The 72,089-nt window shown below is 37.5% G+C and overlaps 4 protein-coding genes across 10 annotated transcripts; 3 read left to right on the top strand and 1 right to left on the bottom strand.

Annotated features, from left to right (window-relative positions):
• Positions 1-13,552: 13,552 nt before the first annotated feature.
• On the top strand, positions 13,553-20,359 carry LOC147537924 (protein PIN-LIKES 3-like). Of its 6 annotated transcripts, none has more exons than XM_086639569.1 (11): positions 13,553-14,031; positions 15,638-15,796; positions 15,964-16,043; positions 16,141-16,265; positions 16,590-16,711; positions 17,422-17,646; positions 18,214-18,306; positions 19,072-19,172; positions 19,653-19,705; positions 19,815-20,000; positions 20,106-20,359. In XM_086639569.1, the coding sequence occupies exons 2-11, from the start codon at positions 15,662-15,664 to the stop codon at positions 20,231-20,233; spliced, it is 1,248 nt and encodes a 415-aa protein (XP_086495695.1). In that variant the 5' UTR covers positions 13,553-14,031; positions 15,638-15,661; the 3' UTR covers positions 20,234-20,359. The 6 variants fall into 6 exon arrangements, with proteins under 6 accessions (XP_086495695.1, XP_086495694.1, XP_086495696.1 ...); XM_086639568.1 differs by having other exon boundaries at positions 13,637-14,031; positions 17,422-17,649; XM_086639570.1 differs by having other exon boundaries at positions 13,682-14,031; positions 15,592-15,796.
• A 2,494-nt stretch (positions 20,360-22,853) lies between these two features.
• On the bottom strand, positions 22,854-25,087 carry LOC147537923 (peroxisomal and mitochondrial division factor 2-like). 2 transcript variants are annotated; one of them, XM_086639573.1, is made up of 3 exons: positions 24,936-25,075; positions 23,847-24,768; positions 22,854-23,318 (listed from the first exon to the last, which is right to left on the bottom strand). In XM_086639573.1, exon 2 carries the CDS (start codon positions 24,758-24,760, stop codon positions 23,864-23,866), a length of 897 nt encoding a protein of 298 aa, XP_086495699.1. In that variant the 5' UTR covers positions 24,761-24,768; positions 24,936-25,075; the 3' UTR covers positions 22,854-23,318; positions 23,847-23,863. The 2 variants fall into 2 exon arrangements, with proteins under 2 accessions (XP_086495699.1, XP_086495698.1); XM_086639572.1 differs by lacking the exon at positions 22,854-23,318 and having other exon boundaries at positions 23,568-24,768; positions 24,936-25,087.
• A 12,243-nt stretch (positions 25,088-37,330) lies between these two features.
• LOC147537922 (uncharacterized) lies at positions 37,331-38,478 on the top strand. Its single transcript, XM_086642882.1, has 2 exons — positions 37,331-38,141; positions 38,444-38,478. The coding sequence occupies exons 1-2, from the start codon at positions 37,331-37,333 to the stop codon at positions 38,476-38,478; spliced, it is 846 nt and encodes a 281-aa protein (XP_086499008.1).
• A 23,495-nt stretch (positions 38,479-61,973) lies between these two features.
• PSAN (photosystem I reaction center subunit PSI-N, chloroplast, putative / PSI-N, putative (PSAN)) lies at positions 61,974-62,869 on the top strand. Its single transcript, XM_086639752.1, has 3 exons — positions 61,974-62,321; positions 62,409-62,534; positions 62,634-62,869. The coding sequence occupies exons 1-3, from the start codon at positions 62,019-62,021 to the stop codon at positions 62,721-62,723; spliced, it is 519 nt and encodes a 172-aa protein (XP_086495878.1). The 5' UTR covers positions 61,974-62,018; the 3' UTR covers positions 62,724-62,869.
• The last annotated feature ends 9,220 nt before the right edge of the window (positions 62,870-72,089 follow it).

Here is a 72,089-nt window from a genome sequence, read left to right as displayed (position 1 = left end):
TAGATAAACTCCCCGACGTACTGTGGACGTACCGCATCACACCACGGAGAGCCACGGGGGAAACACCCTTCCGAATGGTGTACGACATGGACGTCGTGCTACCCGTAGAAATAGGAAAGCCAAGTCTAAGGGTAAAACACTTTGATCCCAAAACCAATGAACAACTAGTGTTAGAACACCTAGACCTGGTCGATGAAGTCCGATAGCGAGCAAAGCTGTGAAATCTTGCCTTCAAAGACACTATGTCCAAACAGCACAGGTCCCACATGAAGATAAAAAAGTTTGACGTCGAAGATATGGTCTGGAGAAACTCTAAGTTCACCCAAAAACCATCAGCGGCCAAACTCTTCCCCACATGGGAAGGGCCTTATAAGATAGTGGAAGTCGTAAGACCCGACACTTATAGGTTAGAGAATGCATCAGAGCACGTCCTCACGCATCCCTGGAACGCGGAACACCTCAAATTCGCCTTCCAAAAGAAATACACTTATGTACCCTGAACACGGTAAAATGGGCCAGACTTAAGGAGGTGAAATATAGATTCACTTGTATGGTGCTATGCTAAACAAGGAAGTGATGCACCCGAAAAGGTTACACACCCAAGCGGAGGTATCAAGTAGTAATCCGGCAAAGCCGGGATCGATCCAAGGATAGGAAGGTAGTTTGAATATCGAAGGGTCTTATCCCTCGGTCTAGATATTTCAAGCTAACTTAGACTAAAAAGGAAAGGAAACAAAGATAAAAGGGGGGTTGATCGAATAAGGTGATAAGAGAATAAAACAAACACGTAAAATAAACTAAACAAAACAATAAAAGTAAACGGGCGAGAGAAATTCGAGAGAAGAGTCGAAGGAACAAGAGTCGGGAGACGGTAAGACTCGATTCGGGCAACAAATAAGTCAGAGAGGTTTCGAAGTCCGGGAATCCATAATGATAAACCTACGACTATGTGTAGTCCAATTTGATGTGTCGAGGTACAATCGATATTCGACTCCTAAAGTAGATGTCTCTAAGTATTATGTATATCCGGAGATCATACTTAGTCAAACAAACGTCTAAATCGGTTAATCCCGAGTCATCGAAAGTGTCGTCTAGTCGCCTAACTATGTGAAGTGCATGACAAGACACATGAAATTATGACTTAGACTACGATCGATATCGAATACTTCGTTTCGTCTATTAACTATGCGAAGTGTTTGACAAGACACATGAAATACGATCAAAACGATAATCGAAATAAATGAACATCAATTTATAATCAAAACATCAAATCATATTAAACATAGTCACGAATTCATCACATTTCATCTCATATAATCGACAAACTAAAGTTAGCTAAACATGGTGATTGAATAAGAAATGGAAAGGAAATGGTGAGAGAATCCCCCTTTTTCGATGTGGTTCGAGGCTAAGATCGTCGGAAAATATGAGTTTTTAGTTGCAGCCGATCTCCCCTTAGCAATTTTCTGGGTTCCCCATAGCGACCACCATCATCTTCTCTATTTAGAACACAACCTCTATTAAAGCTAACCCAAGCTTTCTCTCTCTAGAAATTTTTTGTCCAAAATCAAATCAAACTACATGAGAAGATAGACCAAGACATGGGGGGTAAAAGCCCTATGGTTTCGAATAAAAAATGTTGCCGGAAACCCTCGAAAAATCTGGTCAAAGAGACCCTAGTTCTGGCCAACCCTAGATCCGGCAATGTGCTACCATGCCGTGCACTATCCGAGCAATCCGAGCTGTTCCCATGCTAGTCCGAGCCCGTCCCGACCGTTCCGAGCCATGAATAGCCGCGTCTGAGCAAGCACAGCAGCGTCCAAGTTGCTGTCCCGTTGCTGCTGTTGTGGAAGCTTCCTGCCGTGCTACTCCGAGCTGCAGCTGCGTCCTGGAGCAGCTGCTGGTCGCGTCTGCTGCCGGTAGCTGCTGGGAAGTGCTCTGGTGTGTCGTGCTAGCTGCTGCTGTTGGAGCTACACCCGAGCTGCTCGTGTTAGCCATGTCCGTGCTCCCCTTGCTGTCCAGCCCGTGCTCTTGTGGTGCCGGCCAACTTGGCCGGCACCCTCCTTCTCTCTTGCTCTCTCTCTAGCCTTCAAACCTCCTTTCAAACCTTGAAACCCTAGAAAGTTGATGAACTCTCAAACCCTAGCCACCTTCTCTCTTGTTCTCCCTTCAAACTTTCAAGCTCTCTTGATGAAGAACAAAGAAACCCTAGAAGAAGCCCTAGGTTTTCTCTCTCTCTTGCTTGGTGAAGAAGAAGATGAATAATAGTTTTTTTCTTACTTGTGTATACACAACCCTAGACTTAGTCAAACTTGACTAAGTCTTAGGCCATTTTGACTTGGACCAAAAGGTGCCCATAGAACCTCTATTCTTCTCTTCCTCTTTGGGCTCTTGGGTTGGGCTTCTTTCTAAAGCAAGGGAGTGCCTTCATAGAATCCTTGTTTCAAGATCGAACCTCGGCTTCTTTCCTTCACAACTTCTCCGTCCGAACTCCGAATCGACTTCCGTTTTCATCGGTGGACTCATCATTGACTTAACTTGTTGTTTAACTTCTGATTTTGACCAAAATGACCAAAATACCCCTGGTGCTCTTTTCTTCCCTTTCGCCGCATAAGATGAAAATGTGATAATTCGCTCTCTTTATTCCGAATTACACGCCAAACCCCAAATAAACTACCTAGCAATAAAAACACATAAATAATTAGGAATAAAACTCGAAAAGAACTAACTAATCAAAGTTAAGTGACCTAAATGTGGCATTTTCACGCCACATCAGGAAGCTATTAAAGATCTAATTAAGCCTAAGCAAACTTAGAAGCTCTTGCTAGCAGAACACTTTCAGCCTCAAAGCCTTACGGAGGAGTCCTGACTAAACTCAACTCGCTCTGACTGAGCAGGTAGCCCTGATAGCGAAAGCTACGACCGGGGGACCCAAATATAGCCTTGATAGCGAAAGATACGACCAGGAGACCCGAAAGATAGCTTTGGTAGCGAAAGCAGCGACCAAGGGCCCTAATTTAAAAACAGTCTTGCTAGCGAAAGCCACGACCAGGGACAGGACAGCCTCGGTAGCTATGGCGACGACCGAGGGCCCTAAGGAGCAGTCCTAGTTAAACTAAAATTTTACTCGAGTAAAACTGACCCTTCACCAAGGTCCCAAGGAGAAGTCCTAGTCAAACTGATTGGCTCAAGCCGGCAAATGAGGTAGCTCCAGTAGTCACGGCTGCAACCTGAGGCCTCGCAAGGAGAAGTCCTAGTTAAACTTAAAATCTTTACTCGAGTAAAAATTGGTCCCCACTGAGGATCCCAAGGAGAAGTCCTAGTTAAACTACAGCCCAGCGAAGGTGACCGGGGGGAAAAGCAGAAGTCCTTGCGAAGCTTGTCAGACGAAAGCAGACAAAACAGCTTTGGTAGCCCAAGCTACGACCAGAGGTACGGGAGGAGTCCCGGCGAAAACTAGTTATGCTCAAGCCAACAAAGCCAACCTAGTAGCGAAAGCAACGACCAGGGGTCTAAGGAGAAGTCCTAGATAAACTAGTTGTACTCAAACCAACGAAACCATCCCTGGAAGCGAAAGCAACGACCAGGGGTCTAAGGAGAAGTCCTAGCTAAACTAGTTGTGCTCAAGCCAACGAAAGCAGCCCTGGTAGCGAAAGCAATAACCAGGGGTCTAAGGAGAAGTCTTAGCCAAACTAGTTGAGCTCAAGCCAACGAAACCAGCCCTGGCAGCGAAAGCAACGACCGGGGGTCCAAGGAGAAATTCTAACTAAACAGTTCAAAATCAGATTAATAAAAGACAACCCTGGGAGCAATAGCCATGATCAGGGGCAAAAATAGGTCTGAAAATCGTTATGATTTACGGAGCTGAGCTAATTTGGATTTTATCTTGCAGAAGGAAATAGTAAGATTAGGGTATGATAGATTAAGTCTAACGTTCTTTAGTTTTTCAGAAGCGAGCATCCGGAGCATGCGTAGTAAGTTCAGGAATGCATTAGTAAGACTAGGATTTTAACAAGTAACTATTCTGATATTAAGTATGTGCAGATAAAAAAAGAACCAAAAAAGGGGTATCAAGAAAGATACATCAGCAACCATCTGCATAAGAAAAGCAAATAAGATAACAACTCTACACTCAAAAACAGAAAAGACACGACATTTCAGAGAAATGGCAGTATTCATAAGAAAGGTCTATTACAGAAAAAATTGCAATCAAGATACATCAAGAGGAGTACAATCATTCGAGTCTATTACAGAAGAAATTGCTAAAAATTAAAAGCAGTTGAAGGTAAGGAAGTGCTCAGGGGATCAAGGTCGCCCCTACTTGTAGATCCACCGTTAATAGGAATGCCATGAATGGCATCCGGCCAAACCACCATTTTTGGGGCCGGACCCAAATTGGTATCCCGGGTAACTATCTCCATTATCGGAAAAGTTACCCTTAACTATCTCCATTATCGGAAAAACACCCTTCAAGCGGGAAGCCAATATGAAGTCAGATGGAGGCCGCATCTCGGGTCTCCAACGAAAAACAGAAGATAAGGAACGGGAGGTTGAAATATACTTACAATTGAAGGATCTTCTTTTCTCTAAACTTTGATGATGAGGAGTTGAAGAACAAAGGCAGGCTATTTATACTGGAAGAAGGATAACCAAGGGACTCCTTGAAAACAAACAAGGGTCATTAAAAACAAACACCAAACGCACCTTGGAAACACTCAAAGGAGTAATTACCGAGATACAAGACAACCCGAGGGCAGCGGACTCGAGAGAATAGCAGCGGGTTTCAAGGTAACGCATCCTATCCCCAATAACAAGACTCCACCTCGCGTGAAGGAACGAACTGCAGTGTGCAGTAACCCAAAAGATCAACGCTGAAAGCGCATGATCAGAGGATCAAATCTATGACGTCACAAAATCACGCATGGAAAGATTAATTACTCAGGCAGAAGGGGAAACGTGTCTCAAGAAGAGGAACCACGCGTCCAACAGCATAAGGCAGACAAAACTCAAGTCAGCTTTGGCAAAACGTGGATGTAGAAGAACATAACTTACTACCGGCAGCCCCTACCAGCTCAGCACCAGCCAGCCCGGGGAAGTGCGGCTCTGGAATATCCACAAAGAAACCAAATACTACGAAACAACCCAGGTCCAGGTAAGACCCATAGAGTTTCACGAAACAGCTCTGGGGCAGGTATTACTTTCGACTTCAGGTCTTCAAATAAAAACACACGAGTTACTTCTACTCCTAAGTCTCTTTACTTTCAACTAAGGAGTGGCGGGACTCATGATGATGCACAAAATGTTCAGACGTTGACTAACGTCTGGAGTGTCAAGATCAGACCTGAAGTCTCTTGGATCGACTCGGCTTAAGGCAGCAGGACAGCTAAATACCTAATGGTCCACCACATTTTCCCCTAACTGGGAGGTCAGCCGGAAGAAACCAGCTCTGCATAAAATGCCCTTGACATGGATAGATCAGCCTTGGGGTCTCAAAAGGAAAAAGGGGGTCTCCACAGGTTCGGCCCATATCTTAAAGTGTTTAAGCCCGATTGAACTCCACGTATCTAAAAGAGGAAACTTCTCCTTTAGAGTCTATCACTCCGGCAAGATATATACAAAGTATCCTTGAACTTAGGAACTTTCGCTTATCAAAGATCCGGGATAGACTCAAAGAGAAACCCTAGATACGCTAAAGAGGAAACTTCCCCTACGGTTTGACGACAACCGCCTCACCCCCAAATCGTCCTTCACAGGACACGATATCTTCACCCCGAAAAGATCACCCAATACTCAGAGTTCCCATAACTCGCCCCCCCAAAAGGATCAATCAATATTCATTCTTTTGCTGCAAAGAACACCCTGACTGTCTTGAGCGTCCAAGCGGTTTTCAAACCCTTTACAGGTTCCCCCCCGGGAAAAGACGAACAGGAGCAAGGAGCGAGGAGCTGGAACAGAGAAGCAGAGTAGAGAACCAGGGCTGAACAGAGGAATCTCTCATCTCCTAACAGAATATACCATCATAACGGAAGCTGTCATGCATCAACTCCCTTTTTCATACTTATTTAACGGGAGGCCAATTTTCGACATCAGCATTTCACATAGTTAGGCGACTAGACAACACTTTCGTTGACTCGGGATCAACCGATTTAGACGTTTGTTTGACTAAGTATGATCTCCGGATATGCGTGGTACTTAGAGACATCTACTTTAGGAGTCGAACATCAATTATACCTTGAAACATTAGATCGGACTACACCTAGTCGTAGGTTTATCATTATCGGATTCTCGGTTCGACACCTCTCTCACTTATTTGTTGCCTCTCGACTCTAGTTCCTCCGACACTTCTCTCGAATCTCTCTCGCCCGTTTAATTTGATTGTTTAGTTAGTTTACTTGCTTTCTTCTCTTGTTCCTTATTCGATCATACCCCCATTTATCCTTGTTCTTTTCTGTTTTGTCTAAGTTAGCTAGTGACACCTATACCGGTGGACTAAACCCTTCGATATCCTAGTTACCCTCCTATCCTTGGATCGGCCTCGGCTTTGCTGGGTTACTACTTGATACCTCCGCTTGGGTGTGCAACCTTTTCGGGTGCATCAAGTTTTTGGTGCCGCTGCCTGGGATAAGTTTAGTAGTTTGGATAACGTTTGTTGTTTTGTGCATTAGTTTAGTGTTATTTGCTTCTTAGACGTTTTTGTTTTATTTGTTTTTTTGTACTTTCTTAATTTCATTTTTTTTAGGTACAATTTCGAGAAAGAGCCAAAAGTGACACAAAGTCTAGTCCTTAGTTAGTCTTAGACTTGTTACTTATAATATAATAAAACACTTATGGATGTGCTAGGCAAGCGACTCACTTTACTAATTTTTGACGGAAAACCGAGAATGAGAGTCAATCCATACATATTTTCATTTTGGAGGTGTAGTCCTAAAATTCTAAAATAACTGGGGGCCAATGTCTAAATAATCTGAACACTTCATGAAGGGTATTTTTGTCATAAGTCACACATGTGGTTGGCACGCGAACCACTTAACTGATATTTAACTGAAAAATCGAGAATGAGGGTCAACGTCATACGTATTTTCATTTTGGAGGCGTAGTCATATCGCTAAATAATTGGGGGTCAATTACTAAATAACCCTTAAAAAATACTTCATGTTATTTTGATAATGAATCCTTCAGATCTGTTCTTAAATCCCATTAACTTATGCTTCCTCGATTTGTACAAGAAATTTAGATAACAAAAAAATTAAAAGTTCTTCAAATTTGCGCAAAAGAGATGTGGTGAGGAAAATATATAGAGAGAAATAAGAAATGCAAATTAAAATAGGGTAAATCTAGTAAGAAAATTTTCCCTCCGGAATAGGGAGGATGTTAATGTTTGGTGTCCTTTCCGGAAGAAAAAAAGAGAAAAATAGTGTTGTGTACGATACAAGGTCAATTCGAAAAAGAAAAAAAAGAAAATTAGAAAAGCAAACTGAGGTTGAGCAATTAATTTCGTACATTTTTCTGATGAAAAAACCTATGCTCAATTCTTTAGCTGCAAAGAGATTTTCGAAATAAAAAATTATCTATATAACAATTCAGCTAGGTTTTTTTGCCATGTCATAAGTGGCGTTTATAAATCTCGGACGTTCAATACTTATTTATGGATCTTAACCGTTGATACAAATACATCCAATCCATCACAAGCACATGCATGATGTAATCATCAGAAGGAAAGACATGTAAGCTCGATCTATCCACCTAAAATTGATTCGCCGACTGGGTGACGAATCTAATTTCCAAGTAATCTTATTCGACAACCCAACTCAAGAGCTAAATCATTGTGACATGCCTACTAGCTACAAAAACAATCACTAACACAACACAAAATCTCCAAAAGAAATCCTTGCAGAAATTCAGAGCTACTTAAGATTTGGTAGGAGCCAGTCTCCTCCAACAATCCCACACACTCATCCTTAACCCTAAAATGTAGTCATCTAAAAAAAAGAGCAGCAATATTACTTCTCTAATATAACTGAAATGAACTCCCTAAATACAATTAAAATTTTAGTTTAGAAACTAGCATAACCTAGAATACTAATAAGCACTACAATCACTACCCTTTTATAGAGATTCTCAGTTAACCCCAAGTTAATAATTCTACAAGCTGATTGTGAAGAAGCCACATAACAAAAGTTATGATTGACTAAGTAATTAAGCAAGGTATCAAACCAAAACCCTAGGGCACAAATATCTTCAATCAAATCTTATAAACTTTTCTACGATCTGCCCAGATTCACAATCGAATTTGTGGGAAGATAATGTGATTCTACCAATTAATTTGATGAATAATTTTATTCATGTACAAAATTATGTGTCTTATGGCTCTAATCAATCAACAATGAATGATCCTTTATTCGATAATTCGAATTTCCAGCCCAAAATTTTAAGTCGAAATTTTAGTGGTCTTGGTTCAACACCGTCATCAAGTCCAACAACTTTGAATTCAGACTCAACTTATATCACTAGGAGTACAGAAGAAGAGAGAGAAAGCTACTGTAGTAATGGGTTGAAGTTTGAAATGGGTAATATTTTCGACCAAAATGAGTTCATGTAATCAGCTAGTATGAGCAAACCCTAGACCAAGAAGAAGAAGAGGAGGAACACATACCTGTGCAAACCCTAGAAGTAGAAGAAAAGAAATAACCCACACCCAAGAGAGAGAGAGATTGAAGAAGAGATCAAACAAAGAAACCAAACCCTATAAGTGTAAAAGCAGGAGGAGAAATCTCCTTTCTTCGTTGAAGAGAACTCGTTCCTCTTCTTCTCTGTACGTGCTGGTGGTGAGGAGAAAAGAAGAGAGAGAAAAGGAAAAAAAGAAACAAATTAAAACGAGGTTTTTTTTAGGAAAAAAACGAGGGAAGAGTTTTTTTGCGCCATTTTTTTATTTGGCCGAAATTTTGCGCCATTTTTTTAGTTGTGCTCAAAATTGTCCCTATTGAAATATTATTGGGGACAAATAGTAAAAAATTGTCCCTATCTTTAAAATATTATGGATAGACGTAAAAATGTATGTCCCTATTGGGCTTTTTTTTTTTTTGTAGTGAGTACTAACTACCTACACATTCTTAGGTTCACCACACGATTGTTTTAGGTTGGATAACTTACCAAAACTACATTTATTTATCTACCCTCAATAGTATTTCCAAATAACCTCTATGTTAACTTTTAAAATTGAGTTAAAGGGTTAGTATGGTAATTTAAATTTTCTCACCTAAACTAGGGGAGAGAATCGTGGAAGGGAGAGAATCGTGGGAGGGATAGAGAGTCGAACAAACCTAATAAAGGAAATCTTGCATTGAGTTTCCCCTACCAGTCGATCTTCATCTTCTCCTCCCTCCAAATTTGTTCTTTTGTCTTGGTTTTTCTTTTCACATGGAAACAATGAAGAATCATTTAATTTTAGAATTTTAATTCAGTTTATCCTTCACCAAGTTCCATAGATAATAATAGTTTTGATGTTTTATTAAATTCTTCTGCCAAAAGATTCATTAATTTGTGCGTTCAGTTTCAAAGCTTTGGTGAGTTCCATTGTATTATGAGGGAGATAATCACCAAGAGAGGAAAAAAAAGAATGAGAGAGATTTATCTAATTCTTTAATTTCATGTTCTCTCCTTTCATTTTTCAGTTCAGTGTTATGTAGATCATGAGTTTCTTCTTTTTAATGTTGTTATCTAAAAAATAATTAACTATGGCGGTAATTTGTATTTATGTAGATGTTTTGAAATTTTCTTTGAGAGTTACAACCCAATTTATCTAGAATTTTTGGGCTTATAGTCTAAAAAACGGGTCCTAATAGTAGATATAATCCTCTCTAATCCTATAAAGGGTTTTAAAACCAAAAAAATAATATAAATGGATATCTAGTCCATTTGGTCTCATCTAGAGAGAAAACACAAATCTCTAGAATAAATATCATTTCATAATCCCGAATCTAACCTTTCCATATTTTATAACTGATTTATCTTCGAAATCTATGCATATCTTTTTCCATATTTATCTCCCATATTTCTCTCCAATCATGTTTCTATTCAAAGTAAGGATATTTTCATTATTATCTCCCATATTTCTCTCCAATCATGTTTCTATTCAAAGTAAGAATATCTTCATTATTTTCAGTAACGGAAACTCTTTATTTGATCTCTCTAAAACTGATTTAGTTGACAAACCTCCATTAAACTCAGAAAATCTTCTTCTTCTACATTATATTGTTGTCCAAATTCATCATTTATCAGGTTTAATACTTTAGAAATCTTTATAAACACCATTGTTAATATCTAATATTTATTCTTATAACTAAAACCCTAATTATTTCGCTCTATTATAAAACGTATCAAATTTATGATACATATTTATAAGATCTGTTTACTAATTCATTAACTTCGAATGTATGATGTTTATTTTCTCTCTCTAAAATTTTCATAACTGTTTAAGATCTTTATGTTTATTCCTTATTCAATGATTCCTTCAAAGTTCGTATGTTATGTTTGCAAGTGATAATATCATATTTCTTTAGATCTATGTTTAATTTTCTGTTGTTTCTGATATTTCGTGAGATCAGATTATCAATCATCAATCGAATGTTTGATGTTTATTTTCTTTCTCTCTCTTAAAATTTCATTTATGTTTTTGATATCGATGTTTAATCCTTCAACTCGAGTTTGACATTATTGCAATCAATCATCATAGCAGATATCTTTAGATTTGTAGTTTAAGCTTAATGATATTCTCATTTTTTTTTTCAGATCTGGTATTCAATTCGTACGGATTTATGAAACATTTGTTCTTTCGTACGGTTACTCATAACAGAATTTACAGTACATGTACTGTATCGTAAATTACCACAATTTATAGTAAATTATTGGTAATTTATAGATTATTACCCGTGCTTTAACACCAAAACAGTACTCATTTCATTAGTAGAAATACTTCGCTTTACTATCAAATCTCGTGTACTTTTCAATAAAGTATATATAATTTACGTATATCTTCATGTTCTTACCATTATGTATATAATTTACGTATAAGTGCACATAAATTATGTATTATTTATTTACCATTACGTGTAGTTTTCACCCAAAACAGTAGCCTTGATGTATATAATTTACGTATGAGTGCACATAAATTATGTATTATTTATTTACCATTACGTGTACAATTTACGTATAAGTGCACATAAATTATATGTAATGTAAAAGAAATTATGTGTAATTTATTGAACAAGACCTACATACATTTGATAAATTATGTTGTATACTTGACAAATGATGGTTTCCTCGTCATAAATAATACATAATTTACGTATTTGTTTCATAATTTGTATTCTATGTGTATTTATGTATGAGTAAAAACGATAACATATGTTGCTTTAATGTTCCCAGAAAAATATACTACTTCCAAAACTGAAAGTTAAGTGAGAGAAAGTGATATATATATATGTTTTGTATATTAACCCCCAAATCACGCTAAATTTGATCCTAGAAAATATAATATTTCCAAATCTGAAAAATTAAGTGAGAGAAAATTGATTTGAATCGAAAAAATTTACATAGTAAGAGAGAGAAAATTGATTTGGTTTCCAAATCTGTAAAGAGAGAGAAAATTGATTTGGTTACGATTTTTGTTTTGAATTGATTTGGAAATAGATTTGCTTTCCAAACCGGTTAGAAGATAGAGAAAAATCAATTTCGGATTTATACATTAGTTGCTTTAAATCCCCTAAATCACGCCCACATTAGAAACATTCCAAATTCACCCTGGAAAATTAAAAATCCCGTGATTTTTGTAGGAGGGACATGGGCGGTAGTTCTCTCATAAAGAATGGGTTATTATGTCCATAATGTAAAAGGACTAAATATCCATGTTTTGGGAAGATTGGATCATAAACCTCTTTTGAATATTATTTTGGTCTATATACCCACGGACCCATTTATCTACCACTTTTCTCTTTACAGGTATTTTTTTCTAACTCTCTAATTTCATGGACTAATCACCTCATATTTAGGAGGCAATCAATTTTACCGAGATTTTTGTTTGGAAGTAACACTCCTCTTTTGGTCTTTTTTTGTTAATTAATCTCTTTTTTCCTTTTGCAGGTAGTATAACTTCAAAGGAATCATTCTTTCATTCACATAGAAGTTCTTATTCATTGTTATTCTCATGAAGATATATAATTTTTTAATTTCTTAGAATGTTTTGGATGTAAATTTAAAGGACATTGATCAATTTGTTAGAAGGTTACTAAAAATGTTGAACTTTTAAGTGATTGCGATGCCAACTGTTTTCCTTTTTGTCTTTTTTTTTTTTTGTTTTTTATATGATTTCATTATAATAATTGTCCTAAACCATGAACAAATAACACGTTAAAATGACTTAGCAAAGAAAAATAAGACTTAGACCAAAAAATTTATTCAAGAGAAAGAGAAAAAATTATCTCCATATTTTTCGTTCTGTGTCGTTTTCCATAGTAACGTTAATTCAATGTTCATAATACATTTACGTAATTATTTTACTCCATTACTAATTTTTTAGGTTTTAATTTCTGAAAATCTCAAAATATAAAGATTTAGGTTTTGATCCCATGGTGTTTTGGTTGAGTAATAAGAGAATTTTACATAACCATATCCTAAACAATTGATTAATCTTAGACTAGGTATCTCCCACGACAAATTTATTCAAGAAAGAGAGAAAAAATCATCTCAATATTTTTCAATGTGTGTGTCGTTTTCCATAGTAACGTTAATTTAATGTTTATTTTACATTTACGTGATAATTTTACTCCTATTACTAACTTTTTAGGTTTTAATTTATGAAAATCTCAAAATATAAAGATGTAAGTTTTAATTTGTTTTTAACTATAGATTCTATCTTCTTTAGTTTATATTTTCTTATGTTTTCATGTACAAATTACGAGTTACAATAATCTATAATTATTGTAGCTAACATAAAAAATTAAGGGCTTTTGGTTGACTATAAGAGAATTTTACATAAATCATTTCCTAAATAATTGATTAATCTTAGAGTAGGTATCTCCCGCGCCCGCAGGGCGCGATCAATCCCTTCGGGCTTACGCCAGTCGTGGTCGGAAATTTTAGTAGTACAAACACGGTGGGTTCAAGCTTTCGCTCGGGGTGCACGTACTACGTTGTCTACGTAATCGTCGTCTTATGTCGCACGAACCGAGCGAAAACCTAGACGTGCTAGCACCACATAATATTAAAATAAGCAAAAAAAGTGCTAGCACGTCTAGGTTTTCGCTCGGTTCGTGCGACATAAGACGACGATTACGTAGACAACGTAGTACGTGCACCCCGAGCGAAAACTTGAACCCACCGTGTTTGTACTACTAAAATTTCCGACCACGACTGGCATAAGCCCGAAGGGATTGACCGCGCCCGCAGGACGCGGGAAATACCTAGTATGAAAATAAATTAGAATTTATAACTTGAAAAGTAGCATACAGACTTCAATTCATATAAAGTGTATGCTAGACCTTCCTACTTGCTAACTACACAATGTATCAAATAAGTTTCCCATGCGGGAAGCAAGGCAATACCTATTATAGATATAGACAAACAACCCAAAAGTAGAGACGTTATTACTTTTTCTTATAAAGGGATTAGTGGAGTTCTTTTTTGTATTGTGGCCATGCTCGAATCTTTCCAGACCTTTTTTACTCTTTACATATCTTTCAAATTCCCAAAACTGAATGCAGAAACGAACGTGCTGAATAGAAATTTATGAAAAAGTTGGTTACAAAAATGTATTTCAAATTCCCAAAACTGAATTCTAAAAGAACATGGTGAAAAGAATTTTATGAAAAAAGTTAGTTACCCAAAAAAAAAACTTCTTTTAAAGGAAAAAAGGAAGAAAACAAGGTCGGCTGTTTCTCTCGCATCAATAATTTTACCCTGAATTTTCTCAGCCTGAGTATTTGAGAGAGGAGTGCAATAGAAACACTTGGAGCTTCCACCTGTAGTAATTAATTGGTAATGGTCTTCTACTATCTATTTAATTCTTGGGTTTGGGTTTTGGAAATTCAACTTTGTTTTGATTTTGAATGTTTTGCTCTTAAAAGTTCTAATGCATGTTAGAATTTGCTTGAGGATAGATTAAGGTTATGGGGAAGAAGGAAACCATCCTTGCTTTACTAATGGAATTTTTTTGTATCTCACTGCCCACTACTTTTCTTTCTTGGGGTTTTTATTCTTTTAATTTGTTAATCATAATTTTGAGTTTTGATATTTAGAGTATAAGGAGATAGACCCAACTTGATTATCTGAAGTCCTATTTGATTCTTTAAGAATTATTTGGTTCTCTTTCATTTACTTCATGGACAGAGGGAATAGCCATATAGTAACTGTCAAGAATATTTCAGAACATTTTCTTGTTATTTTGGTTATGTTGCTAACTTCAATCCCACTTACAAAAAATATAACATTTCGTTCTTTATTCACTAAATTACTCGAAAACTTAATGCCCTATTCGATAGGATGCTGTACTTCTCTTCAATGAGGGCGTTAGGTAGAAATATGATTAAATTTTACTTCCTTGAGGCTTATGGTTTGTAATTTGTTTCTTTCAATGAGGGCGTTAGCTTGATATGTTAACCCACAATTTGATGTAGTATTTAGATCTTATGAAGTGCTTGTGTTTCTTAAATTAGATCTGAGATCTTACTGAGATTTGAGTTGACTCAAGTCAGATTTCTGAATATATGTTTTCATCTGACTCGTGCGTCATACTCGTCTAAATGGCTTATTTGGTATCATTTGCTCATGTTCTGACAAGTAAGGCCTAATTCAGAGAAATTTTAAAAAAGTAAGAATAGCAAAAAAATATGTCGCAAGTATAAATAAATTTGGGTTTGGAACTTATTTCAAGAATAATTGCGTTATAAGGAGCTCGTCTGATCCAGGACGGAACTAGGGAGGGGCCATGGCCCCTCTTGACTTTTGAAACCCCACTCCCCCTTAGCTTGGTCTCCCTTAGACTTCAATTCTTTAATATTCGATCCATCTGCTTACGGAAACTATAGAAACGGCCTTTACTTAAACACAGTCTTATAAAAGAGCTTCCTACATTTGTTTATTGATCATTCATTTCGACCTCATGCATGAACTTCCTGGGCATTTTGATTTGCGTTGTCTACAATTAAGAATATTAAGGAAATGCACTGGAGGATATGCCGTGGGAAAATGAATTTGTATTGGTAGCAAATTCCAACCTTGGAAATTTGTAAACCTCTAGGGCTCTAGGTTTTTTGCTATGTGGAGAAAAAACAACTCATCTACCTATTGATGTTCATTGCAAGTATTGACAAATTATTTCGTGAATTATCCCATCGAAAGATGCTTTTATAACCGCATATATCAGCTGATTAAGAATTCTCGTACCATATTTCAGGCGACAAAAGTATGATTTTGTAGCACCTTCAGGAATATCAAGCTATTATTGATCTTCCTTATATTTTGTTAAAAAAAAAGACTAGTATTAAATTGTCAAAAGCGAGCAAACAAATTGGAATCATTTTGGGCCCCTGGTTTCAGATTCTGGTTCCATCCCTGCGTCTGATAGTATTCTTGACGTATACAGAAGTGGAAAATAATCTTTCAAAGTATGTTGCTTCTCGATCTTTTCACTGCTGCATCAATACCAGTACTTCAGGTGCTTGTTATCACTGGAATTGGTTCATTTCTTGCAATAGATAGGATAAATCTATTGGGCGACGATGCAAGAAAGCACATAAATAATGTAAGTTGTTACTAGTCCCTTAAAATAGTAGAGTATCCATTTCGCATTAGTTTTCTTCTTCTTTACTTTATTTTATCAATTACTACAATGTCTTTATACATTTAGTTTAAGAGATCTATTATTCTTGAAGTTCATTATACTTGCAATAAAATTTTATTTGTTTGCAGGTTGTATTCTATATATTTTTTCCTGCACTTATATATTCCAATCTGGCTAAAACAATAACATTCGATAACATGGTCATGTTGTGAGTTTATATCATATCTTTAATACTAGTTTCGCTCAATTATATAATCCAATTTTTCTTTCTGTTGATTTTCTAAATTTGTGTTAAATACCGCTAGGTGGTTCATGCCCGTGAATGTTCTTATCACATATATTGGTGGTTCTGCACTTGGATGGATTGTTATGCAAATCACAAGACCTCCTCCACATTTGAGGGGCCTCATTCTGGGTTGCTGTTCAGCAGGTAAGTGTCTATATAGAATATTGATCCAAGATAAATGTCTTCACTGCTATATTTTTCTCCTATAAGGAGTACTATAGTTCGATAATGGTTTCGTGTCGATACAATAAACCTAGTTCCTTTCTTTGTGTTTGATTACTCTGCCCCGTGCTCTCTTGTGTGGTTGGAATGTCAAAGGTGATTGATGAAACAGAGCCTATTAAAGATTATCTTTTGAGAATAGTATATAGATTTTGAATGTTCCTCAATTAATAACACATCCTTGCACTGTTACAGAATTAAGTAAGATTTGGTTCCGTAATTTTTTTTGTTTGTTATTATTAACAGGAAATTTGGGGAATATGTTTCTTATTATCATCCCAGCAATCTGTAAAGAAAAAGGGAGTCCGTTTGGAGCTGAAGATGTCTGCAATACATATGGAATGGCTTATGCTTCTCTCTCCACGGCGGTATCGTGTCTTTGTAACTTCTTAGACTTTATAAGTTCCAATAATCGTCGGTTACTTCCACAAGATTGTAACTTCAGTGTGTTTTGTTCAAGCACAATTTTTCCAAAAACTGAAACTCATTCCCCAAAAGATATTTTTCTAACCTGTTTGAAACCAATATTTGAAAAAACGGTCGAGGCATACGCCTCGAGGCGAGGCACCTCGAGCCGTACGTATTTTAGGCCATAATAGAAGTTTTTGTGTTTGAATCCAATCACCTATTTAGAATTTTTAGTTTTGTTTTTCACTGATATGTTTGAGTTGTTTAGCAACACTTCGGACTTTATACTATGGTAGTAAAGTAGAAAAACATGTTATGTTATGTTTTTACATAACTGATGTCATTTTCTGTGGCAATCTTTTTTACGTATTTATGCATTTAGGCGTGCCTCGAAGCACGCCTCGCCTTCTGAGAGCAAGCCTCCTTGAGGCGTAAAAACGTATTTTAAAACCTTGTTTGAAACCATATTCAAGTGTTACTGTAGCTTTTTGTGCCAAAAAAATTTCTCGTCGTCTAGTTCTTTCTTTCTGTCCTCTTTTTTGTTGGAAATTAAAATCTTATTCTCTCGGAGTACTTGTTTCTATTTGAAGGAAGATGACTACGCATGAGACATGCATGAATTTTTAAGAGTTCAACTAAACCTGTCTAGCTATACTTTATTGTTCTTCAGATTGGAGCTGTTTATCTATGGACTTACGTGTACAATATTGTACGAATATCTTCAATTAAATATGAAGAAACCAAAAGAAATATCTCCATAAGTAGTTTGAAGTTTACTGAAGACACTTCAAGCCTATTGCCTGGGAGCTGCACGGAAGAGCTACTTCTATCAAGAGATGGCTGCATTTCCGAGGATAAAGCTGAACTGCCATACAGTAGAATTCCAGAGGCGGAGGTGGTGTCTCTCTCTCTGTCACACACACACAAACACACTTCGATGCATCAGGATTTTAGTCCAGCAAAAAACTATATAGCTATGATGCCTTAGGATGGGTCAGGGTTGCGGTAATCATGACCCAGTATCTGATCTATTTTCATACTGTTTAAGTTTCACAAGTACGGAGGGTTGTATCTTTCTCAGGTATGCTCCTTCGGATATTTTCTTGTACATCTATTCCCCATTATTGGGTTCCCTGTACCTTTATATCCTTATACCAAAACATGGCTATTTATAGACTAATATGCTTGGAGATTGGTAATTGACTTCATTTGCATGTATATCTACCTCCCTATTCAGTGTGCCTAGAGCAACGGCTCAGAACCTCATAAACAGATTGATAGTTTCGATGAAACTCAAGAAAAGCGAACCCATAGAGTATGTTTTAGTTTCTCGCTCATTTGTAGAAAGTTCCACAAATAGGTGAGTATTGGGGCCTTGGGGGTATATATTTATTGAAGTGTCTGCTACAAACTATATTTTGAGAGATAAAATGATACTAGCTTTCTATTTATTTTGTGATAGGTACCGTTCTTAGTAAAGTTTAAACAAAATTTAGGGATGCTTGGAGGAAATCTCAACTTAAAGCGAGTGTTTGCACCTTCGACCATTGCAGCCGTACGTCACTTTCTTTTCTCCTTTTACTAGTCTATGTTTTGAATAAAGATTTGAAGCGGATTTAGAAATTGAAAATCCACATAAGTTCATGATAATCCTGTTGGTTGTTATTTTTTGAAGTTTAGAGTTTGTAATATGTGGAGTCGATGAGTTTAGGCGAAGTTAGTAATTTTAACATAAATTCGGAGATCTTGGATAGCAAGTTTTAGTAGTTCATTACGTTTTGGATTTTTTTGTATGAACTTGTATATATCTATAAGGAGATCCTTGTACAAATTATAGTTTAGAGCTTTATGGTTAAGTCTATTTTGATCAACAAAGACAGTTTAATGAACTTTTCGGACGAGCTTTATTAGAATGTATTGATTTTTCTGTCCAACTGTTTACATCATATTGTGTTTATAATACACTACTCCCACACATGTATTGAATTTAGTAAATTAACATTAATTGTTGCAATAGTTCTATATATTTGTGCGTCTATAAGCAAACACAAAGATATAAAAATGAAAATGAGGAACAGATAAATCGACCACCTACAAAATACAAAATCAAATGTTTGAGAGATTTAAGTTTGTGAATGTAGGAGTTTGGAATGGCCTCATGGCTAGGTATGTCTAGATAATTCATTGTTTTTTGTCCAGGATTTGTTCTCCCTGTGAAAGGAAACGATCACATTTTATTTACCGTCATTATTGCACGATATGGATATCCTATTACGTAAACATGTTCGATCTGTTAAGCTGCTTTCTGTTTTCTGTTCAGATTGTTGGATTTATAATCGGGATTGTCCCTCAATTGCGAAAGTTATTGATTGGTGAAAGTGCTCCTCTTCGTGTAATCCAAAACTCCGCTTCTTTATTGAGGTATGATCGATACATGGAACTAGACATGATTGTGATAAACTTCTTTAACTCTGCTCTTGAAAGTGAACTTTCATGATATGTTGAATTTCTTCACTCTTATGGAAAGTAAATCTAGCCTATGCATTTCTTAGTGTCCTCGGAATTCGGAAATACTCAATATTTGATCTAACGTATGTCGAATTCTTAGCCCATCAGAAGAAAAATCAAGATTTACTTTTATCTACACCTTTCATGATGTTAAACACTTAAACTTATCTACTGACGGAAGCCATTATTATAATGTACATGCTATATATCGTTCAAAAGAAAATATTTGTGATCTAGAAACTAAGTAAATGCACATTTATTGTTATAAACCATTATAAACTAAGTGGATGGTTTTAGCTTCTTTATTTTCTTTGAATTTGGAGGTATTCAAATATATTCATCAAAAGTTACGTACGCACGAATTATCTTTTTTTCATTTTGCTTGACAAACAGTAACGGAGCTGTTCCAACTCTAACCCTGATAGTGGGAGGAAATCTCACTAAAGGTACCACATCAATTTCTATCTATCTGTCTCATATTAATACAGGGTTCACTTTTTGTTTACAAGATCAATAACATAAACCAAATTCTATTTTTCTTTTCCATTCTGTCAGGTCTAAAAGGGTCAGGAATTAAGACACCAGTCATTGTTGGCATAATGGTGGTTAAATATGTTCTCATGCCTCTTCTGGGTATTGGGGTGATGAAAGTGGCTCTCAGTTTGGGACTGATCAACTCAGATCCTCTGTATCAGTTTGTTCTTTTGCTTCAATTTGCTGTACCACCAGCAATGAATATTGGTATGATAATAGTTTAGCTTCTTTTAGGAGACCGGCTTTAATTTGTTAGAATTGACTTCAAGTGTGATTCGTCTTGACTAACGGTTCTCGCGTGGATAATGGCAGGAACTATCACACAGTTGTTTGGGTCTGGCGAGAGTGAGTACTCCGTTATTATGCTATGGACGTATTCTCTTGCTTCTGTTTCACTTACCATTTGGTCTACTGTGTTCATGTGGTTGGTTTCTTCGTAGTATTTGCTTCTGTTTCAAACATGATTTGTACTTTCTTGTTCTTAACTATTCTTAAGAAGCTTGTCACGTTACTTTTCAGAGTATCATATATTATGGTAAATTAGAGTTTGATGTGACCATCGGAAAGATAAGTTGTGTTACTTTTGAAAAAAGTATGGTGTGCATAAAACAGAAGGGAAAACGTTGACCGTAACAAACTTTCTTTTTTAATAAAAGATATTGTCTAGAAGCCCTTTCTAAATTTAAAGTATAATCGTTCTTAGAAACAAAATAACCTTTTCAAAGAAAAAAAATGACCGTGTCGTTAGGAGGAAAAAAAATAACTAATTTTAAAAAGGAAACAAAATAAATAAACAATAAGTGGAGTACCAAAAAATTAAGATATCTAGAATATAGCAATAATAAATATATAAAGTCGGGTGACATATTTGGAGAGAGCGCTTAGAACAACATTATGTGGCGACTCTCGAAACACTGAATTAAATTTCGTCACATTTAGTTGATACAACTGTTCGTCTGATATACCCTAGTATTCTTAAGAAGCTTCTCGTGTTACTTTAGAAACCGAATTGCAAGTAATAGGTTAGAAGGCCACTCAAATAAAATATAAGTCTGATAAGGTTACGATTATGTGATAGTTGGAGAGATAAATAAATTGAAATGTTTATGCGATAATTAAACGTGATTCAGTCGAAGATCCCTCATGATTTCGACCTACATCCATTAAAAAACCAATAATAAATTTATTAATGGTCATGACATTTGTGGGTTTGATCATTACACTGGTCAAATATAAACAAATGAATTTTAAAGCTTTTTACTTTTCTAAGTTCCCCAACTAATCTAGAAAAGTAGATAATATGCATCTAATGATTACAAGAAACATTATAAATACATGAAACTCAACCTTCTGGATCTTCAAGTGTCTTCAAATATCTTTAATTATTGTTGATCGTCGGCTTTTCGTCGTCTTGTTTCGTTATGTTATTCACGTATCTTATTCCGACGAATTTTTAGAACAAATGTCTAAAAGCTCAAAATGTGTGAGAGGTCCAAATCTTAGGCCACGACTGGATATATACATAATACCCCTAGTAACTTCGTATGTATACTACCTCTGTCATATTTTACTTGGATTTATAACTTTTGTCAACGTATCAAAGTACTTGTCTTTCTATAAAACATTCATTTAATTTACTAGTACGATGACATTTTCAAAATTACTCTTTGTTATCAATATCAATAAAAGTTGCTTTCAACAAAAAAAAATATCAATAAAAGTTTCAATTGGTTCAACACGCGTACCAATTTTGTGTTTAATGAAATATTCTAAATCAAATATATATACTTTGAAAGATAAGGAGAACATTCTTGACACCTAGTTTTGTTTATGGTACACCTTTTTTTTTTCCAAAAGACATCAGTATTTTATGGCCACTGCTTTGGGAAACAAGAAATTTTTCAGGGTATTTTGATTCCACCCAACACCATTTCTTTTCCGCTACTATAGTGGTCGCCGATAAACGGTCATTGTAAGCGACATTTTTTTATTACAAATCTTTATCTCCTCTTCCGACCACCACGATTATCTCCCACCACCATCATTTCTCTTTCCTTCCTCTCTCTAGTCCTTTGCTCTCTCTGTCTCTGCTCCCTCTCCCTCATCCTTCCTCTCACTCTAAGTATTCCGGCAAAGAGGAGGAAGTGATGGTGGGAGAAGAAGAGGAAAAAGAAAGGGAAGAACGAGAGAAAAAGATAAGTGATGGCAGGAGAAGAGGAGAGATAGGATTTCGATGTTTTTCCTTTCTTAGAAGAAAAAAGGAAAACTTACTTTGATGTTTAAGAGGAAAGGTCCCTTTGGTTGGGGGTAAATATCTCTTTCTGGCGGGAGCTCGACCCTAGCTTCTGGTGGAAGCTTGGGCTCTACCCTTCAGGTAGAATTTTTTTTTCCCGTGCTATCTATTCTGACGTTGGTTTTAGTCTCTGCTCCTCAAGGCGGAGTGTATCCATATGACCTTTCAAGTGTTTATCCCCCATTCCTGTCTCAAGTTCTTTTGTTGAGGCAACTCGGCCAGCTTAAACATCCGTGCCTCCTCAGTCTTTTATCGCCCCACTTGGTGAGTCTTTCGGACCGTTCCTTTGGCGTGTCTCTTCCTTTTTCTTTGACGACATTATTACTTATTCCTAATCGAAAAAATCTACAAAAAGAGGCCTGGCCCTAAGTTTTTTATGGATGTGCCCTGGAGCGAGTTGCGTGGTAGTCAGGGTGACATGGCTCCCTAGCACGATGTTTTTTCCAAATACCACACGGTACACAATTATCCAGAGAAATTCTATCTCCCGTCCCGGGGCTCTCTTCCATGATCAATCCCAACTAACTGCAGTAGGGAATAAGGCGCCCTGACAAATTTATGATAGATGGAGCAAAACCATAATTCTATTTGCAAGATGCTAAAAGTTTATTTATACAGATAGCATGACCCGTTTTGGTTTACGTCTGAGGAAGTTTTTATACGATACCTCATCGACAAAACCTCTAAAATTGGAAATCTAAGATTGTGTTTTTATTTTAGATTTACTATCTGATATGAGACTCGAATCACTTGTAAGTGTAAGGGTATAAGAGTACAAAAATATCATACATAATATTTCGAACTGGACAAATCAAACAATTATGATTCAACATATTCAAATTCAGACACAAAAATAAATAAATAACACAACCCAGGTAAGCATTTATTTTAAGAGAACTGCTTCTTTCTTTTAAGAATTAGAGTTTGATTCGTAAACTGACTTTGCATCTTCACTTTCTCTATCGAGGCGCGCTAGTTCCCTAATAAGCCGTATACCAACGAGATCCCAATGTTGGTATCGAGATATCCATATAAGATTCTGGATATGATAGTGAATCTTATGTTTCTTTTTATGTTTTCGTATAAAACGTTACAAAAGTAAAGTAGTTGAACCAAGAAATTTTGTGGATACAGACAGCCTTGTAGGCTTGTAGCGTAAACTGCAACAATCGTACAGATCTCACTGTGTGAAGTGGGTATCAGGATTCATGGAGTTGTACGGAATTTCAATACTGAAATGTTCAAATAGTAACAAAATAAGTTTAAGGATCCAACAACTCGTCTTTCGCTATTTCTTTTTATGTCAAGTTAAAATGGCTGTGATTCCTCAAACAACACATGAACAAGGCTAATAAGAGTACAGTACAAGTCCACCATTATCAAGTATAATCTCAAGATCAAAGAATTGTTTCAAATTTAGGTGAAAAATGGTGAAGCAATGACATAACACATGATTATCCAATTACTATCCAACATAAAAATTTAAAAGAAAACCCATAAACTGAATGAATTGAATTCGAAAAAGTGAGGAAGTAATCTCATACAATAAAGATGAAATTATTCCCAAACATAATGTGTTTACGTCTGCCATCTAAATTGCATTTTGCTATAGCCTAAGTTCATCCACACCAGTCAAAACAACGGCAAACCAAATTAGACAATACTAGTTAAAGAGTAATGCAAATTGATGTCTACTATCTTCTCCATGAAGTTGAAAAACAAAAAAGTAATTGAAAGCAAATTATAGGGAAAACCCTAACCTCTTATTCTCCTTAGTTTACTTTCTCTTGGAGTAGATAAAGTAGCAAGCTACTGCTGCTGCTCCAAGAACAGTTCCAGTTGATGCTATAACTGCCGGCGACAAAATCTTGGTGTCAAAGATCTCTTGCGATTTCCTTATCTCCTTCTCCGATTTTTCAAGTTCGAACTTCAACCGTTCAATTTCTGCTTCCATATTCTTGAACTTCTCGTCCGATTGATTCAAAGCTTCTTGAAGAGAAGACTTTTGAGCTTCTTTTTCATTTCTTGAAGTTTGTAACCCTAGAATCTCATTGTTTCTCTCAGAGATTTGAACTTCTCTGCTCTCTAAATCAAGAATGTGATTATCATTTTTTGCCTTGAGTATTTTCACCTCTTCGATTTCTTTATTGACCCGTTCAAGAAGAGAAATCTTCTCCTTCTCGAGATCTTCAATCTTGGATTGCTTATAGTTATCGCTCTTTTTTAACTCTTCAAATTCGGATTTAAGCTTTCGGAATTCAGCTTCAGTTTCTTCATTTGCAGACATGGTTGAGATGAGATCGTGGTGTAGGAGAGAGACATCCCTTTCCAGTACGACCGCTCGATCAGTAACTGCTTGAAGAGATTTCTTGTCTTCTTCGGATTGATCAATCTCTTTTTGCATCTTCTCCAATCTGTCATCCATCTCAGTTTGATTTCTTTTGAATCTTTCGATCTCATCATGTAAAAGCTTGATTTTCTCCCTATTCTCTTCATTCTCTCTGGATAATCCAGAATTCACTTGTTCCAGATCATCGATCTTTTCAGTAAGCTCTGAAATTTTAGCATCCTTTTCACGATTAAGATCTCCGTCCTTCTTTAAGATTATGTCATTTTCATCTGTTCGATCATCTACGTCGGATGCTACGCCGTTAACGATATTTTCGTCCGCCATTGATTAACCTAGAAAAAGCAAAGGAAAAGTAAATCAAAAACTTCAGATCAGATGGATCTAAAGAAACAGAGGAGAGAGTAACCAAAATTGGGTAATCCAGAAAGGAAATGAAGTAGAAAAGTTCATAAAAAAAAGAAGTAGAAAAAGGTAAGAGATAGGGTTTAGAGGGAGAAACCGTATCGAATTTCTCCTTGTGGATTCTGTCTTAGAAAGAGAACTTTCCCCACAACGAGCTAAAGGCCTGTTATTCTTATACCTTTAAGCCATGTTGGAATGCCATTAGCAAGAATTGCATCCCCCTAACAATCTAACATCATTTCTTGAAATATGATTAGGGTTATTTATAGCCCCCAACTTTGTGACCGGTTTCCTGCCTAGTCCCTTATTTTATCAAAAATACCCAAATGATCCCCTTTTTCAGATTCCGTTATAACACTATTAACTAGTCATCACCTCTCTCTCATCCAACTCATCGCCTCTCTCTGCCACCTCATCATCTTCACCGGCGAAGGTCGCCGCCCGGGCAATTTTCCGCCCGGTGACCTTCAAACATTTAAAAAAAAACTTTAAAACTCTCCTCTCTCTCTCTCTCTCTCTCTATATTTTTTTTTTTGAACTCTCCCCTTTCTCTCTCTAAAATTTTTTTTTTTTTTAACTCTCCTTTCTTTATCTAGTGAACCAGATCTGGTTCACCAAATGTAATCGATAACCAATAAGAAGAAGAGAAGACAAAATTTCTACTTTCCCTCTGAAGTCTGAACCCCGGCCCCCCTATTTTTCTAACTTTCTCTCTCTAACTCTCACGCGGGGAAACCAGACACCCATACTCGTCGTCTCTGATATTCGAGTTGTTGATTTGAAGTTCATCAGTATTGATTCTTAAAACATTATTGAAGAATTTAGACGAAATTGTACAAGAAAAAGATCTGAAGATCTATAATGTTTTTGAACAGTTTGGGGAAATCTAGGGTTTGTTGATAATGGTGTTAATTGATAGAAGATTGTTGATCTGTGAAGGTTTATTTGGGTATAATCATTAAGTTGGAGAAGTGGGTATTAATTTATCTGGTGATTGGATTTTGAGATTTAGGGAACAGATCGAGAGAGATAGAGGAGTTCATTTCTACTTCGTATTCTTTCAAGGCGTGTCATTTCTTCTTGTGGGTCTTGATCTAATTGGCAAAAAAATGAGGTAATCAAAGAAATATTGGGTAGAATAAAAGCCTATATAAAAGGTGAGACATGAAATCTATTACACCTGGTTCGATTTGTATTTTAGCAGAAAAGTTCAGTTGAAGAGTTCTGATCCATCTTTCACCATAAGCGAATGGAGGTGATCAAAATAATAAGTTTTCTTCTTCTTCTTTTAAACTTATTAGAGTTACTATTCCCCATATTGATTAAATTTTTTTTGTGCATCTGTTACCTAGATTAGTTTTCTGCAATGATTAATGGTGTCTGTTGTTATTATAGTTAGGAGAAGCATAACAGTCATATGCTTGGGTGGTGTGGTTTGTATCTATGATTCAGGCAAATGTTTGTATTCAATAATCTAAAAGCTTGATTGAGAAGTTGTTATTTTAGTTTCCGGATTTGATTTTTTCAAATCATGATTATACAGAGAAAGAGGATTTGTAACAGTTATCTGTATATTTTTCCTTAATCTAGTAATATTTGTTCTTAAATTGTTAGACATTATATTCAATAATCTAAAAGCTTGGTTAAAGGTATGTTCAAGAACAGATCGGTAATGGTCTGATCAAGAACAGACCTCCTCTCTCTCTAGATCTGTTCTAGAGAGAGGAAAAAAATATTTAGAGAGAGAGGAGAGGGGGATTTTTTTTCTTAGGTTTGAAGGTCGCCGACCGGAAAATAGGTCGACCGGCGACTTTTGCCGGTGAAGACGATTAGGTGGCGAGAAGATGAGGTGGCAGAGAGAGGTGATGAGATGGAGGAGAGACAAATGATGACTGGTTAACGGTGTTATAACGGAATCTTAAAAAGGGGGTCATCTGGGTATTTTTGATAAAGTATGGGCCTAGGCAGGAAGCTGGTCACAACGTTGGGGGCTAGTTGAGAAATAACCTATGTGATTATTTTAGTTTGTAACTATTGAAATGTGAATGAAAGTGTGTTAGTCTTTGTTGTATACATGTACATAATTCATTGGATGGTGATATTAAAGATGTACTTACCATCAAATGTTCTTCTTTTACAGTAAGCACAAATACTTGACCCTCGATTAACCATGATGTTCTTCTTAATTCAGGAAAGTTAAGGAATATGTGTAAGTTCAGGTTTCTCTCCAAACATATACACAACATCTTCAACCTCTTGTTCACTTTAAAATGGTCATCAATGCATCTTCCACACCACGAACTGAAGGAGCTTGATATGCTTCGATAAGTTTGTTTGTAGCTTGCGCAAGTAAAATAGATGTTTCATCAAATTCTGACCGTCAACTACGTTTTGGCACTATAAATTGATCTCGATTAACAAAAGTTGGAAGTGTGGGTCTTCATCTTCATCCAGATTGATGGACGTCATATTAGCATTTTCGCTTATAACAAAGATAAGATAAGTGTGTTATGAAAATGATTAAATGTTTTAGAAGTTGATCATTTTGAATGATTGACTAACCAGGTAGTTCGTGAGAAATATCATCAACTCTACTACTCAATTGTCAGTTGCTTGTTCCCAACAATGACTCCTAATTTTTTCTGATATAGAAAACTCTTCGTACGCGATTTTTTTGTATTAGGGTGTGCGTGACAATAAGCAATGTAAAGGACAAAATCAAAATTTATATGTAAATTTTATAAGACAGTATAAATAGAAAACTTACCTAATTGTAGCATCTCTTTGCATCGTCATCCGCCTCAATGCGAAAAATTACGACGTTAAAGACCAACCCTCTAGCGTTGGTTGATCCTTTCGCGGTGGTATAATGGTTTCTGAATGTTTTCATACGAGCTTTGATATTTTCACCAGTAACAGATCCCCGTTTTTTATATATTTCATTAATTACTTGTTGATTTCTATATTTTTGCTTCCAAAATGTAATCATAAAGCATATTTGCTAGAATATCATTCATTATAAGGCTCCATGTCACTGTCGGCTTCTTACCAGACTCAACAACCATCTTTATAAACACATAAAGAATCACAGTGTCATTTATTTTAATAAACTAAAACTATATAAATTGTCCGATAAAACATAATTTAAAGAATAATATGATAAATAGTTTTAAAAATGAGAAAAATATTCAACAATATACTTAAACATGAATGAGAAAATTAATATTATTATAAATTCGAAAAGTTAGTCCACATTTCTTATACTATGATATCCCTATTTGCTGTCCAAACTTGTTATGGGACAATATTAATTTCTTCATCTTGCACGAGTTGGTCTACATTATCTAGTTCGCCTACTTCATTGTCACCGCTCTCATTATCTTCGTCACTACTTATATCATCTAGCTCTCCATCTCGTAACAAGTTATGCAAAACATAACATGCGATCACGTATAATCTTCGTTTGTGTATCAATATCGTGGAATGCTGTAGTTCTCAAATATGCAAATATTTTCTTGACTAATCCTACAGTTCTTTTAACGACATTGCGTAAAGATGAGTGACGATAATTATAAAGTTTTTTAGGATTTCGTGGTCGACTACCAACATGATCTTGCAGATTATATCATGTGTGACGATATGGTGTGAGAAACCCAACCATAAAAAAAATCCAACATCCGTAAGATAATATTTACCTACATTAACATAATTTATATAATTCTACTTGAATAATAAATTTGTATCTAATAAATTTTTTTTATTTGATATAATAATTTAAAACCTCATACCAATTGGAACTGTTTATTTGTGTCCAGAACGAGAGAAGATACATCTCAAAAGAGGATTGTCATAAGCAGACCCTCACCCAACAAGTACGTATTGAAATTTTATATCAAACCCACATGGTACAAGAACATTCTGAGAAACGTAAGCTTTTCTATCACTATATCTATCTTAGTCTTTGATTAGAACGGTTACTCTGGTAAGTGTATCATCAATTACACCATGAATCGCACCGACAACGTCCTATAGAATTTAGATTATGTAATACTAAAGTACTTATGTAAATCAATAATAAAAGAACGAAACACCCATGAATCTAAATTAACCTTGAAGTACTCATTCTAAGTTTTTCGACTACTTCCATCCAGCAAGGAGTTAGCACTTGTTGTTGGTCTAACAACATCTTTGTAAGGCCTATGTACTATTTACAACACTATGTCGAAATACCTACTCACTGTTTCACCTGATCGAATGAATTGAAGAACTAAACTACGATTACGTTGATCATGTCTAACTATGTATAAAAACATAACAACTCGTTCTTCTACTTTCACATGTTGATTTTCGACTAAACCATAACCACGTCAACATACACATAACCGTTAGAATGGTTCTCGTTTCATTCGAAATTGTTCGTGATAGTGTCGATCACTCTTAGGGTAAAGTCTTTGGAATATGTTGTTTCTTTCTTGGCCTCAATTTATGTAAGGTCTCTTATCAATATTGACATGTGTTCTACATCGATTACTCAAATATGCATGTATGATGGTAATCATCATTGTACATACTGTTGATGTCAAAAAATGGCCTTCCGTTATATCAGCATGAAACAAGGAGTTGATGCATGACAACCTCCGTTATGTATGATTCCTCCGTTATGTTGGGTGTGATTCAGCCCTGTTCCTGCTTCCAGCTCTGCTTCTCTTTATTCCAGCTCCTCGCTCCTGATCCTTGCTCATGCTCCTTGCTCCTTGCTCATGTTCACCTGTTCCCGAGGGGGGAAAACCTGCAAAGGGTTCGAAAACCGCTCTGACGCTCAAGCCAGTCATGGTGCTCTTTGCAGTAAAAGAATGAATATTGATTGATCATTTTGGGGGGCGAGTTATGAGAACTCAGAGTTTCTTGTGATCTTTTTAGGGTAAAAAGATCGTGTCCTGTGAAGGACGATATGGGGGGACTTTTATAGGCGATGTAGAGTCGACTGTGATTAGTTGCGGTGGTAAGGCGGTTGTAGTCAAACCGATTGGGAAGTTTCCTCTCTTAAGTATCTAGGGTTTCTCTCAGAGTCTATCCCGGATCTTTGATAAGTGGAAGTTCCTAAGTTCAAAGATTCTCCATAGATATCTTGCCGGTGTAATAGACTCTAAAGGAGAAGTTTCTTTTTTTAGATACTTAGAGTCCAAACTGGCTTAAATACTTCGAGATGTGTAGCCGACTGAGATCTTTCTAGAAGTTTCGGGATTAAGTCGGTAGGTCGCTTGGCGCTGCTGCCTCCCCAGTTCTGGGCGTAAGTAGATACGTCAAATCTCCGTTTCTGAGTCGACTGTCCTTTTCTTTTTCATTTTTCTTCTTTTGTTTCCATTTCCAATGTGAGACTGCCACAAAATTAGTGCAGTTGTATCGGGCTTCCCGACTTTAACTTATAAGTAAAATAACTCTTGAATTAGAAGGAATGAGGAGCTGGATGTATAACAAAAACGAACAATGTAATCATCTTATTGCAAACGTTAAGAGAGTAGGCAGTTGAGGTAGGAATCTTCAAAAAAAAATTGTTTGGCGTGATATTTCAGTACTTAACCTACTATGGAATTAAGTTATTTGTAAAATCTGCATATAGAAAGTTGTTTGGTGTAATATTTTAGTACCCAGGTTCTTATAGCATGGATGACGGAGTTCAATTATTTGTATTATTTGTAATATATGTATCTCGGTGCAAAGTAATAGTTTTCCCTCTTTCTATGTAGATCTCAAGTAAATTCCAACTTGCTGAATTTCCTTCCGAGAAGAAGAAAACAGGTTTGTTTCTCCACAACTGACTATAGCCAAAAATAATTTGCTAACTTGATGGAAATTCATTGGTAGGGTTGCTTGCATAAAATTTATGTCTTTTATTTTCTAAGTTCCCTTTTCTCTATCTTAGGTGCTTGATTACAGAACTTATTTGATTTGGGTTTAATACATCAGATATAAGGGTATTCCTTTAAGGGATTTTTAAAGTGATTTTGCTGGATTCTTTTGTTGATGAGTAGTTAATATGGTATTCTACTTCTTCACTTGTCACGTTTTCTGCTTGTACTAATTACTTTTTCAAGATTATCGCTTGATTATGTCATTGAAGTTTTTTTGTGTTCGCAGTGGCACCAAAGGATATATAATCATTTTTAAATCTCATATTGTTCATTGAGTTAGATTATCGTTTCGTAATCTCAAGAAAAAAAAGATTTTCGTTTCGTTTAGTTATTATGATTTGCGTTAAGTGATTGTTTATTTTCTTTAGGTGCTTCATAAACATTTTGATCCTCATTTCCGGTTAAAATTCATTTTTCTATTTTGTTTTAATATGAGTCTTTATGCAATCAATTGATCTGCCTGACTAAAGATAGGTTGCTTAAGCAAATCAAAATCCATATACAGCTATTACTTTTACAACTTTGGCATTCCTTTGACTTGGTTAGATATCTAACTGTAGCAAGTAAAATAATTTTTAACATACTACAAATACTTAATTCTCTGTATTTGACCGTTGTCTTACCATACGACACACCTGAATTTACAAATTTAATTAACTAAGAACTTGATCTTCATTGGTTCATACATCATTATAGAGTACATCATTAACTCGTGGAGTATAGTAGAAAACTTGTGTCGAACGATGGTCTGAATCCTATTTCGATATGTTACTTTAAGCACAAAACATAATCTTGCTTTAGATTCATTTATTATCATCATTTTTCACGTCAAGTATAAGTGATTTTTTTTTTGTAATGGATGTGTTGTTATTGTAGATTTTGGAGAAAGACAGTTGAAGCTTAAAGGAGGGAGACATACCAATTTGCAATTGGCGATAATTTTGATTAGTTCTTCTTCAACTATGATATTTTTATGTTAAACATAGTGATTTTTTGTATAAATCTTACTGTTATTTTCAGCAAAGATAAAAGCTAAAGCTGCAAAAAATAGGGGGACTACCGCCACAAGATTGCATATATTGAGTGCAGAAATTGCATATATTGTGCATAGAAGAAAAGTTTAACACGTAATATGTTTGTTTTTATAGTTTTTATGGTATTTCACTGTGGAACTTAAATTGTACATAAGCAGGTTATAAAGCGGTAAGAAGCATATCACAAAGTGGGAAAATCCCGCTTTCGACGACAAAATGGGCACATTTTAGCAGCAAAACAACATGTATCTAAAGTCTCTTCATTACACCAACAGTCTCTGTGAATCTGACAAGTACGAATAGAAAAGCTGTAATGAAAAATAGGGATCAAATACTACATGGTTCCAGGATTCAACTCAATGGGTCCAGCATTAGCTAATGGAACAAGAACAGGATAAATTACCCGAGATACACGAAAGTAAGTCATGCTAAGTTTGTAGTTAACGACGTTCGAGCTCTAATTGGAACCAACAATCTTATTTGGGATTATATTTGTACTACTTCAGGTGTGAGTTTTGGTTCTTATAATCTTGCAATTGTTTCTCAACGTCAAGATGTTTTTGATGCATATTAGAATTCACCTTATGTTGTTCCTGTTGAACCATTGTTGTCTAAGCGTATTGGCTCAAGCTGATGAGTTGAAGATTTTATCGAAAACATCCGACGAAGTTGGAACAACATAGAGATAATTAGCTTGATTAGCCTTTTTACTCTTTGTAATCGAAAATAATAGAACGAAAATAATTACAAGATATTTAAATATGTTTATTACATTTTAAATTTAAATGTACACAACGATATATCTATGGGAAATAAAAAAAGAAAAACATCAATATTCATCTTCTTTTATCCTATTTAAATATTTACCTCATGTTTAAAACGTATCATATTTTACTATTTTAGTTCTTCCTCTGAAATAAATCCGGACTTCATTTTTCATGTTCACTTATTGTATATATCGAAACACATATTTCCGTGCCGGGGCACAGGCTATACCCTAGTTGGTCATATAATAGAACAAAAATATGGCAAACAAAACAAACACTTCATATATTAACATAAAAAAATTGTTGCTTATATATATAAGAACAAATTTGTAGGTAAAGAGAAACAGAGCAAAGTTGATAGATATATAGAGAAAAAAAAAATAAGTACATGTACATTATGTAATTACATTCTACTTTTCTTTCTTTAATTAATATCAACAGTGAAAGAAAGTGAGACAACCGTAATAAAGAGATAAAAAAAAGTACATATGCATTATTTAAGTACCACTTACCTTTGTTTTCTATTTCTTTAATAATATAGATTGAGAAGAGAGAGCGGCAGTAGCAATAAAGTCAAAAGAAAGAGATGAAATATCTTTTTTACTTATGTCTAATTCGCCTTTAATTAATTAGTAGTATAATTCAGAAAGCGGAATTGAGTGAATCGTATATGCTACGCAACAAAAGAGAGGGACAGAGATAAAGAAAGATAAAAAAGTACCTATAACTTCTGTAAACTCATACAAGTATAGAGAAATAAAGAAATTGTAATTAACAAAGACAGGACCGGCCCAAGTAGTCGAGCGGACAAAATCGAAGAAAAATTTGGGACCCTTTTTACGTTAGCTACAAAAAGTTATTTTTTTGCCCTTACAAATAAATTAGTATGAAAAACATAGAAATTATGCGTTCATAGTTTAATTCTTTTGTATATTGGAATAATATATTCATTATATTATATTGGAGAATATACCAATACTATTGGGATAATATTCCCATCATATTATAATATATGATATAAAGAATATTGGAATAATATACAAATCATATATACACATATATTGTATTTGTATATTATTATAATATCTATTGAAATAATATATTGAATAAAGCACAATTGGGAAGGAAGATCATCTCAAAGGATTGAAGACTATCAAACGGATCATGTGTCAGGATCCAACGATCACCAATACTTGCATATATTTAGCTTTCCAATACTTTGTATTTATCAATATTTATGTAACATATTTGCACTTCTAATTATGTAAATAGGACCTATGTAAAGCCTATAAATACTTCATATTCAAGTCAATACAATTCACCTTTGAATTCATACTTCTCTCTTGTGTCTCTCTACATCTCTCAATTTAACATGGTATAAGAGCAAGGTTATTAGTGGGATATTACTCTCAAGTTATAAGGAGTTCCATTATTGTTCGGTTCGATTGTCTTACGATCAAGCAAAGGATTATCACTTTTATATACTCACTCATTACCACTCAAAGGTCAGTAACAAATTCAAAATTTTTTTTTCTTCTCGATTTTTTTTCGATTTATTAGGCTTTTATTAAGCCAGAAAATCAATTTCACCCTGTTCTGGAATTAACTAAACCTAACCCAGAATGAGTTCTAACCCATCCAGACTAGAATAAACTAGTCCCGGTTTTGTTTTTCAAACCCGGAATAGCCTTATCCAATTTTTTTTAAAACTGGACAACACCATCCCGGTTTCTTCTAATACCAGGATAGACTTACGGACAAACCCAGAACCAAAATCTCAAATTGGTTCCCGACCTCATCACATGAGAACTTATCTTCTCCGACGAGAACAACCACTCCGGCCAATTTCCGGCATTTTTTTTCGATTCTAATCGCACTAGTTAACAATCTATAGGTGTTCATCACATATTAATGAGTTAATTACATGATTTCGGTGCTTATTTGGGATCCAAAAAAATGACTTTACAGAGAGTTTCAAATTTGTTTCTCTCTAGAAATCAACAATAATCGGTTAGTACTAATCTAATTAGTCTCCCAAATCAGACTATAAATGATCTAAAAACCACGACCGACCAACCCTTTGTTGTTTTCTACGTTTTTTTTTCGTCGTCGATTTTCTCTTTTCGGCGGCAGAAACCTTAGTTCTAAGTATTCCTGACGTACCTATCGCGACTGTTCCCAACCGTCTCTGAGTTATATTCTGACGGTAATTACCGTCACCTTTAATATAATATTTATTTCCTTACCAAAAAAAAATAAAAATAAAAATAAAAATAAAAATATAACAAGCAAACAAATTAATTTCAAATAGCTTATTTTTTCTTTCTTCACAGTTCCTTCATGGCCACTGACAACCCCACAATGGCGAATAACGATGTCTTCGACACGACTACCCAGAGTCCTATGAACACCTCTGACACATCACGCACTATTAACCCAGTTTGCGATGAATATTATGTGCATCCTTCAGATACTGGTACTTCCGTTGTCCAAACTCCGGCTCTCACTGGACATGACTACTTGATGCACCCGAAAAGGTTGCACACCCAAGTGGAGGTATCAAGTAGTAATCCGGCAAAGCCGGGATCGATCCAAGGATAGGAAGGTAGTTTGGATATCGAAAGGGTCTCGTTCGCCGGTCTAGATATCACTAACTTAGACTAAAAAGGAAAAGAATACAGGTAAACGGGGGTTTTGGATTGAATAAGGTGATAAGAGAATAAAGCAAACAAGTAAAATAAACTAAACTAAACAATAAAAGTAAACGGGCAAGAGAGATTCGAGAGAAGAGTCGGAGGAACAAGAGTCAGGAGACGGTAAGATTCGATTCGGGCAACAAATAGGCGAGAGAGGTGTCGAAGTCCGGGAATCCATAATAATAAACCTACGACTACGTGTGATCCAATCTAATGTGTCGAAGTATAATCGATGTTCGACTCCTAAAGTAGATGTTTCTAAGTACTACGTATATCCGGAGATCATACTTTGTCAAACAAACGCCTAATTCGGTTAATCCCGAGTCAACGAAAGTGTCGCCTAGTCGCCTAACTATGTGAAGTGCATGACAAGACACATGAAATTATGACTCAGACTACTATCGATATCGAATACCTCGTTTCGTCTATTAACTATGTGAAGTGCTTGACAAGACACATGAAAATACGATCAAAACGATAATCGAATCAAATGAACATCAATTCATAATCAAAACATCAAATCATATTAAACATAATCACAAATTCATCACATTTCATCTCATATAATCGACACACTTGATTTAGCTAACATGGTGAATAAGTAATAAATGAAAAGAAGATGATGAGAAATCCCCCTTTTTCGATGTGGCTCGAGGCTAGGTTCGTCGAGAAAAATGAGTCTCTAAGTATAGTCGATCTCCCCGTAACAATTTTCTGGATTTCCCTTTAATAGTGAACTTTGGGTGTCCCCGAGTAAAAATCAGATTTCCCCATAGCACCCATCATCATCTTCTCCATCTCAAGAACATCCACCATTAAAGCTTCACCAAGCTTTCTCTCTCTAAAGATTTTTCACCCAAAATCAAATCAAACTACATGGGAAGATAGATCAAGACATGGGGAGTAAAAACCCTAAGGTTTCGGATCAAGAAAGTTGTCAGGAACACCATGAAAAATCCGATCAAAGAAAACTAGGGTTCCGGCCAAAAATCAAGAAATCCGGCCAAATAGCTCAAATCCGAGCCATGCCGTGCTATGGAGCCGCAGTCCGAGCAAGTCCGAGCATCCCATTGCCGTTCCCGAGCAAAGAAGTCGCGTCCCGTGCTCCTATCGTAGCGTCCCGTGCAGATTTGCAGCATCTCGAGCTGCTGTTTGTGCTGTGCACTTGAGCCCGAGTAAGCTACTGTTGCATCTCGTGAAGGTTGCAGACGCGTCCCGTGAAGGCTGCTGCTGCTACCGTGCTACTTAGGAAGCTTTCATGGCTGTCCCGTGCTCCCATTGTGCTATCCAACCCGTGCCCTCCATGGTGCCGGCCAAGTTGGCCGGCACCACTCCTTCTCTCTCTTTCTCTCTTACTCCTTCAAACCCTCTCTAACCAAGAAGTACCCTAAAACCCTAACTTCTCTTTTTCTCTCTCTCACTTCAAAGTTGTATCGTTAGAATCAAGAAGGAAGAAGATGAATAGTGTATTTGACTCGAACCCTAGACTTAGTCAACCTTGACTTTGACTCAAACTTGAGTCCATTGGGTGCCTCCAAAATCTCTTCCTTCTTTCATCTTCTTTGGGCTTGGGTTTTAGACTTCACTTGGAAATCAAGAGGGTGCCTTCTAGAATTATAACCAAAGGAGGGTGCCTTCATAGAATCCTTGTTTTAAGACCGAACCTCGACTTCTTTCTTTCACAAATTCCCCGTCCGAACTCGGAATTGACTTCCGTTTTCACCGTTGGGCTCGTCTTTGACTCCTCTTCTCATATGATTTGCTTGAAGTCTTTTTCTCTCATTTTGGGCACATGAAATGATAGTGATAATTCGCCTCCTTTATTCCGAATTCCATGTTTAGCTCCAAATATGGTACCTAAACAAGAAAAACACATAAAATATTATTGATAACACTCGAAAATGACTAATTAGTCTAAGTTAGGCTCTCCAAATGTGACATTTTCGTGTCACATCACTACGCGACTTGGGCTCATGGCATGCACAACGCCATTGTCATTAAAAACAAACAAGGATTCATCGATGGCTCTTTGCCCAAACCCACGGATTCCACCCATCTCCATGCTTGGATCCGCTGTGACACAATGGTTAAGAGTTGGATCCTCAACTCCGTCAGCCCTGACATCCGCAGTAGCATTATGCATTCGACTTCAGCTTTTGAAGTTTGGAAAGGTTTAAAAGAAAGGTATGCCAAATCCAACTCTCCTTACATGTATCAGTTGCGAAAATCCATTGCTTCCCTTCGTCAAGAAGCTTTGACTATTTCTGCTTACTTTTCCCAACTGAAAACTTACTGGGACGAATTAGATTCCCTCCTCCCTCCCCAATCATGCGCTTGTGTTATTGGGAAGGCAACCATTGAGTACCATCACTCTGTCCGTACGATGGAATTTTTAATGGGACTGCATGAACGATTTTCACCCATTCGTAGTCAGATCCTACTTATGGACCCCTTGCCCTCTTTGGCCAAAATTTATAATATGGTTACTCAAGAGGAGCAACAACAATATATTGCTGCTGGTTCACCCTTTGACTATTCTGCTCTCACTACTAAGATCGCGGCTGCTGCCAAACAACATACTCAGAATTCTCAAAGAGGTAAACGACCACGCCCTTATTGTAGTACTTGCAAAATGCACGGGCACTCCACTGAAAATTGCAACAAGGGTGTACTATGTGATCATTGCCACAAACCAGGGCATACAAAAGAACAATGCTTCCAACTACACGGCTATCCAGAACGTAAAAACATTCCCCACCGCACTCTAGCTGTATCCAGTTCATCCACCAATAACACGTCTGCAACTCCGATCTTAAGTCAAGAGCATTATGATCGACTTATCACACTTCTCGAAGCCAGTGCTGCCCCTGGTTCTAAGGCGACTTTAATGTCAGGTACAATTTTAATGTCTAACCCTTCTTCTTGGATTGTAGATAGTGGTGCCTCTAACCACGTTAGTTTTTCCCTAAGTGCCTTCAGCTCTTACGACTTGGCCCCCCCATCGTGTTATGTACAAATACCTGATGGGACCACCTATTTGGTGAAACACATTGGCAGAGTAGTTTTTTCAAACACTCTCACAATTGATAATGTTTATTACATTCCAAGTTTTAAATTTAACTTGATTTCTGTTAGCCAAATAAGTAAATCTTTACATTTGGATGTCAATTTTTCTCCAACTCATTGTGTTTTCCAGGAACACTTGACCACTCGGCAGATTGGTCTGGCTGATGAAATTGATGGCCTCTACATCCTTCGTAGAAATTTTTCAGTACTCGCTTTCAATAAGCCGCTCGACATTTGGCATCGTCGACTTGGGCACCCTAGTTTAGGACGCCTTAAATTTTTAGCTGAACAATTTAATTTTATTTCTTATGAGAAATCGCATGAATGTTTTGTATGCCCTATGGCAAAGCAACAAAAGTTACCATTTAATAAAAGTACTTCATTGAGTAAATTTTGTTTTCAATTAATCCATGCCGATATTTGGGGACCCTTTTCTGTCCCATCTTTAACCAACAAACGGTATTTTCTCACCCTTGTTGACGATTTCTCCAGATATACTTGGACATTTCTTATGGAATCCAAGTCTGAAACTAAGAAATACTTAGATTTCTTTTTTAAATTCAGTACCAAACAATATCACAAGACTATCAAGTCTATTTCTTGCAATCAGACTACAATGTCTTCAAGTCCGATTGAAATTTTTCGTTCTGATAATGGAACCGAGTTCCTTAGTAAGGATTTACAATCTTGGTTTCACTCAAACGGTATTATCCACCATCGTAGTTGTGTCTCGACTCCTCAACAAAATGGGGTAGTTGAACGCAAGCACCGACACTTACTTGATGTGGCACGTGCTCTTCGTTTTCAAGCACATGTTCCACTCACATTTTGGGGTGAGTGTTTAAAAACAGCAACTTATTTGATTAATAAGATGCCAACTCCCATTTTGTCATATAAATCGCCTCATGAAATTTTATATGAGACAATTCCAGATTACAAGAACCTCCGCGTTTTTGGTTGCCTCTGCTTTGGCCACAATGTCAACATAAAAAATAAGTTTGATCCTAGAGCAAAACCAGGTGTTTTCGTCGGTTATCCTCCGGGTAAGAAAGGATACACAATCTACGACCTAGAGTCCAAATTACTCTACGACTCCCGAAATGTAACCTTCTTTGAAGACAAATTTTCCTTTATGATAAAGGACAATGTTCATTCGTCTACTGATGGGCCTAGAAAGGTTCCTAAATAGGTCACCACCCGCAAGTATACGGGCGTCAAGTAATAATTCCGGTAAGACCGGTTCGTTCCTCAGAGACTAAGTGAAACCTATTCTAAAATTAGGAAGTAATAAGATTGTAAAATGATTTGGTTTTGGTTTTTTTTAAAATAAAATAAATAAAATATTAAAATAAAATTACGGGAATGAAAATGAACTCAAATGGGGAGAAGAGTCTAGGGTTTAGGATTCCACCACATAAAATCACTTTTAGAAACAAATACTTAAAATGGTTAATTCTCTTTTTTATAACTCAGAATTTCGGATAATGAACTATCCTAATTCCGGGAGATGTTTTCGTTAAAACCGAATAAAACATAACAATGTAATCATTTTATTTTAAATAAGTAAATCTCTAAACTACTATTTATCAATTAATAAGTATGAACCGTCAAATGATTTAACATAAGCACGATGCATCAAATCGAAAAGTATAAATAGTGAAAAGAAAATCTATTTATCAAACTAAAACGAATTAAAATATGAAGCATTAATCAAGAGTTAATCAATAAAAATTATATCTCTAAAAGATCAAAAATGGGTTTCATCGTAAAACCCTAGATGGAGAGTCTTAGCTAATCATGATCGAGATTTAAATAAATATGAATAATGAAAGAGAATGGAAGAAAACTTAACTTTTTCGCTATTTCCAAACCAAACAGGGCCTTAGGGAAAAGATTTCCTTCTGTTTTTCCCAAAATTCCGCCAAACAGGCCCTTAGGGAAAACGATTTTCTCGTCTTCCCGGAAAATACTTCCCTGTGGGAAAATTACTTTCCTCACCTGGTTTTTCTCTCTCTTCTCTACTGTTTTCTGATCTCTCTCTCTCTACAATCTCTCTCTATTTCTCTGTAATCTCCCTCTCTCTCACAAAGAAGAAGAAACAAAAAGAAAAAGAAAAATAAATAATATGAGTGATGATCAAAGCAAAACCGAGATGATAAGCTATGTTCTCTAAATCAAACTTTCTGTTTTTCTCTCTCTTTTAATCTATCTCTCTCATGAAACTAACAACAATACAGAAATCGAATGAAGAAGAAATGATGAATTTTTAATGGAGTTAGTAAATTCAAATTCAATTCCTTTCTCTCTCTACAATTCTTCTCTCTCACTGTTTCTTTCTCTCTCTTTCTTTCTCTTTCAATAACCTTTTTCTCACTAAAAAATTACAAAAGAAGAAGGAAGATATATGATGATGCTCCCAGCCGAGAGGATATGTTCTCTCTTTTATAATTTCTGTTTAAGCTGTCTCCTTCTCTCTATTCTTCTCCTCTCTCTCTCTAAAATAATTCCTTGAAGCTCATGAGAAGAAGATAGACTCCAAGAACAATGGAGTACTCTGTTTTGTCTCCCCAACCGAGATCCCCCTCTCCTCTGTCCTTTGTCTTCTATATGTAGAGAGAATACCCGATCATCTTCTTAATTCTCTCCATTATCTTCTTTCCTTCTTTCACTCCAATCTTCTCTGTTTAGAATATCTCAATCAATGTCGATTTTCTCTCTCCTTATCTTTCCTTTTCTTCTCCTTCTTTCCTTTTTCTTCTTTTGAAACGTTGAAGTCGGTTTTTGATGGAGTCGGCTAAGAAAAAAATGGAAACTCCCAAAAAATGGGAAGTCTCGGTTTTAAGCTGAATAATTGGTGATGAAGGTGATGATGATGACGTCATGATGACGTCAGCAGAGCCTTTGACTCATGGTCCACCTATTTTGACCTGAACTTTGACTTGCTCTAATTTGCTCATCCGGACTCCGATTTGACTTTCGTTTTCGCCTACGGGTTCGTCTTGGTCTCTATTTTCCATCCGAGCACTAATCTCGATATCAGAATCAACAAATGACCAAAATACCCCTCGTCTGCGTTTTTCCGACTTTTATCCGTTTTGCACATATAACTCTGAAAAAGGTACCTGAGTAGAAAAAGAGATAATTCATGAGAGTAACTTGCCCTAGATAGACTAACTTGTCCAAATTAAGAGACTCAGATGGGACATTTTCATGTCTCATCAAACATCCCCAAACTTAGATTTTGCTAGTCCTCGAGCAAAACAGAAAAATAAAACTAAACCTAATTCACCACTTTCGTAGGGAAACACGATTGCACTTAGCACGTGCAACAAGCCGTTAAACCTCTAGGTTGCCCTAGAGGACGAGTTTTGTCTCGTGAGGGTTTGCAGTGAATCTACCCACAAAATTCAAAAATTTCAAAAATCAGAAGGGTCTAAATATGATATGGACTAAAAATGTTTATCCGGTAAGTTTTCGAAAGTTAATAGAAATGAAATCAAAGTTGACCAAACCATACAAATGCTAAAAATCTCTTCACTAGTAATCAAGACTCGAAGTGCACGTGACCAGCCAATATAAGTATCATTTCGGTTCTGAAAAGACAAGACCTTGATTACCGTCTCGATACATTTCGCCTCGACTACTGCCTTACGGTCATACACTCAAAAATTAAAGTCACTCAGAAATGGCTCACTCAATGTGCGAGTATGAGTATGAAAGAAAACTCAACACATTACAAAAGACAGACTAAATTTTTGGTAAACGACTGATCTCAAAGAAGGAAACAACCACTAATATGGAATGGGGAATCTAACCAAATCTTCTCACCTGATCTACTTTCTAACAATGCTTCCTAGAGGTCGATAGACACTAAAGATGATGTGACTAGAACTCCTGAGAACTCGACGTCTTCAAATCTTCAAGAATTTCTTCAAAGAATAAACACTTAAAAACAACTAAACAAACATTTTTTTTTTTTTTTTTTTTTTTTATTTTTCTATTTCTTTTTTTTTTCTTTTTTTCTTTTTTCTTTTTTTTTTTTTTTTTTTTTTTTTTCATACGACTCATAATACACATCTTACTTTCTCAACAATTTCCTTGGGTATACTTCTCTCCACTTTGCTTCGTGCCTTATTCTCAGGGTGCTAACATATGGATTTCTATCTTCCTCTAGTTGACACTGTTTTCAAGTTTCTCAGACTACAAGAGAAAGGTTTACTTCCTGATGACATCCCTAGTGGTTGTAAAATTTGAACTCAAGAGATCAAATGAGTTCTTCTTTCAATATTGCGAGGTTGAGTAGCTCTTCATTCTACTCAGAATTAGCTCAGAAGAGATCACTCAAAACAACAAGAAAGGCTCAGAATCTCACATAGGTTAAGTCTCCACTAATGATCGATTAAGTTCTCTCAGAAAAGTCAACTCTTCACCTATCTAACACTCACATGGCTAGTGCACAGATAACCTCAAGACTCGAAATTCGTGGAAAAACCTTTAGCAAAAGTGTAGTACAACCAACTAGACTCTATAACTATTAACAAGCAGAAATAACTAGACTCACATTTTCAATCCAAAAATTAAAAATTTTGAACCCTTTTGAATTTTTGAAATAAGGACTAAAAATTCAATCCCCTATCCCCAAACTTAAACCGAACATTGTCCTCAATGTTCTGAAGACTATGCAAAAATAATAGGATGTAAGGAAAGATGTTACCAGATTCGGAAGTCCTATGCATGGGTTGCCTCCCAGAAAGCGCTAAGTTTAACGTCTTCAGCCAGACGAAACAGATGGTTCGAAAAATAGAAAAAAATTATACCTACTGGATTACAAATATGTGATCAACTGTAAACCAATAGTCGATACATCTGTGGGTCCACCCAAAACACAAAGTTTTCAGTGAACGATAGTCTCACATTTTCGTAACTTGGTGATAGTGTAAGTGAGACTATCAAGAAAGAAGGGCAATCCCCAAACTTAGACGACAATAAGGTCGTTAAGTTTGGCACCGCACTAGAGAGATCAAAAACCGGATAGAAGGGGTCATTATATTGATGATAGACATCGGGAGAGAGTGTTTCAAAATCTACACATGTATCTGAAAGACAAAATGCACAATTATCTAGAAGACTATCAATGATACCCGGATTTAAACTAGGGTTCTCTAAAACAGGTACTTCGGGTTCCTTCAATGGAGAAACCCTACTATCAGACTCAAAGTCCCTAGAAGTCGGGTCGGATAGACATTCTGTAATCTCTTTTATCACGATGTAATCGGGGTCCTCTAAAAATTCTAGATCATCGTCTAAGTCAGACGGGTCATTACACTCATTTAACAAATTGGTCAACCATGATTCATCGTCCTTAAGCGAGTCAGGCGACTTCAAATCAACAACCTCTCCATATTGGGACCACAATCTATCCATCTCTCTTTCAATTTTTTTTTTTTTTTTTTTTTTTTTTAAACACGAAAACCGAGGAAGCACTACGAAGATCTTATGAAAAGTACCCACTAACAGGGGATTCGTGGGTGATTAGAGAAAGTTACCTCCCGTTCGAGACGGGCGACGACCTTTGCAGACGACCCGGGCCACTCTCCCCGCGAGTGTTCGAACCCGAGGCTTCGTTTGATTTTCGGTTACAATTTAAAAGCCCTCCAATTTAGGGTCAAAACAAAAGAAAGTACTAAAAAGTCTAAGTCTCTCTCTCACCAAAATAAAAACAAAAAATTAAAAAAAATGTAAATTTCTTCTTTTGAGGTCCTCCTCCTTGTTGCGCCTCCTCTTTAGCTCCTTAGTGCTCTACACACAAAAAATAGAAAAGCAAGTCAAAGTATTCAAAAAGTCAAAACTTACCAAAAATAAAACTTTCCAAGTTTAGAATAAATTTAAAACATAGTCCCCGGCAGCGGCGCCAAAAACTTGATGGGCCTAGAAAGGTTCCTAAATAGGTCACCACCCGCAAGTATACGGGCGTCAAGTAATAATTCCGGTAAGACCGGTTCGTTCCTCAGAGACTAAGTGAAACCTATTCTAAAATTAGGAAGTAATAAGATTGTAAAATGATTTGGTTTTGGTTTTTTTTAAAATAAAATAAATAAAATATTAAAATAAAATTACGGGAATGAAAATGAACTCAAATGGGGAGAAGAGTCTAGGGTTTAGGATTCCACCACATAAAATCACTTTTAGAAACAAATACTTAAAATGGTTAATTCTCTTTTTTATAACTCAGAATTTCGGATAATGAACTATCCTAATTCCGGGAGATGTTTTCGTTAAAACCGAATAAAACATAACAATGTAATCATTTTATTTTAAATAAGTAAATCTCTAAACTACTATTTATCAATTAATAAGTATGAACCGTCAAATGATTTAACATAAGCACGATGCATCAAATCGAAAAGTATAAATAGTGAAAAGAAAATCTATTTATCAAACTAAAACGAATTAAAATATGAAGCATTAATCAAGAGTTAATCAATAAAAATTATATCTCTAAAAGATCAAAAATGGGTTTCATCGTAAAACCCTAGATGGAGAGTCTTAGCTAATCATGATCGAGATTTAAATAAATATGAATAATGAAAGAGAATGGAAGAAAACTTAACTTTTTCGCTATTTCCAAACCAAACAGGGCCTTAGGGAAAAGATTTCCTTCTGTTTTTCCCAAAATTCCGCCAAACAGGCCCTTAGGGAAAACGATTTTCTCGTCTTCCCGGAAAATACTTCCCTGTGGGAAAATTACTTTCCTCACCTGGTTTTTCTCTCTCTTCTCTACTGTTTTCTGATCTCTCTCTCTCTACAATCTCTCTCTATTTCTCTGTAATCTCCCTCTCTCTCACAAAGAAGAAGAAACAAAAAGAAAAAGAAAAATAAATAATATGAGTGATGATCAAAGCAAAACCGAGATGATAAGCTATGTTCTCTAAATCAAACTTTCTGTTTTTCTCTCTCTTTTAATCTATCTCTCTCATGAAACTAACAACAATACAGAAATCGAATGAAGAAGAAATGATGAATTTTTAATGGAGTTAGTAAATTCAAATTCAATTCCTTTCTCTCTCTACAATTCTTCTCTCTCACTGTTTCTTTCTCTCTCTTTCTTTCTCTTTCAATAACCTTTTTCTCACTAAAAAATTACAAAAGAAGAAGGAAGATATATGATGATGCTCCCAGCCGAGAGGATATGTTCTCTCTTTTATAATTTCTGTTTAAGCTGTCTCCTTCTCTCTATTCTTCTCCTCTCTCTCTCTAAAATAATTCCTTGAAGCTCATGAGAAGAAGATAGACTCCAAGAACAATGGAGTACTCTGTTTTGTCTCCCCAACCGAGATCCCCCTCTCCTCTGTCCTTTGTCTTCTATATGTAGAGAGAATACCCGATCATCTTCTTAATTCTCTCCATTATCTTCTTTCCTTCTTTCACTCCAATCTTCTCTGTTTAGAATATCTCAATCAATGTCGATTTTCTCTCTCCTTATCTTTCCTTTTCTTCTCCTTCTTTCCTTTTTCTTCTTTTGAAACGTTGAAGTCGGTTTTTGATGGAGTCGGCTAAGAAAAAAATGGAAACTCCCAAAAAATGGGAAGTCTCGGTTTTAAGCTGAATAATTGGTGATGAAGGTGATGATGATGACGTCATGATGACGTCAGCAGAGCCTTTGACTCATGGTCCACCTATTTTGACCTGAACTTTGACTTGCTCTAATTTGCTCATCCGGACTCCGATTTGACTTTCGTTTTCGCCTACGGGTTCGTCTTGGTCTCTATTTTCCATCCGAGCACTAATCTCGATATCAGAATCAACAAATGACCAAAATACCCCTCGTCTGCGTTTTTCCGACTTTTATCCGTTTTGCACATATAACTCTGAAAAAGGTACCTGAGTAGAAAAAGAGATAATTCATGAGAGTAACTTGCCCTAGATAGACTAACTTGTCCAAATTAAGAGACTCAGATGGGACATTTTCATGTCTCATCATCTACTGACTCTTAGATTCTCCCTCCTTTTAAATTGGACGATTACACCCTCCATCCAACGACGCCTATATTTTCACCATGTCAAGACGAATATCAGTCACCATCTTGGATGGAGCCTCTGGTTTCCTATAATGCCACTACTCCTTCCACCATTTCCCCTATGGTGGAATCTCCATCAACTTCTTACACCCCGATTACCTCCGACCCAAACCTCAACGATGGGAACGACCCTTCACCATCCTTATCTTCCCCTTCGATTGAGCCTTCTTCGACTAATCAAAATCTTGAACCCACAACTACTTCACCGCTTCCGCACTCTGACATCGGCTCTCCGCCAGTGACACAACCAGAGGATGAACAACCACTTCCTTCTCGACCACTTCGTACCCGAAATCTGCCACCTTACTTGGCTGACTATCTTTGTTCGTGTACTGTTACACCGACCTCCTACATACCATATCCATTAACAGACTACATTGGTTTCGAGCGTTTTAGCCCTTCTCATAAGGCATTTCTTACTTCGATCATCGCTACAGAAGAACCAAAATCTTATACGACCGCCAAGGAAATTCCAGAATGGCGTGACGCTATGGCTAAAGAAATCTCAGCCCTCGAACAGAACAACACGTGGGATCTGACCCCTTTACCTCCTGGCAAGAAACCCATTGGTTGTAAGTGGATTTACAAAATAAAATACCGCTCTGATGGTTCAATTGAACGTCATAAAGCGCGACTCGTTGCTAAGGGTTATACCCAAGTTGAGGGCATCGACTATCACGACACCTTCGCCCCAGTCGCCAAATTGGTCACTGTTCGTGTCTTACTCTCTCTTGCTGCCATCCGAGGATGGCCACTCCATCAATTGGATGTCAACAATGCATTTCTTCAAGGTGACTTAAATGAAGAGGTGTACATGAACATCCCACCTGGTTTTGGCAAACCAGGCAATAATCAAGTATGTCGCTTGAACAAATCTCTCTATGGTTTGAAACAAGCCTCCAGACAATGGTTTGCTAAATTTTCTACCGGTCTAAAGGCCGAAGGGTTCAACCAATCTTCCTCCGACCATTTTCTTTTCTGTTATTTTCATGGTTCGACTGTAATTTACATTCTTGTCTATGTTGATGATATCATCCTCACGGGCAATAATGACAAGGCGTTTCAATCTCTTCGGCAGCATCTTGAACAACGATTTTCCCTTAAAAATCTAGGACGCCTCCAATACTTTCTTGGAATTGAAGTTTCTCGTTCGCCCAAGGGTATCTTTCTCTGCCAACGAAAGTACACCTTAGACATTCTTCGAGACTCTGGTCTCCTCGGAGCCAAACCTGTTTCATTCCCAATGGAACAACATTTGAAATTGCTACCGACAGACGGTACACCTTTAGATGACCCCACACAATTTCGTCGTCTGATTGGTCGACTTCTTTATGTCACTGTTACGCGACCTGACATTGCATTTTCGGTCAACTACCTTAGTCAATTTATGCAACACCACCGCACTACCCATATGGATGCGGCGACTCGAGTTCTACGATACTTGAAAGGTACCCTAGATCATGGGATTCTCCTTTCATCGTCCAGCTCTCTCACCATTTCTGGCTTCACTGATTCTGATTGGGCCAGTTGTCCTATTACTCGGCGTTCTACCACCGGCTACTTCACTATGTTAGGTGCAAGCCCATTATCTTGGAAATCCAAGAAACAACCGACTGTTTCTCGCTCCTCCGCAAAAGCAGAATATCGAGCCCTTGCTTCTCTAACAGCATAACTTCAATGGTTGAAATATCTATTTCAGGACTTACGCATTCCAATTCCTGAACCATTTCAGGTTTATTGCGACAATATGGCGGCAATACACATTGCGACAAATCCTGTTTTTCACGAACGAACTAAACATATCGAGCTCGATTGTCACTTTGTTCGTGAGAAACTTGAGTCCGGTCTTATTAAGACGACCCACATCCGCTCTTCCGAACAAGTAGCTGACATTTTCACAAAGCCGCTTGGTTCAGACCAGTTTCACCGGTTAGCATCCAAGTTGGGCTTGTCTCAAATTTCTTCACCTGCTCCAACTTGCGGGGGGTATTGGAATAATATATTCATTATATTATATTGGAGAATATACCAATACTATTGGGATAATATTCCCATCATATTATAATATATGATATAAAGAATATTGGAATAATATACAAATCATATATACACATATATTGTATTTGTATATTATTACAATATCTATTGAAATAATATATTGAATAAAGCACAATTGGGAAGGAAGATCATCTCAAAGGATTGAAGACTATCAAACGGATCATGTGTCAGGATCCAACGATCACCAATACTTGCATATATTTAGCTTTCCAATACTTTGTATTTATCAATATTTATGTAACATATTTGCACTTCTAATTATGTAAATAGGACCTATGTAAAGCCTATAAATACTTCATATTCAAGTCAATACAATTCACCTTTGAATTCATACTTCTCTCTTGTGTCTCTCTACATCTCTCAATTTAACACATATATTGTTCAATTAATTACATAGCTAACCTGTTAAAAACATACGGCATAAGGAGTAAAGGAGATCCCAAAAAAAATATAATTGTTGTTTGTTAAAACCTATTTAAAAGTAATAAAATCAACCCTTATTCTTCAATAATAGAATATAATATTTTTTTTAAAAAGAGATAATATCAAATGTAATTATGATAAAATTCAATAAGTACAAAAAAAAATTAGAAAAACGACATGAAAGTAAGGCTGGAAAGAAGAGAACCATTACCAAGTGGTAGAGTTCAAAGAAAAAATTATCAGAGATGTTGACACAATACAACATGCACAAGAGAGAAAATAAAACAAGAGAACCAAAATTTAGCAAGAGAGGAAAAAGAATTAGGTTTAGAATGCCTATAGAAAGTTAGACTTTCTTTTTGTAGCTCCACAATTTAATGGTTATTATTAACAGACCATCCAAAAGGGTAACGTAACAAGAGCAAAGCTTGCTTTAAAAAGGTCTATATAGGTTTCATTTGCCAGGGTTTTCATTTTGACTAGGTTTTTGTGTTTTTATATTTTTGCAAAGCCAGCGCTTTGGGGAAAGCTAAATAGTTTCCGGAGTGTGACAAATTTATTTTGTAAGATGTTATAGGGAAATAAAAAACCCTCCACTTCACCTCACTCTCTCCACCTCACCTCTCTCTCTCTCTCTCCACCGTTCTCTCTGTCTTCTCCGACTAGGTCGTCGACCGGAAAATTTTTTGGTCGGCGACCTAGAAAGATAAAAAAAATCCACTCTCTCTCTCTTTCTCTCTCTAGAAACTCCAGCGAAGGGGTTTCCCTTCGCCAGAGTTTCTAGAGAGAGAGAGAGAGTGATTTTTTTATCTTTCTATATTTTTGTGGAAGGGCCCCAAAATTTTCCGGCCGACAACCTAGTCGGAGAAGACGGAGAGAATGGTGGCGAGAGAGGGAGGTAAGGTGGAGAGAGAGTGAGGTGAGGTGAGGTGGAGGGAGAGTGAGGTGAGGTGGAGGGAGGTAAGGTGGAGGTTTTTTTTTTATTTTGAACCATATTCCGCATAAAATATGTTTTCCCGGAAAATTTTCAAAATCTTGCATATTCCCTTTAAAATTTCACACCCTGGAAACTATTTAGCTTTCCCCAAAGCGCTGACCTTTTGCAAGGACCTGCCTTCATCTAATTAGAGTTTTGGGGCCCTTCCACAAAGTTAGGCCCAGAGCAGCTGCTTTAGCTGCTGTGTGACAGGGTCGCCCCTGAACAAAGAGAGATAAAAAAAATTATTCTAGAGAGAGAAATAGATAAAGACCTGCAACATCTTATTCTTCTTCATTTGTTGTTTGTACTCTGTACAGTCTTGAAGTTTTTTCCTCCTTACGGTATGCTTCAACAAGATAAAGAAAGTGAAACCATAATTATAGGTTTTATATTAGAAAAAAATACCCAAAAAATATTGAGAACAACTTTCTCGTATACAAGGAGGGTCATAAATTCCATGTTTTTGAGGAAAGTTGGAGAACAAAAGTCACGTGACTTTATTTTCTCTTCTTCTAGTTTGTTAATCAAACACATGGAAAAAATTTATTTAAAAAAATCTACTATCAAACACCCTTAATGTAACTTTGTAACCTTAGCCCATAAAGTACAAAATGTTTGGTTTAATACACATACAAATTTTTTCTTTTAAGATGTAGAATCGAACTATTGCACAACGTAATCGATGTGCAAGAGAGCATTTGAAACATTTAGATGATGATAATTTGGTTGGTAATTAATCAAATGTTCTTGATGATGACATCCCCTGTGAGCACGAAGCTTAACAACTCAATGTAACATTATAACCATAGCCCGAAAATTACAAAATACACAAATTATTATTTATATATATTTTTTTAATAATGTGGAACCAAACTATTGCACAACGCAATCGACGTGCAAGAGAGCGTTTGACACATTTAGATGATGATAATTCGGTTGATAATAAATCAGAGGTTCCTGATGGTTAGATCCGCTCTGAGCACAAAGTTGAACAACTGAATTTAACTATTAAACTTTATCTCATCAATTACAACTCGACGTATCAATCTTTACATAATTTTTTCAATATCATAGATTCGAACTATCGTACAACAAAATCGTCGTGTAAAGGACCGTTTTACTCGTTTGGATGAAGGATGTTCAAATGTTGTTTATGCTGCCCCTGAAGTGAGTATTTGCACCACTAATTTTGTATCAAACACTCTATTTGATTCAATAATGTTATTAATAATATTATATATAATATTTATATTTTTTAGAATCAAATTATTGGACAACGCGTTCCCTATCTAGGAAAGCATTTGACCCATTCGGATGAAGGAACTTCATATGCTATTCAGTCAAATGTCTCTAAAATATCTCTTCAAAATGAAAATGCGGTTTTTGAGAATCATGAAATTGCACTACTAATATACTCTCTTATATTATGTCAAGTTTTAACACTGAAAGATTATATGTTGATTTATATATCGTTTGTATTAAAAAAAATCATACACTAGCAGAACGTGAGAGCCTTCAAATAGAGCAATCACTTATGCGAAAAGGGAAATTTGTAATTCAACTAGATGTAAGTATCAATTGTTCCTTTGTGTACACAAACATTAGTACTATTATTTTGTTCAATATCCTTATTTTCTCATGTTGATATTTATTACCCCACTAAATAGTAAGATATAATTTTGATATTTTTTATTTGTTTTCAAAAATTTATTTAGAATTCAATCTAACATATTACTATTTGATAGAATAATTATTCAAATGCACAATTAGTAGAACGTGCGCATCTTCAAGCTGAATTGATACGTGATACTCGAGTCCCACCTTTGAGAACTGTCGAAAGAAACAAAAATGCCACAAACTTTAATACGCAAAAAACAATGAGCACTCTTATGACTCGAGGTTCAATTCTTGATTATATTATTTTGTTCATAAACAAATATTTTAGATATTTTATTTAATAATTCGATTAGATCTTTGTTCAATTTTAATGTTAGACGCAGAATATGAGCATTAGTTTTTCGACATCTCCAAATGGCAGAGACCCCAATGAATGTTATGAAGAACAAGTCAAAACAGTCTCAGAAGATACAAATGAAGATGATGAGTTACATTTTGGTTCTCCGCTGCCAAGTAACAACATTATTGGTAGCTTAATTGGACATTATTCCTTAGGTCGCATGAATATAGTGTGCCATCACTGTGGAGCTTTACATTGTATTAATGAAAATAAACTACTTTATATATTAAAAGACCTTTGTCTGGGACATGTTGTTTGCATGGAAAAATTCGTCAAGCTACTCGTCATGAACCACCTGAATCTCTGAAAGCATTGTATGATGGTGATGATGAAATATCAATGCGTGGGGTTTTCAAGATAATATTCGGTGATATATGCATCTAATGCATTTACTAATCTCGGGTGCACACCCGAACCAAGAATATTAGGGAAGATGTCTTACATTATTCAAGACACACGGAGAATTGCATCATATAACTGATCATCAGAACTAAATGAAGGAACCGATAGGTCATATGCTCAATTATATATTTATGATCCGTCTGAAGCTTTAAGGATTCAAAGTGGAACAAACAAAAATCTTGATTTTAATGTTTTCAAATTATTCCAAACACTTTATTGGTTTATAACATATTTTATCAAGTATACTATCAAGCTCATTTGGTTATCCAACGAATTAATTCGGCCAAGCAAAATATACATGTTCACCTTCATTAAAGTGATGCGACTATAGATGACGTTATTATCTACCTTAAGTTGATGAGATTGCAGTTATATTACCTGGAGATGGGACTGAAACATCTAAATCAAGGGATATTATTATACATTTGAGGGGAACACAGAGTTGATGTGTATATCAGAATGTCAGATGGCATATTAACCGTTACATTACGTGTTATTATAGGGTGAGCTAGGTTAACATTCTGAACTTAAGCAGTGGGATGTCATGCGTGATCGACCGAGTACTGAAAGACTGACCCAATGCAATATTTCAGTTATCTAAATTTTCAATAAACCTCTGAATACTCAACCATATTACGAGTTGGAAAACTATTTGAAGAGTTTTTGGTAGATGCATGGGCCTCGAGTGAATAAAACAAATTGAATTATATTCGGTGTTTTCAAACAGTCTTGGGAGCTGAACTGTACAATGGTTTAACAGATACATCAAATGATGATTTACGCCCAGATCAAGTTGGTTAAAGATTCATTTCGCCTTTTCCTTTGACTGGTGGGACACAACATATGTTTGAAATATATCACAATTCAATGGCTATCACACGTTACAATCATCATACTGATGTATTTCTCACAATGACTGCAAATCCAAAGTGGAAAAAAAATAACATTTCTCTTTTGCAGAACCAAACGACCATAGATAGACCAGATTTGGTTGCATGGGTCTTTAACTTCAAGAGGAAGCAATTGATCAAAGAAATAAAAAAAACGAAATCTTTGGGAAATATGTTACTCATGTTTATACTATTGAATTTTAGAAATGTGGGTTACCTCATATGCACGCTCTTATATATTTGGAAGAATCAGATAAAATTCATACAATTGACCAGATGAGTTCAAAGATCAGACCCTATTTTGCACAGTAAAAAAATGTATGATTCGTGGTCCGTGTGGAAACCAGAGACCGAATGCGTCATGTATGAGCAAAAGAAAATGTACAAAAAGATATCCACGTACATTTAAAAATGTCATTGCTGTTGGTGAAGATAGATTTCTCATATACCATCGTCGTAAGGACGATCGAATTTTTACATTCAAAGGGTAGTCGGTTGACAATAAAAATGTAGTGCCTTACAAATCATATCTTTTTAAGCTTTCGATTGTCTCATTAATGTAGAAGCATGTCAAAGTGTATGATGTGTGAAATATATTCACAAGTATATTTATAAAGGCGGTGATTGTAAAACGATGATTATTAGATAGATTAATGAGATTCAACAATACCTTAATTCAAGTTACATTGCGCCATGTGAGGGATTTACCATGAATCTCTCTTTCTGTTTCTCTATTTCTAAAAATGTCTCTCAATCAACCTTCAACTCTCCCACTTTCCATCTCTTTCCTTTTCTTCGATGTAAAAGTATTCAATTCTCTCTAAAACGCTCAGAGAAGGAAATAAGATAATAGAAATCCTATATTTATGAGATACATGCATTGATTGCGGACAAGAGGGGGAGGGAAGTTATGGTGTACCGCGGTGGAACTTAAGAGATTACGATGTACTTCAAGAACCATGAATTAAGGAGATAGTTCATCAGTCGTCAGATCTAGCGTGCGTAACCGAGAGGCAACCAACCTATCATGTGCTCTATTGCAACAGATAGAAGCCATCAAAAAATTCCCGAAAGTCGTCCCACACAGCCCACCTATGTACCGAAAGCTTTCATCTCAGCGTCAGATTGCACGCCACAGGTCATTTAATTGATTTGGCTAACTATCTTCGACTTCGAGCTTTAACTTGGACTAACTTTCTCATCCGGACTCCAATTTGACTTCTGTTTTTGCCTATGGGTTCGTCTCGGACTCTAATTTTCATCAGGTATCAATATTAACCAATATTACTAGACTACCTTCGTCTCTAAATGACCAGAATGCCCTTTGTATGTCTTTCTTCCGATTTAATCTATTTTCCGCGCTCAACTCCTTAGAAGACACCTGAGTAAGACAACCAAGCAAATCACATAAATAACGCCTCAAAATAGACTAACATGCTAAAGTTAAAAGAATCGGATGAGACATTTTCATGTCTCATCATATACTATGTTAGTTTGTTGAATGTAATCATTTTGAATTGTTTAATTATATTTATAATTATTAATTTATCATAAATTCTTTTTTCATATTTATTGGGTTTTCAATTTTATTTTACAGAGATGGAATAAATGAATAAAAATTAAGATAGAAAAAAATAACTAATTATCTGTCCATAAATCTTTATACGGATCAAGTCACCCTATGCTTAACTTCTTCCATGCATATCTCAACTTCTTCCAAGGTTTAGAATTCTATTGGTTTGTTTCCGGATCAATTATAGATTTAGTACCAATCTCAGACGGTAAACCAATTAGAGATGTATTATTCTAATTAGTTGGCTAATGTGGCGGAACAAAGTTTTACGTTTTGGTGTATCTTTCCCCCTCTAAAAATTTCTTTCTTAATAAAATTCCTTCAATTTTGTCTTTTTGTCTTAAGGATATGTATTTTGTCTACATACTCCAAACTACACAATTCTCATCAAGTGTTGTCTTTTTACTGAACGAATATCCGGCTATGACGTTTTTCAATTAATTTCCAATTTTTTGTGATTTAGGATTTATTTAAGTTGTAATGAATTTGATTTTATTGTAAACAAAAGTTCGAGGTATGAGAACTAATAAAATTGTTTTAGCTCATAACGCTGAGTTACTTTTATTTTAAGACCTTCGTATGTTCCTAAATATACTTGGTCTCATCATGATCTGAGTTCTAAAAGAAATTGAGGAATAATGTAGATTGATGGAGTAAAAGTTTGAAAGTTCAGAACCAACTCTAGAGGTGGGGTTAGGGCTAATATTAGATTCCTTAGTTTCCTTCATTCCCCAACTTAACCTTGTCAATTTCAATTTTTATAAATATATTGTTACAACGAAATCAAATAAACAAGAAAAACAATAGTAAATAAACAATCTAATTGAACACAAGAGATTTCTCGTGGTTCGGTTGACACGACTTACTCCACGACAACCACGGCGCGATGATTTCCACTGTGATAAGCAAATAGTTACACAAGAGATTTATGAGAATCCACATTAAGATATCCTTAGGGTTTTAGTTCATATAGCCACTAACACCCTAATCCCACCGACCCACTGCCTTAATGACTCTCTCTTTCTAAATCCGAAGTACACATGGATATCGCTAAAATAATGACTAACTTAACAAAAGCCCTGCCACGGATATCATGTCTGTTTTGGAGCTCTGCTTTGCATGTCACCTCTGCATCGGAGATCGACCCTACTAATAGGTCCCAAATTTTAAACCGAAGCCTTCGACTTCGGTAGGGAATTACCATTGCCTTATAAGTGGGTTGGCGAGTCGTAAACTGGGTTAGATATCAACTCATAATATTCAAGACACTTTCTAAAATTCTCCACCTTGACTTGAATGCGTGCCCTTGACTCGAAATCCGGGAACCCGTAATGATAAACCTACGGCTATGTGTGCTCCGATCTAATGTGCCGAACTACAATCGAAGTTCGACTCCTAAGGTAGATATCTCTAAGCACTACGTATATCCAGAGACCATACTTAGTCAAACAAAGGTCCTAATCGGTTAAACCCGAGTCGTCGGGGGTGTTGTTTAGTCGCCGAACTATGTGAAGTGCTTGAAAAGACACATGAAGATTTTCACTTTGATATGATCGATATCGAATACTTGGCTTCATCTAATAACTATGTGAGGTGCATGACAAAACACATGAAAATATGATTGAAACAATAATCGAAATAAATGAACATCAATTTATAATCAAAAGATTAAATTATAACATACATAATCATAAAATTTATAACAATTTCATCCGGTAAACGACATGCTAGAGTTAGCTAAACATGACGAATAAGTAATAAATGACAAGAAGATACTGGGAGAAACCCCGTTTTTCGATGTGGTGCGAGGTTAAAATAGACGAAAAATGTGAGTCTTTAAGGTGCAACATCTCTCCCCTATGCAGAATTTTAGGTTCCCTATAGAAATGCAGAATGGGTGTCCCCGGGCAAAAATTAAAGTTCCCATAGAAATCAACATCATCTTTTCCATTCTTTACTCAAACTCCATGAAAGCATAACTCAAGCTTTCTCTCTCTACAAAATTTTAGAGAAAAACCAAATCAAACACAAGGGGTAGCTAGCCAATGATATATAAAGTAAAAACTTTAAGGTTTATGGCAAAAAACATAACCAGAACTAGCCTAAAATTCCGTCCGAGAAGATGGGTAGGTTCGGCCAAAAGGTCCGATCAGTTTATGATCTCTCCTAACGGCCTTTAGCTGTTCGTGTTCCTGCCTAGCTTCAAGCTATTGTCGCGTGATGTTGTCGTGTCATTCGTGTTTGCTGCTGGCGCCTCGTGCTGCTATGGCGTTTGTCCCGAGCTTTGTTCTGCTCTTACCAGCCTTCCCGTGCCGGTCTAGCTCTGCCCGACCTTATATGCTAGCCGGTCTAGCTTGGTCGACTCTCTCCTCGTTCTTCCTTCTCTCTTTTTCTCTCTTGAGCTTTCTCCAAGAACTTTAAACTTTACAAAACCCTATGTTCAGATATCTCTCTTTCTCAAATTCCCCCTCCCAAAGACTTATTTTTTTTTTTTTAACAACAAAAATCCTAGGTCCCATGACTTGGTTAACTTATTTAGACTTTGTTGACTTGGACCCATAAAGAGGGGTGCTCATAAATCCTTCTTTGTTATTGTTCTTCCTTCGGTTTTTTGGTTTGGGCTTTAGCTTTCATTTAAAACTCAAGAGGTGCCTTCATCATTTGTCTCTACATTTAAAATCTCTTGAAAGGACTGAAATGTCCCTCGACTTCTTTCCTCAATAACTTGTTCGTCTGAACTCCGATGCGACTTTTATTTTCGTCGTCGGGTTCACCATGGACTCTACTTGTTATTCAAACACTGATTTTTACAAAATGACCAAAGTTCCCTTACTAAATAATGATCAAAATACCCTTGAGCTATCGATCTCGGCCGCATGAGATGAAACGTGATAGTTTGCTCTTTTTATTCTGATTTACGTGCATCAGGAGTTGTGTTTAACAAGAGGATAAAATACCTCATTAAAGTCTATCCCTCATCCATGTGTAAACCCTTTGGCTACTAACCGTGCTTTGTATCGTGCATCATTCGCTCCCGGTATTCCCTCATTGTTTTTGAAAACAGATTTACTCCCAACAATCTTCCGACCCTTAGGCTTCTCGGCTAATTCCCAAGCCCAGTTTTTATTATAAGATCCTATCTCTTCATTCATGGCAAAAGGCCATTGCCTCAAATTATCACTCCTCGTAGCTTCTTCATAGGTGCATGGTTCACCCCCTTCTATGATTTCCTCCATACTAACTGCAAATGCAACCATATCTGCCATTCTATACCTTTATGGTGTCCGAATCTCTCTCATTCCCCTGATCCCTGCAAGACTGTAATGAACCTCTTCTTCTTTTTGCTCGTTTGTCTAAGGTCTGACCTATTCCCGAGTGTCTATCTTAAACTCCACCTGTTCCACATGATTTTCTTGCTCCACCTGTTTAATAGTACCCTCCTGAGCATCAACACTCGTTACTTTCTCTTTATGAGTTACCATGACCAACTCATCAAAAGTAACATCTCTACTTATAAAAAGCTTCTTTGATTTTCCATTCGTATTCCACAACCAATAACCCTTCTGTTCGGGCTCATACCTAAAAAATACACATTTCTTAACCTTCGGTTCCAGTTTACCTTAATTAATATGTGCATACATTGGGCATCAGAAATCCTCAAGTTCTCATACTTTGCAAGATAACTAGATATAACTCGTTCAAAGATTTACACTCAATAGATGTACACGGAGAAATATTCAACAGATATGCTGTCGTGTTCACTGCTTCAACCTAGAACACCTCACTCATCCCTTCACTTGAAAGCATACAACGAGCTCTTTCCAACAGTGTTCTGGTCATGTGTTTCGCCACACCATTCTTTTGTGGTGTATTTCTGACTGTATGGTGTCTCACTAGCCCCTGGTCTTCACATAATCTATTAAACTCGTTACCGCGAAATTCCATGTCATTGTCAGTCCTCAAACGTTTGATTGATTTTCAAGTCTACTTCTCAATCAAGGTCTTCCACTGCTTGAACTTGATGAATGTCTCGTCTTTGTGTTTCAGCATGTATATCCATAGTTTCCTGGAAAAATCATCTATCAAGGTTAACATGTATCTCCCCCCACCATGTGCGCTAACCTGGGAGGGACGCCAAATATCTGAATAGAGTTCCTTTCGTATTATGAACCGCCTTACTGAATTTTACCTGACATTGTTTCTCGAAGACACAATGTTCGTAGAATTCAAGTTTTCCAACCTTCTATCCATAGAGCAATCTCTGGTTACTCAGTAAACCTAGTAAAACAATAACAAATAAACAATCAAACAAAATACTAGAGATTTACATGGTTCAGTTGATGAGACCCACTCCACGACGGTAATGATGCGATGATTTCCACAATGATAAGTAAAAAAGTTACACAAGAGGTTAGTGGGAATTCAACTTGAAAAATATCCCTAGAGTTTTAGTTTAAATAACCACTAAAACCCTAACCCGATTGACACACCGCCTCACCGATTACCAACTCTATCGTGGAGCACTGCCTCCTTTTGCTCATATGCCACAGCCGCATAGCTATAACTTGGTAGTCTCAACTTCCTTGTGTGATGATGATACCGCTACAGATCCAAAAACCGTGTTACCCTGTAACACATACAAACCATTCTTCTTCAACCCTTTCATAACTGTAAGACTCCCCTTAAAAATTCGAAGAACACCACCTTTACCAATGAACTTACAACCATTATCTTCCATGGTGCCCAAAGAGATTAATTACTCTTCAAATCGGAACATGTCTAATGTTTGTTTTGGTCCTCACAACACCATCGTGCATCTCGATCTGAATTGTACCGATTTTAACCACCTTGCATGGAACATCATTCCCCATCAAAACCTTACCACCATTAATGGCCTTGTAAGAGGAAAATTACTCCCTATGAGAACATACATGGAACGTACACTCAGTATCTAAAATCTACTTATCTTCAAAAAAATAGGCATCGGTATCCAGAAGCATAACTTGACTGATTATCAAGACAATACCATTGTCGCTTTCTTCTTCGATGACTGCTCCTTCCCCTGGCTTCTTTATAAGCTCAGGACAATTCTTCTTGAAGTGTCCTTTCTTTTTACAATTATACTACCTGTACTTCCCAGGTTTTGATCAGTGAGAGGTGATAAGAGCGGGCAATATGTGTTAGGTTGTGGTGTCTCCTAGTGTTCTTAAGCGGAATCTAAGACATCTCACGTTTAACACTAGTAAGTCCCAAGATCATCATGCATAAGCTAATAATTAACTAAGAGTTCAAGATTACCTTAATCACTAGTTTTCCCTCGAGCGTTTCCAATCAAATGCGAAGACCAAGAACCCCACGTGTTGCTCCACTACTCAAGACACCTGAATGATCAACTTGATCTCCCACCTTGTAGCTAGCTAGAACTCCAATGGTGGTTTGATATGAAGAAGACCTTCTTCTTTATGACTAGTTAGATAGCCTGGGAATTAGCTCACTTTCTCTCTCTACTTATTGTTGTAGAGTGAGAAAGCTTCTTGAGAAATTCCACACCCTATTCAAGTCCCTAAAAAACATTATATAGAACCGTAGTTAGAGTCCCGCCCTAATTAGGTTTCCCAAAAAGTCCCCTTTGAATAGGATTAAGGAAATAGTGAAAAATAAAAACTAGTTTCTATTTTTCCTGTTCCCTTAGTTGTGGGCTTGTGGCCGCCCCATGCACATGAAACCATCCAGATCTGGCTGGCCCCTCTCTTGGGCCCAAAACAACCTTTTGGTGCCCCGGCCCAAAATCCCTTCTTTTGGGCCTTTTATTGTGCTATCTTTTCCTAAACTTTCTTTAGGTCTGTGAGACATGTTTATGGTTCTCTCCCATGATTATATGTCTCATCCCACTATTCATATCATCCGATCAAAGAGACATTCTTATGTGTAACCGATGTAGGATCAGGTTGAAGTTAGTCGCGAATTACTGCGTAATGCGACTATCGTAGTTGGGTTCTAGCTAAACACTACGACCCCTAAATCGCCCAGACTTAATGATCTTCTTCATCAATTGTCCTATTCGAAAAATTGCTCGCATTGCACCTTTGCTCGAAGGACATCTCCTCAATAACAACTTCTAAGGCTTGGGGCACCACAAATAATATCAGAGCGAAGGACGGTTCTGCACCAAGGGTGAGGGAATTGTGATAGTCTCGCATTACCCAGGAGATTGTCTGGAGCCTGGGCTATAGGTGTACGCTCAAGCTTAGTAAGTGGCAGGGCATCCCAGTGTGGAACAAAACATCCATGGTAGGTGGTGTCTAAGTAAGGACAATATCGTTGTGGGGGCCCACAGTGGCGTACTCTGATGGTCGGACGAATCATGTGTCTTCGCCCATAGCAAGGCCTTTTGGGCGGGCTCGTGGAGCCTTCACCAAGAACAAAGCCCTGTACACGTGTGATGCGCCCAGCTAGAATGCCCAAATTTCCTCATTTAGAAATAAAAACTGTCCCCACCGTAGTGAAACTTTGAAAAAACATTATCTTTTAGTGAATCCTGGTGAGCTGGGCATTTTACTGGGCACCGAGCTGGGCACTCTAAGATCTCCCAATTGCAAAGGCTTTCCCTTAAATTAGGGATGAGAAAGATATTGTACATAGACCTCTCTGTAATAAAACATAATTTCAGGTTGATTCCTTTCTCCATTTGCTCCAAGCGACCCCCCTTGCCGGCTGATTCCTCTCTCTATTTCCTTCCCGCTACCCCTATTGGTGGCTGATTCCTTTCATCATTTGCTCTAGCCAAAACTCCAGCTGGGTGCCACATCAACCAATCGAGTAGAGGCTAGATCAAATGCAACAAGGAGTATAATTTTGGAATAGCTAATTTTGCAACTTTAAATTTTGCAAAATTGCTTATTTTATTTATTTTTCCTAAATATGCAAATTGACATCCAAATCATTGAAAAAATTCATGAATTTTAAAGCAATGCCCTTCTTGTGTCCTTTTTCCACATTAAGAAGTCATGATGCATGTCCCCTGCTTACGCAAGGATGGCGATTTGGGATGTAAGACTTTTAAATACGTGCCCTTGGACAAATTTCAGCCTTACCACTAAAATTGAATTAATAGGGGATGATAGCCAGACTCAAGGAAATCTAACCTTATCCACACTCCAACCACAAACTTATCAACTCCAACCATTTAACCACAACTTCCTCTTTTTATTATCTGCTAACTTCTTCTTCTACACCAATAAACAGTATAGATCAGTCTTTGTTTTTCCTCAGAATTGAGAATCTAATGGCATCATATATGAACTCAAGTGTACTCGCATGCAATTATGCAATTTCAGGCACTGCAATTTTATCCTCTGATGCAAACTTGAAGGTTTCGTCCTCTGTCTCAGCCTCACCGATCAAGTCATTGAAAGTAAGTGCAAAACAAGTTCAAGAATCTCAAATCATACAAAAGAAGGGAAATGAAGCAAGAAGATCTGCACTTCTTGGCTTGGCAGCTGTTCTTTTCACTACAACCATTGTCTCTACTTCATCTGCCAACGCTGGTATCATCGATGAATACCTTGAAAGGAGCAAAGTTAACAAGGTATACGTTATACGTATACGGTGATAATGTTGTTATTCAAAATCGATCATTAGTAACTTATCATAAAATGAAATTTTCATGTCGTAGGAATTAAATGACAAGAAGAGGTTGGCTACTAGTGGAGCAAACTTTGCAAGAGCTTATACTGTTGAGTTTGGTACATGCAAGTTCCCTGAAAACTTTACTGGCTGTCAAGATCTAGCAAAGCGGAAGGTATATAAATTAGTTACTCAACTTTTGTTTTCCACCTATCTATCTGTGGCTTCGATTGTCTAATTCTCGTGGGGATTTTGGTTTTTGTTAATTGTGCAGAATGTGCCATTTCTCAGTGAGGACTTGAAGTTGGAGTGTGAAGGGAAGGACAAATATAAGTGTGGTTCCAATGTCTTCTGGAAGTGGTGAAAACCTCAACATCAACATTTTTTTTACTCTCTTGAATGTGTCTTATTATTCTCAGTTAAATTTTCTATGAATCCCATGTATATTAACTCTCTCTCTCTCAAAATGGTCAACAAGCCTTGGCTGGAGTGGTACCAAGTTTCTTTCCATTTTCTAGGTTTTGTGTCGGAGACACGGATAGATATATTACCTTTCAGTTTTCAAAAGAAAAACTCTCTTTCTGAAACATCAAGAATATGTCTGCAGTATATCCCTTGGAAATTGCATGAGGAACTAGGTTCAACTAGACTCCAAATTAAATAGAACAATTTAACATCTAAACTATGTCTCTATTGAATTCTTCTGTACATTTTAACCTAAGGAGCGTGTAACCCGTGCTAGCCAACAGTGTCATAGTTCAGAATTCGGAGGTCTAGTGCAAAAAAAAAATATTTGGGGACCTTTCTTCGACAAAGATAAAGCCTAAATTGTTTTTCTTACATGTAGCGGATTTAGAAAAAATTAAATGAACTATAATTTGTTTTTACCTCAAATTAATCTAGGCTGCGAACGTTGTGCTCTTAAATATTTTTCGGGGCATAAAATCTTAAAGGAAAATTGTGAATTTTGGCCGGTTTTTCAAGGTGCAAAATATTAAAGGGACACATAACACTTCTTCTTCCTCATCTCTTACCACAACCACAAAATCCGGCCACCACCACCATTTTCTCCTCCTTTTTTCTTCTTCTTTTGGTCCACCGCCACCTCCATTTAACCTTCTTCTTTTTCTACTCCTCTCTCACCTTTTCTCTCTCTTTCCTATTTCTCCTCAATCCCCCCTCTCTCTTTCTATTTAATTCGGGGACCCCCTTCGCTGTAAAACCAATCTGGTTTGCGAAAATTTCCAAACCAGATCGACTACTAGTTTGGGACCCCAAACTAGGGTAGTTTTCCGAAAATTCTTTCGCGCGGAAAACTGCTAGAAAGAAAATTAGAAGAGAAACAAAGAGAGGATAAGAGAGAGAAGGAGGGGAAAGAAGATGGTGGTTCAAGGCGGTGGAAGGAAGAAAAGAAAGATTCTTCTAAAAAATATTAAAGGTTGCCAGCAATGGTCGTTTGCTGACGACCATTGCCGGAGTGGATAAAAACTGGTGGTGGAGTTGTAAAGAATAAAAGAGAAAGCAAAAATATTACACTTAATAAGGTTTCCCTCTAACAATTAGATAAAAATTAGTCAGCTAAAGTTGACCAATTTTTGACAAAGACTTTTACCCGGAATTTTTTCTTTTTTTTGGCAAGACCTATACACATTGAAAATTGTGCCTTCAATACAAAGATTAAACAGTAAGCATTAAACTTCATCACTAGTCTTTAAGCATAAAAACTAGAGTAAAAATAATTCTTTATTGATGACTAATAGTTGTTGTTTTTACCAATAGATGAGAACAAAAAAGTAACATGACATTTATTGAACTAGGGACCTTGTACTTGTTGTACAAGATGTTAACCAACTACACCTCATCTCTTTTTCAGAATCATTTTAGTCTGGAAAATTATTAGATATAATTAAGTCTGTAGGGGCTCTTAGATCGTTAAAAATCTTGCGGTTTAAGGAGATCCAGAACAGCCGCATTAGTCGCACCCAGGGGCGGATCCACTAAGAGACCAGACGGGGCAGCTGCACGATCTGGAATTTATATATTCTTATATTAGTAGGGGTAATCCTGTAATTTTTTATTTTATAAATTTTCTAGTAGAGCAAAGACCTGTACGTGTTTATGTGTTTGAAGGGTTTTTTGGGCGAGAACTCGAGAACGAAACAAGGACGAACAACAGAGATTCAAGCCCACTGAAGGATTCGAAGTAACGTACGGTAGCTTAAAAGTTTTTGGACAAACTGATTCAAAACCAGGTTACTTAGACGGATTAGGAGTCTTTGACTTGCTTCCCCCTAAACTAGACTGCCTCTATTTATCCTTCAGTCGGCTATAAAACTTCACCCACTTCTTCAATCTCGTCTAAGTTGCACGTCCATATTCTTGAGCATGCATATGGCGTGACAAGTGCTAGGATAGTGATGTGGCGTGAAAATGCCACATTTAGGTCACTTAACTTTGATGAGTTAGTTCTTTTAGAGTTTTATTTCTAATTATTTATGTGTTTTCATTGCTAGGTAGTTTATTTGGGGTTTGGCGTGTAATTCGGAATAAAGAGAGCGAATTATCACATTTTCATCTTATGCGGCAAAAGGGAAGAAAAGAGCACCAGGGGTATTTTGGTCATTTTGGTCAATATCAGAAGTCAAACAACAAGTGAGGTCAATGACGAGTCTGACGGTGAAAACGGAAGTCGATCCGGAGTTCGGACGGAAAAATTGTGAATGAAAGAAGCCGAGGTTCGGTCTTGAAACAAGGATTCTATGAAGGCACCCCCTTGGTTCTAAATGTAGAGACAAGATGAAAGCACTCCCTTGCTTTAGAAAGAAGCCCAACCCAAGAGCCCAAAGAGGAAGAGAAGAATAGAGATTCTATGGGCACTCTTTTTGGTCCAAGTCAAGACTTGACTAAGTCTAGGGTTTTTTTTGTTCAAGTGTGAACTATTCATCATCTTCTTCACCAAGCAACAACCAAGAAGAAAGAGAGAGAAAAAGGAGGCTACAACTTAGGGTTCTTGAGTTTGAAGGATTTGGTTGGGTTGAGAGCTAGAAAGAGAGAAGGAAGAAGGAGGAGGGCCGGCCAAGCATAGGCCGGCCAGCACACTAGGCCGGCCTAGCTTAGCCGGCCGAGTTGCTGTCTTCACAGCAGCTCGGGCTGCTTTCAACAGCAGCTTGGGCTGCTTCCGGCAGCAGCTCTCGGGAGGAGGAACAGCAGCAGCTTCCGGGACGCAGGGGCAGCCGCGACCAGCAGCTAAAGAACGACCGGAACAGCAGCTGCACGGCTCGGGAAGAACAGCAGCTTCCTCACTGCTCGGGCAGGAGATTCTGGCACGCGACTAGCAACTCGGATCTTCATGGAGGGCTCGGGTTTCACGTCATGGAGCACGGGACGGCTGTGGGACGGGCGCGGCAGCTCGGAACAAGCACGGGATGGCTCGGGATAGTGGCTTATTGGTCGGAATTCACCATTTTGGCCGGATTTTGACCATCCTTTGGCCGGACTTTTTTAGGGTTTCCGGCTACCTTCTTGGTCCAAAACCTTAGGGTTTTTACTACCCTCATCATTGGCTTGCTTTCCCTTGTGTTTGATTTGGTTTTTGGTTGAAATTTCTTAGAGAGATAAAGCTTGGTGAAGCTTTAATGGTGGAGGGTTCTAAATGAAGAAGATGAGTCTGGTTGCTAAGGGGAGATCTGATTTTTGCTCGGGGAGATCCATTATGCACTGTTAAGGGGAAATCCAGAAATTTGCTAAGGGGAGATCGGCTGGACCTTAACTACTCAAAATTTCCGACGAACCTAGCCTCGAACCACATCGAAAAAGGGGGATTTCTCATCATTTTCTTTTCATTTATTACTTATCACCATGTTAGCTAAATCAAGTGTGTCGTTAATGAGATGAGATGTGATGAATTTGTGATTATCTATGTGATGATTTAATGTTTTGATAATAAATTGATGTTCTCTTATTTTGATTATTGTTTCAATCGTTTTTCATGTGTCTTATCAAGTACTTCGCATAGTTAATCGATTAGGCAAAGTGATCGATTTGGATCGTAGTCTAGATCCAAATTTCATGTGTCTTGTCATGCACTTCACATAGTTAGGCGGCTAGACGACATTTTCGATGATTCGGTTTTAATTGTTTGGGAAGTTTTTTTGACTAAATATTATCTCCGGACATACGTAGTGCTTATGAACATCCACCGTAGGAATCGAGACTAGGTTTGTATCAATATATTCGATTGGACCGTAAATAGTTGTAGGTTCACCACAACGGATTCCCGGACCTCGACACTTTTCTCACTTATTTGTTGCCTCCCTACTCTTGTTCCTTCAACTCCTCTCTCGAATCTCTCTCGCCCTCTCACATTGATATTTTAGTTTGTTTTACTTCCTTTATTCTCTTAGTGCTTATTCGTTTAAAAACCTTTCATTATCTTCATTTACTTGCGCTTTTGTCTAAGTAAGCCTTTGATATCTGAACCGACGAATAAGACCATTCGATATCCAAACTACATTCCTATCCTTGGATCGATCCTGGCTTTGCCGGATTAATACTTGATACCTCCGCTTGGGTGTGCAACCTTTTCCGGTGCATCAAGTTTTTGGCGCCGCTGCGTCCCGGAAGCTGCTGCTGTTCCTCCTCCCGAGAGCTGCTGCCGGAAGAAGCCCAAGCTGTTGTTGAAAGCAGCCCGAGCTGCTGTGAAGACAGCAACTCGGCCGGCTAAGCTAGGCCGGCCCTCCTCCTTCTTCCTTTTCTCTTTCTAGCTCTCAACCCAACCAAATCCTTCAAACTCAAGAACCCTAAGTTGTAGCACGCATGAGCACATAGGTCGGAGGGCCAAAGACAAGGTCGTTGGGGTCAGAAGCTTCTTGAGCCATGCACGGAAGTGCATTCAAGCCTTGCCAAGAGCGAGTATGCGTGGTTAAAAGATTGATGTTTCCTTGTGGAAATAGGCTAAACAAGAACTTTGCTACTATAGGAGGGGGTGGTCTCCCTTCCTCATATGCATCCAGCATATGCCAAGACCTCGTGGATGAGAGGTCGCCCATCTTAGCATTGCATGCACGAAAGTGAGCATTCTCATGGCGCAACCCATGAGGCCGGCCTAGCATATGCGAGAGAAGCATATTGCACGGGTTCCCTTGTCATAAGAAATGGCTTGGGACAGTACCTGTAGATAGGTTATTGCGGGTTCCTTTGGAACGGTGGTTACATGTTCTCATGCCATGGCGAGGCGTGCGACGTGCTATCCTATTCCATAAGGAGGATTGAGCTATTCAAGGGGTCAAGCCTTGATGTGCTATGTTGGGCATAAGGTAGCTTATTAGAGATGGATGCTCCTATGGCCAATGTCCGGTTGGTAAGCTGAGATGTAAGGTGCCGGATGCTTGAGACTAGATTGCAAGATCCGCATATGCGGCTTGGTGTGCTCCGCATATATGTTGGTATCCTTTATAGTGGGCGAGAGTCTATGACTCAAGGAAGCGTTATACGGGACGGCACGAGCTATGTTCGTATGTTGGGACACGATGGTGTCATGCCACGATATTGGTTGGGAACCAAGATGACTTGATAGTCGAGATGCTCTGAATATGTTCGGGAAGGCTGGTTATGTAATATGAGGGAGTACATGACGCCGCACGATACGTTAGGATTTGATATTCCGCACTATCGGCCAGTGCCTTTTGAGCATAATATGCCGGGTCGACCTAACGAGGCAAAAAGGTCGTGACAATTGGTATCAGAGCCTGAGCTACAGGATGAAGATGTACAGGTTGAAAATGTATTACATCCTGATACCCATTTAACAATTGGTGGTATCGTAGCCTATGTGATAGGCAAACGAGTATGTTGCTCTGGTCCTAGTGATGGATGGACTTAGAGCTTGATAGCTTACGAGATATGTTCCAAGAGCCTAGTGATAGTGGGAAATGGATGTGTTTTGGAGCTTGACTGGACAAGCAAGGAGATATGCCTAAGAACATGCGGTATGTTTGGAAGCATACTTCTGGAGCCTGGAGGGCAGGTTCGAAGGGACGGTTCTCCGATCCCATGATGGTTGGTATCTATGCTCGAAGAGTGTGACGAAGAGCTTAGTGATTCCCCCACTATGGTATGTGGTATACTGGAGTGTGTATGAAGAGCTACGTTGAGAGCATGATTCCAAGAGAAGGCTTTCAGAGTGAGATGCATTCAAGATGATATGGTCTCTGAAGCTATAGTGCTAAAAGGGGACCTTGTTAAGGGATGCATGGTGCATAAGGCGATGAGAGTTCCGATGAAAGGAATAGGCCGCGTGCACGGATGCTACGGTGGTAGCTATACTTGGGTCTATGTACCTTTGAGATGAAGAACATATGCGAGATATGAGATGGAACCGTATTGACACAAGAAGTCATGTGCAAGCTCAGTGGCAAGAGTTTAGTGTGACTTGGTGCGCGAGAAGGTTCCGTATATGTTGAGTCCTTTAGAGGTAAGGACAAGGGCAGAGATGAGATGAACCGAGAATGGCACGGTGAGTCGTGTGCGAGCTTAGTGAAGTAATGCTAAGTACGATTTGGTGCGCATTGGGTACATCGTATGTTAGAGTCCTTTGGGTGGACAACATGCTTGGTATGAAGTATACCAAGATCGCAAGTAGAGTCAGGCTGAGAGTTGGTGGTAAGCTAGTCTAAGTAAGCTTGTTGGATTGGCATCCAAGAGTGGAGCTATGTTGATCCAGGTGATACTTGAGTGTTAGAGCAGGATATGGCAACAAGGTGTTGAAGGATACTCTCTGATGCTTAAGCCGAAGGTAGCATCAAGTGACTTGTGATGTTGTGAGTACAAGCTTCTTACAGAAGACGGGGGTCGAGAGTAAGATAGATGGACAGAGTACATCGTTGGGTAAGTTGGTGCTAGATCAAGTTGTGCTTATGTGGGATGGTGCACGATAGTGTTCGGCACGGTGTATTGTAAGCGCATTTGAGTTCCAAAGAGAATGGACTCCTCGAGATGAGACATGGATATGCTAGCGTGGTCGTGTTGGGTATGTCGCATGAGTGCTATAAGCTGAAACCAACATTGAAGCTTATGAACATATTGGTGTGAAGTCTATGGAGACAGGTTCACGAGACCAAGTACAGAACTGATGGTAGTTGGAACCGAGTTCAAGCCGTCAAGTAATATGAGGGTCGTTGTATCTGAAGTGGATCGACCCATATTTGAGTTATGCATTGGAGGTAAGTTGGAACCGAGTTCAAGCTTATAGTGTGCAGCGAGTACGTGGTGATTGAGAAGAGTCAGCTCACGTTATGGGATTTCAGGATGGTGTGTCGTGGTGACATTAAGCATTGTCCAATTCTGGGGATAGTTGGAACCAAGTTCAGATCGTCAGAGATATATGACAACGTCGAGTTTGCAGTTGAGTTGTAAGCCGTATGGTGCTGCATAAGATGTGTTGGAGCTTATGCGGTGGTACGTTCGGATGTGTTCAAGAGGGACACGAGCCTACCAAGATGCTCGGGTTAAGGAGCATCGCCAATGATTAAATGGCAAGTGTGTGTCTGGATGTAGTCAAGAGGACGTTCCCAAGAGTACGCCAGTGGTGGATGGTTTGGTACCATATAGTTCTCGCGGAGAGAAGCTACCGTGCTCGTTTCAGTGGACATCGAAGGCAACACAACAATTTCCCGAGGAAGGGATGGCACGGATGATGCCGAGCGCACGAGGCGCAAGCACGGAGTCGCACAAGCAGAGGCTTGTTTGAGTTGCACAGAGATGCAGTTGCAGAGGCACAAGTGAGGCAAGGGTCGTCAAGAGAAAGTGTGATATTACGAAGAGTTCAAGTGGTATACACTCAAGGGTAAAAGTAGTAGATACTTAGGTACTAGAGTGCACTTGATGTTTGGGGACAGTGGTCGAAACGAGGGTCTCAATGAACAAGCAAACCAAGGAGTCAGAACGTGGAGTACATGGGTACATATGGTCTGATCCAGAGGTGAGTGACATTGAAGACGAGTTATTTTGCGATGGCAACATTGCGAGCACATGGCAAGACGCAGTGGCGTCGAGATGCTAACTCGGGTGAAGGCAACGGTTGCTGAGGTACCAGGGTGATAAGTTGTGTTGCAAATCACTGCGATACGCATGGCAAGATTGGTCACGAAAGCAGAGATGTAAGGTGACAATCGAGATGCCAACTCGAGGTGAAGCCGAGGAGGTGAGGTACCTAAGTCGAGGAGCGGCAAGGACCGGAACGGAGGGGGCGAACCAGAGGGGGAGCCAACATTAGAGGCCAAAGAGGGCAACATTGAGCATGGATGAATGGTACGGAAAACCATTATCCTAACTCATTAGAGAATACCAAAGCAGAAGACTGAAGTAATCCTGCGGGATGCCTACACGATGAGACTGTGTAGTTTGCACGCAGATGCTATGCCGAAGACATGAAGGTGCAGTGGTAGCATCGGAGTTAAGGCAAAAGATTGAATTACTCCAAACTTAGTCGACGAGGACGTCGACCTTACAAGTGGGGGAGTATATCACGTCCATATTCTTGAGCATGCATATGGCGTGACGAGTGCTAGGATAGCACGCACGAGCACATAGACCGAAGGCCAAAGACGAGGTCTTTGGGGCCATAAGCTTCTTGAGCCATGCACGAAGGTGCATTCAAGCCTTGCCAAGAGCGAGTATGCTTGGTTGAAAGATTGATGTTTCCTTGTGGAAATAGGCTAAACAAGAACTTTGCTACTATAGGAGGGGGTGGTCTCCCTTCCTCATATGCATCCAGCATATGCCAAGACCTCGTGGATGAGAGCTCGCCCATCTTAGCATTGTATGCACGAAAGTGAGCATCCTCATGGCGCAACCCATGAGGCCGGCCTAGCGTATGCGAGAGAAGCAAATTATACGGGTTCCCTTGTCATAAGAAATGTCTTGGGACAGTACGTGGAGATAGGTTACTGCGGGTTCCTTTGGAACGGTGGTTACATGTTCTCATGCCATGGCGAGGCGTGCGACGTGCTATCCTATTCCATAAGGAGGATTGGGCTATTCAAGGGGCCAAGCCTTGATGTGCTATGTTGGGCATGAGGTAGCTTATTAGAGATAGATGCTCCTATGCCCAATGTCCGGATGGTAAGCCGAGATGTAAGGTGCCGGATGCTTGAGACTAGATGGCAAGATCCGCATATGCGGCTTGGTGTGCTCCGCATATATGTTGGTATCCTTTATAGTGGGCAAGAGTCTATGACTCAAGGAAGCGTTATACAGGACGGCACGAGCTATGCTCGTATGTTGGGACATGATGGTGTCATGCCACGATATTGGTTGGGAACCAAGATGACTTGATAGTCGAGATGCTCCAAATATGTTTGGGAAGGCAGGTTATGTACTAGGAGGGAGTACATGACGCCGCACGGATGGTTGGATGGTTGGGTAGATGAATTGAAGTTTATAGGGGTTTAGGGTAGATGAATTGAATTTTATAGGATTTATGGTTTTGATTTGAAGTCTATAGGGTTTAGGCTTTAGGGTAGATGAGTTGAAGTTTGTAGGATTTATGGTCAGAGTTGAAGTTTGTAGGGGTTTAGGGTAGATGAATTGGGGTTTGTAAGGGGTTTGTGCTAGATGAATTGGGGTTGGTAGGGGGTTTATGGTAGATGAATTGAAGTTTATAGAATTTAGGATAGATGAATTAAAGTTTGTAGGGATTTATGGTAGATGAATTGAAGTTTATAGAGTTTAA

Source organism: Eschscholzia californica, unplaced genomic scaffold (assembly GCF_041429995.1).
Source record: "Eschscholzia californica isolate CP2 unplaced genomic scaffold, dmEscCali1.0.p SCAF_5, whole genome shotgun sequence".
In the NCBI taxonomy this organism is placed as follows: domain Eukaryota; kingdom Viridiplantae; phylum Streptophyta; class Magnoliopsida; order Ranunculales; family Papaveraceae; genus Eschscholzia; species Eschscholzia californica.
Note: the sequence above shows the minus strand (reverse complement) of the source record. Positions and strands in the feature narration are given on the sequence as shown.

Excerpts from the sequence above, each read along its gene's own strand:
- LOC147537924 (XM_086639568.1), top strand. The coding sequence starts at position 15,662 with ATGTTGCTTCTCGATCTTTTCACTGCTGCATCAATACCAGTACTTCAG. Across the intron at positions 16,044-16,140 it reads TTCGATAACATGGTCATGTT|GTGGTTCATGCCCGTGAATG; the intron begins GTGAGTTTATAT and ends AAATACCGCTAG. Across the intron at positions 17,650-18,213 it reads GAATTCCAGAGGCGGAGGTG|GTACCGTTCTTAGTAAAGTT; the intron begins GTGTCTCTCTCT and ends ATTTTGTGATAG.
- LOC147537923 (XM_086639572.1), bottom strand. The coding sequence starts at position 24,760 with ATGGCGGACGAAAATATCGTTAACGGCGTAGCATCCGACGTAGATGAT.
- LOC147537922 (XM_086642882.1), top strand. The coding sequence starts at position 37,331 with ATGGTTAAGAGTTGGATCCTCAACTCCGTCAGCCCTGACATCCGCAGT. Across the intron at positions 38,142-38,443 it reads TAAGGCGACTTTAATGTCAG|GAACACTTGACCACTCGGCA; the intron begins GTACAATTTTAA and ends TGTGTTTTCCAG.
- PSAN (XM_086639752.1), top strand. The coding sequence starts at position 62,019 with ATGGCATCATATATGAACTCAAGTGTACTCGCATGCAATTATGCAATT. Across the intron at positions 62,322-62,408 it reads AAAGGAGCAAAGTTAACAAG|GAATTAAATGACAAGAAGAG; the intron begins GTATACGTTATA and ends TTCATGTCGTAG. Across the intron at positions 62,535-62,633 it reads AAGATCTAGCAAAGCGGAAG|AATGTGCCATTTCTCAGTGA; the intron begins GTATATAAATTA and ends TTAATTGTGCAG.